Source organism: Hevea brasiliensis, unplaced genomic scaffold (assembly GCF_030052815.1).
Source record: "Hevea brasiliensis isolate MT/VB/25A 57/8 unplaced genomic scaffold, ASM3005281v1 Scaf381, whole genome shotgun sequence".
Lineage (NCBI taxonomy): Eukaryota > Viridiplantae > Streptophyta > Magnoliopsida > Malpighiales > Euphorbiaceae > Hevea > Hevea brasiliensis.
In genome coordinates, this window is record NW_026614897.1 from 2362 (window position 1) to 74450 (window position 72089).

The 72089-nt window shown below is 36.0% G+C and overlaps 2 protein-coding genes and 2 pseudogenes across 3 annotated transcripts; 1 reads left to right on the forward strand and 3 right to left on the reverse strand.

Moving 5' to 3' along the window:
• Window positions 1–2656: 2656 nt before the first annotated feature.
• Window positions 2657–34575, reverse strand: LOC131169046 (zinc finger CCCH domain-containing protein 48-like; annotated as a pseudogene).
• A 1340-nt stretch (window positions 34576–35915) lies between these two features.
• LOC110669890 (uncharacterized) lies at window positions 35916–40017 on the forward strand. Its single transcript, XM_021831745.2, has 5 exons — window positions 35916–36143; window positions 36265–36783; window positions 36893–37010; window positions 37116–37268; window positions 39386–40017. Exons 2-5 carry the CDS (start codon window positions 36776–36778, stop codon window positions 39587–39589), a joined length of 483 nt encoding a protein of 160 aa, XP_021687437.2. The 5' UTR covers window positions 35916–36143; window positions 36265–36775; the 3' UTR covers window positions 39590–40017.
• Window positions 40018–50840: 10823 nt separating this feature from the next.
• Window positions 50841–57294, reverse strand: LOC131169082 (uncharacterized; annotated as a pseudogene). The gene is made up of 7 exons (XR_009146844.1): window positions 56206–57294; window positions 55594–55881; window positions 55039–55231; window positions 54790–54891; window positions 54620–54691; window positions 54377–54493; window positions 50841–52316 (listed from the first exon to the last, which is right to left on the reverse strand). The product of XR_009146844.1 is annotated as an uncharacterized LOC131169082 (transcript).
• A 12-nt stretch (window positions 57295–57306) lies between these two features.
• Window positions 57307–63910, reverse strand: LOC131177255 (zinc finger CCCH domain-containing protein 48-like). The gene is made up of 7 exons (XM_058142224.1): window positions 63565–63910; window positions 59611–60229; window positions 59262–59447; window positions 59063–59170; window positions 58550–58699; window positions 57875–58054; window positions 57307–57393 (listed from the first exon to the last, which is right to left on the reverse strand). The coding sequence occupies exons 2-7, from the start codon at window positions 60226–60228 to the stop codon at window positions 57307–57309; spliced, it is 1329 nt and encodes a 442-aa protein (XP_057998207.1). The 5' UTR covers window position 60229; window positions 63565–63910.
• Window positions 63911–72089: the final 8179 nt, after the last annotated feature.

Sequence of the window (72089 nt, forward strand, 5' to 3'; positions counted from 1 at the left end):
GTTTGATCAGTCTGGTTCTGATTCTAGTTCGGTTCTAGTTTTGAACTGAGCCACTCTTACAGAGGAGTTTATGCATTAGACGTCAAGCTATTGCGGTCAAAAACAACATGGTTGTTGTTGATGTCTTTGAACTCAAATCTTGAATAATGTCGAATTCAACAAATAAAAAGTGATTTTGACCGCCATCGGTTTGACCAATCTAATTTCAGTTCGATTCTAGTTTCGAACCAAACCAAGTCACTCTTACATCGGAGCATGCGCATTAGACTTCAAGCTATTGCGGTCAATTCCAACATGGTTGTTATTGATGTCTTTGAACTCGAAATATTGAACAATGTCAAGTTCAATAACTAAAAGGTGATTTTCGAGGTTAACTAATTAATCACTTGCATTGAGAGCCTTTGGATCCTTTCCTAAACCCAAATTGCAAAGAACACTTAGGTAAATGAAGGCCAAGATACTAAATATGGAGAGCCTTCAAATCCTTTGAAATTGAGATTGTGAAAGCAAGATCATAACTACCAAATTACTACTATGTACTAAAAGATGACAACTTTTTACTCTTTTTAAGAATAATGAAAGGTCCCTTTTACTCTTTCTGCTTATTTACTTCAGAGTTCATTGGCTATTTGGGCTTAGTATTTGGTTTCTGTTTTTGCCCTTTTCCTTCCTTGCTTTTTTTATTTTTTTATTTCTTTACTGCTTTCTTTTATTATTATTTTTTCTCTACAAACATACTTAGGCTTATTTTTTCAATAATAGATACCTTGACTTCTTATTTTTTTCTTGCAAGTTTTTCTTTAGTTTTTTATAATTTTAAAAAAAAAAATCATTTATTCTTTTATTTTAAAAATATTAGTCGCTTTTTAATTTTTAAAATATTTTTAATTTTCATTTATTTTAAATCTTCAATTTATATAACCATTTAAATTATTTTTATCTTATTTTTTATGTTCATTTAATTTTTTGTTTAGCTTATTTAAATATTTAATTATTATATTTATGCTAATTGTTATTATTATTAAATAGTAAGCCTAGCTTTTTTGTTTTTTTCTTAATTTTTTTCTTTCTTTTAATTTTCATTTTTAAATTTTTTTATTAAACTTACGCTAATTGTTATTTTTTTATTAAAATAATTTTAAATATTTTTTTTTAAATTTATACTATAACATTAAAACCAAAAGAGCCATTGTTCCTATAGCAGTACCACACTATTTTTCTGTCTCAAAGCCCAATACTATTATTGACTTTTTACAATAGTAATTTTTATTAGTATTATTTTGTTTCTATTATATGTTTGTTTTAATTTTATTTTTTTATTTTAATTTTTTAATTCATTTGACAATAATTATTATTGAAATTTGAAATCTCACAGTTTTGAATATTTTTAACCTTTATTTCAATTTTTTATTAGGTGTTAGAAATCTCCTAATCACCTGTTGCCATCTTTTGTTAACAAATTTTCTTCTTTGTGCCGAACCTCTTTCTCTCGATTCTTAAGGTACAAACAGAGCATAGAGGCAAGGCAGCGGTTATAGATTTTCGCCCAACTCTGTTGAGATGACGGAGATATTATATAGTACAATTGAAATTCTATGGCAGCATTTGACATTGAATAGCAAACCAATCATATAAGGATGACGCATGATGATTAGAACTATGCTAAAGTGCACTGTTAAGTGTTTTAAATTATTGTGATTTTTTCGATGTAATTTTTTTCTAAACTTTTTTTCACAAACCAAATCATTCCTAATGAATAAATAATACAAATTTATTAGAAAAAATAATGTAACAAATTTAATATTAGTGAAAATAAAACTTACGACCTCAAAAATCTTATGGTCATAATTTGGCCATAAATTTTAATTAATAACTATTATCGGATATCTTTAAAGATTAGATCAATCAAGTTAATTCAAAAAAAAATTAATGCTATTAACCAAAAATAAATATATCAAATTCGACTTTTTGAGATCAATTTCTCTCACTATGTTGATATTTTAAGTGTCGCTTTCCGACTAAATTGAGAAGAGTAAAATGATATTTCGTATAAGAAAAGAGCAATAATAAAAAGGAGTATCTGATAATATTTTGATGGAATAGAATCAATCTAATTACCAAACAATAAAAACCATACATCCAATGTAACTAAGGATATATTACACAATTTAACATACAAAATAATCCTGTATTGAAAATGTAAGATCCTTTTCAATCATAATGAAAAAAAGATATTGAGAATATACAACAAGAAAAAAATGAAAAAAAAATCGGCTTCATTAAAAATGAGAGGATAAATAATAGAACTAAGAATATGAGGTTCTGAAATGAATTCTTCCTTATGATAACAATTAAGAATATGGGATCTTAAGATAATTTCTTACATATGATAAAATCAATTCATTAGTACACAACATCACTCAAAAGACAAAAATCCAAAAGCCAAATGAAATGCAAATGTGAATGGAAAGAGAAACCAAAAACATTTAAGACAAATAAAATAGATTTATTTATAATTTGGACTGCACTCGAAAGTTGTCTATATATCTTCATTATAAAATAGAGAATCAGGTTCACATAGTTCTACAATTTCTAAAAAAAAAAAATCAACAGAACTATAATAGGATAACGAAATTTTGCAAGATATACAGGCATATTATGCTACTTCCATAAGTCTTCCGCATGATTCTGCCAACTTCCAAACAGCTAGCATTCCTCTTGCATCACCTGTGAGAAAAAGACCTCCAAGACCCATTTGAATTGTTCTCACTTTGCTTTTTGAAAAAATCCTGCCCCTCTCTTTGAATCTAAACAATGAAAAATGATTATTTTTGTAAGGCAGTGCCAAAATTGAAAAGATAAGTTCATCGCAAGTTGATTGCTGTAAGTCATTTAGTATGCACTTACGATGATAGGTTGTACATGTAAATAGTATTGTCATTGCAAGAGCAAAATAAAATTGGATTTGTTTTTGCATTATGCATCCCACAAAGAGCAATAACACCCTATTACAAAGAAATATTAATTTTATAATGAAAATTATTTCATTCCACCCTTATTTTGACAATTTTAATTAAGTAATAAATAAAATAACAATGAAATGGGGTGTGAGAAATCAAAAAACAAAGATCCATAAACAAATGACAACTACATTTTAACAAATGCTTTCACTTCATATATTAGAGCCAAACCAATTAACAAACAAAATCTTTTTAGCTTAGAGACGAAGATTGATTTAACTCAAATATTTAAAACTGGTACAATTTTTTTAAAAAATAAAGAATAGAACACAAAAATTACGTCCATCAAGAGAGCAGAAATAAAAATTTAGGACTACATTCCATAGGACCATCCATAAGGTATCAAATAAACTTGATCAATCATGCCACAACAACTAATGTTCAAAAAAATCCAATCCCGAGATCTAAGGGAAAAAGAAAAAAGTCTACTTAAAAATGCTCAAGAATGTACACTTAGAGGTTGGAGATAAATAACTTGTATGTTCCTCATTATGTGTATAGATCACCTCCAAGTTGCCCACTTCAAAGAAATGCCACGCTTTTATTGTCTTGTAATGAACAAGTTAGTAGAGGTTGATCCCAGCAAATAAGAGATGTCACAGCATCGTTATGACCACTTAGTGTATGAATACACTGTAAAGTGTTTAAGTCCCACACCTGAAAGAGAAAAAACAAAATCAAAATTTGAACAGTGAGACTGGAATCAAATAAACAAATATATCCTTCTCATGCACACACAGCGATGCAAGGAAAAATATGAAAAAAAGAAAAAAGAAAAATTCAACTCGGATGCACTATTGATATAAAAATAAAATTTAGAAGTCAAATATAGAAGAAAACATGAAGAATTAATCTTACAAGAAATAAAATTTCTTCCACATATAACTCAGATGCACTATTGATATAAAAATATACTCTTCAGATATAATACAAATGATATGCATGTGGGCTTCAAAAGTATTACAATGTATTGCACTAATCCGATTGATTGAGAGTGTTGAGTCACATGTTTAGCAAAGTGTATGACAATATCAAAGCTATATTTTATACAAAATTACAACACAAAGGATAAAATAGTAAGGTTACAAGCATTACCCTCATAGTATTGTCCATAGAACTAGAGTATATCCTATTTTTTCCAACAGTTAAGCATATAATAGCAATGGTGCGACCTTTCAAAGACGAGGCTAGTTCAAAAGGCTATGGGTTCTTGGTACTTCCTTTCCAAGCCAAAATGGCACCATCCTACAAACAAAAAAAAAAGAAAAGGACTTGAATTCTTTTTTTTTTTTTCTTCAGATCATATTTATGGTGATGATAAAGAAAATCATGCAGAAGAAAGATTCACCATGTAACAATTGAATACATCGCCATCAATGGGAGACTCGCTTCCAAAAACCATAGGTATGGGCACACTTAAAACTTGTGCTACATTAGTGCCTCACCCTTAAATCTAAGAACAATAAATAATAATAATGTGGCAAAAACCTAATGCATCAGCTCTAAAATTTACACAAAATCACGCATCAATAATTAGAATTTTATTGTATCTACTGGCAAACAGGTCATCTATCGTCACTATCTTTTGGCCAATCACCGAAGTCACTGAACTTTGAAAATCGACCCACTACTGCCATTCTTCAGTTATAAGTAACTTGATTAGGAAATAATCCTATCCCGCATCTAGTCAAATGCTTTCCGATCTCTCAACAAAGGAGATCACACCAATATCAGGTCCCCATGCCATCCAATCTCATTTCTGATCTCTCGTCAAAGGAAACCAAACTAAATATCAGGTCTCCGTACATCCAAAGATTATTTCCGATCTCTCCTTTATAAATATTGTGGAAAATCGCTTAATAAAGTTAAGGTTTCAAATTCGACTTAATGGTGTTTCCGATCTTAAATGTTCAAATCAAGTTTCCAATCTTAATGATCTAAAGTTCTATCCAGTGTTTGGTCTCAGCTTAGGCCGATCTCATGGTTACAATGTTCTTCCCACCTCTTATACTTAGATTAATAATCGCTTTTAAGTTTGATGTCCTAATACGTTCAAACAATCAAGCACTCATACAATTTGGATACTTTTCGATCTCATCAAGAAATTGAACAGAAGGGATTTTATTTCATCTCAAAATAAAGGTTACAAGTCATTCTACCGATGGTCACCCCACTGCTCTCCGTACATTGACATTTCGCCGCTTCTCTCTCTCGCTTCTCCTCGCCTCTCCTCTTCGCCTTGAGGAGCTAGATCCACCATCCACGAGAAGTCTTCCCCGTAACGCTTTAAGCTCAAATCAAGATCGCTGTGGCATTCACATAGGCACCGCCTTCCTCGTCACACCTCTTCTTCTTTCGCCTGATCTCTTCTGAAGGCGAGCAACGCTGAGCCCCGAGCACCCGAGCTTCCTAAGTTCACAAGCCCGATCGCCAACTTATCCTCATAGGATTTCATCCGACCTTCGATTTCAAAGAATGTAGTCATGGGCGTATGAAAGTTAGGCTTGGGCGTAAGCCGCCCCCGACCGCTTTAGAATTTCTTACCTCAGAAGACGAGCCTTTTCCCTGATTATATGCTAGTTCGCCAGGCTCTCTACACTTAAACTCATCATCCGCCAAGAGATCGCCAATGCTACTCGGGACCACTGCTCCGATCCTCCCGGAGGTAGATGGAAGCTCCTAACCTTGGCCAAGCCTAGATTCTCCCAAACCGACGGTTCTTCTCTAAGGAATGAATAAGGACTCGCACCTCGAGACAGGTCCTCACAAGAGGTTGGGAAGGCCCACCTTCCGCACTAGAAGGAACCGTGGAGGTGGTGGCTCTTTTGTCGAGGGGAAAAGGAGCTACTTCTACTTACTCGAGATCGGTTGCCTCGAAGGTCGGACGAGTCTCCCAAGACTTCTCCCGAATCCCGCCCTAGCGCCCGTGATGCCGCGCAATCTTCATTTCTCATACCTTCCGAGACTTCTCTTTCGCTTGCGCTCTCCTTTGCGCTTCACCTCCACCATTTTTGCACGTAAAAATAGTTAGTGAGATTACCTAAACCGAGACTAAAGATTTAGGTTATACCGGCCCTGGTCCGAGGTCGAGAGTCGCATTTCATAATTTTCATTCGCGATCATCCGCATCACCACCATCTCGCTGGCCATAACAACAGATAGGCACGAATACTTTGAGTGGCCACATGAACCTTTAATTCCATTACCATGGCACCTCGCCCGCTCGTATGATCTTCTTTGAAATTGATGGGCCTAGATGTCACACCACGTGGGAAACCTCAAAACCATTCAAATCTTGCTCTCAACATAAAGAAGCGATTCTTTCGATTTTTCAGTGAAGAGGGGAGATTGGTAAAAAGCCCACAGTGCGGTTTGGCATGGAAGAACCAATACTCGTCGTCTTTTCGACGAGTAAGTCTATGCAGCTAGGCAAAAACCTTTGTCAGAGGCTCGAGCTTCTTGGCTCGCATAAGCCTCCAAAGCCACCGCACCGCCATGAGTTCGGATGTACTTGGACTATACATACGTGGTGGAACTTCGTAACGCCATTGAAGAAGTTGTCAAGAGGAAATCGAGCCCGCTTTTAATTGCTCTTCATATATCATGATCGCGCCATTTTCTTCAAAGAAGTGATCGCTCGAGATCGCCATGACATCTGATAAGCTCGTATGAGTTGGTCCGAAGGTTGTACTCTTGACTGATCGACTGCAGATCGGTTTCTTAGAGGATCAACGGTAACTCATTCACGGGAAGACTTTCTCTTCTAGAGGAATGTGTTCGTCTTGATTATGCCGCTGACCACGGGTCAAACAGAGGTCGAGGAGGCCTGTGGCGCCCACTCGACCTAATCTCTCGACTTCATCCGATGACCATGAGACATGGATGGAAGGAGGGCTCGCCGCTCTCGACTTCTACACGCTGCCATTTTCAAAGAAATGAAAGAAGTTTAACTAAGAGAAAGATTAAAACCCTTACCTAATGTGATCGGCATCGGAAAAACTTGAAGAAATGAGAGAATTTTGGAATCGCCACAAAGTGTCAAAATGACATAAGGGAGCAACGATCGACCCTTCCCTATTTATACCAAACCGAGCATTCAATGCTCACAAAGGTCCCAAGCGACGATCGCTTAGTGGAATCGCCCGCTTCCTCGACACGCATGAAGATTCCAAACACCATAAATAAAATAAAAGGAGATCTACCGCTAAGATCGCTTGACAAGGCGGATGTTCAGAGTTACAGATCGGCTAAGGGTGATTTAGTTAGGAACCAGATCGGATATGCACATCAGAGATCGGAAAATAACCAATGCAATAATTAAATGACAACTGTCAAATAAAATTTCATTTCATTTCCAAAAGGTCAGATTACATCATTTGGGCGATCTCTAAAGATCGGCATTACATCCTACCTAGTAGGGACCTATGTCAAAGCCTAGTCTTGTGGCTGAATCAAAAGATGTGTTTGATCAGAAAGCCAGCCATAGGCATCGGATAGATGTGCAGCTCAGATGGAGTGACTATGACTCTCATGATGATGAGAGGAGTCATCGTCGATGTCATCGACCAGAACCGAGCCGCAGTCGGGACGCCCGATGTGGTGAGGAGCCAAATGAACTTCAAAAGGCGGTCACCGATATTTAGAGGGAAATTAGCAGTCCTCTCGCCCGAAATCAGTTCACCGATTATATCGGTAGACCGATTCGAGATCGGCACGATCGACATTTTCGATCTTGATCGGTAAATTAGTCCGGTTCTCTCACTGTCATCAGATGTGGTTCTCATGATTCTCCGATCACCGGGATCATAAATTTTCAGTTGAGGAACAAAGAGAACAATAGGAAAAAGATCAAAAGCGGTCACCATGGCCGGAATTGTTACCAGAGAAACTTGGACAGGAGAAGTGAAAAATGGGAAGAGGAGAAATGGAATGTGGGAGAAATTCCCCGCTGAGGCATATATATAGGGGGTCTGAGCATTTATTACTTGCGAAATCGGTTGATGCATCGAGAATCAAGAATTAAATGCTTTGACTGAGGCAGCTTGGATAGAGGGGAAGGTTCTAGAATGGGAAAGATCGGGAGAAGGGCCCGATATGAGAGATCAGAAAAGGGTCATAATAGATCGGAAGAAATAAGAGATCGAAATGCACGAAGAGGATAAGATAATTTCCAATAAGTCTCCACACAATCAGAGCCGAGGTAGTTAAAGCGTTGCAGGCGTAATCAAATCTTCACCGCACGCCTCATTTGCAGAATCGCCCACATTGCTGACAGATGCCAAAAACAGTTATGACAGTCCTGTACATCACAATCCCCAACGTTGATTATACTTGCAAGGACTAACTCGGAGCCCTTGGATCAAAAACATGATGATGTTCGACGATTTTATTCCCAATTTCGATCCATCTTGTAAGGTAGGATCTCGAGCCGTTGGATTGGGAAGAGAAAGGACGGATATTCGGATAGGATCCCACCATCCGCTTTGATTCCCTTTAATTTTCGACGCCGATTATGTCCTTTAAATCCAAACCTTTCGTCTCCCCAAGGGGAGATCCTGACCCTTCATTAGTAACACCCGTTCCCTATAAATACCTGCATGTAATACTGTAGAGGGGACGAAAAAAGGTCGTGGTGATTATAGTGGAAAGGCTCTAAAATTTAATTTAGTCTTGCTGCTTTGCCATTCTAAGCTTACATGAAAATTGAGAAACTTCGTAAACTAGTTTTGTCGAGTGTCTCCATTGATAGAGTTTTCAACCCCAAATCCTTCATTTTCGCTTGTTCATCACTCGCCATACCATTTCTGTTCAGCCTTGTCTTCATCGCCCCATCATCTACTCATTCTTCTCTCAGCTTAACTTCATTCTGACCAGGTAGCCGTAGCTTCGACTTAACTGCATTTCAATCTGGTTCTCGCAATCTCAAAGTAAACATTGGTCCCAAAACCATCAGCCTTCAACGTAACAACATTTGTGATCTCCAAAGCCAGTTTGATAACCTCGACCTCACACGTAAGTATCTAGATCACACCTTCCGAATGCTCGCTTTACATTCTCTCGCTTATTCTCAAAATTCTCATTAAGTTTAGTTATACTAAAAATTTCCATGCGGATCCTTCAGGCCGATAATTACTCTCTTGAGTTTACTTTTTCTATTCTCCAGTTCACGTTATTTATTTGTTCTTAGTTTTTATTTCCTTCGAATATGGGTGTTTCGGTTACAAGTAACTTCTAGGTAATTTAGCAAAGTGTTGGTAGCAATATCCTAACATGATAGTGTCTCTTAAAATAAGAGAATGAATAGGGAATCAGGAGAAAAGTCATGAGATCGAGCTACTAAGCGAGTCTAGGAAATAGCATAATAAAGCGAGATCGAGATAGAACCCCAGACTAGAAACCATAAAAGATTGGATGTAGCCAGCCAAAGAGTTCGGACAAGAGGCTCATATACGAGATCGGTGAAAGGCTTGGTCTTAAACCGAATACTTTAAGAGGTCGGGGGAGAGTTCTTACCTGATCCTCATTCAAATAAAAAACACGGAGATCGGAGGAGAGTTCTTATCCGAGATCCTTCATTAAAACCTTAAACCAAATACTTTAAGAGGTCGGGGGAGAGTTCTTACCCGATCCTCATTCAAATAAAAAACACGGAGATCGGAGGAGAGTTCTTATCCGAGATCCTTCATTAAAACCTTAAACCAAATACTTTAAGAGGTCGGGGGAGAGTTCTTACCCGATCCTCATTCAAACAAAAACGCGGAGATTAGAAGAGAGTTCTTATCCGAGATCCTTCATTTAAACCTTAAACCAAATACTTTAAGAGGTCGGGGGAGAGTTCTTACCCGATCCTCATTCAAACAAAAACGCGGAGCTCGGAGGAGAGTTTTTATCCGAGATCCTTCATTAAAACCTTAAGCCAAATACTCTAAGAGGTCGGGGGAGAGTTCTTATCCGATTCTCATTCAAATAAAAAATGCGGAGATTGGAGGAGAGTTCTCATCCGAGATCCTTCATTAAAACTTCAAGCCGAATACTTCAAGAGGTTGGGGGAGAGCTCTTACCTGATTCTCGCTTAAATTAAAACAGGGAGATCAGAGGAAAGTTCTTATCCGAAATCTCCCACTCAAAACTCTTAATAAAATATATCTAGAGATCGGGAGAAGTTCCCTGTCCGAGCTCTTTTAACAGAATTCAAACTAAATGATAAGACACAAGACCAATTCACTCAAACACTTATTCATTAAAGGGCCATCTCACGAACTTGTGTTCCTGGGCAACCCAAGATAAGTGAAATATCAAATATTCCTTTATTTTGCACAAAGGATTAACATTATCACTATCCCAACCCCCTAATTACCCCTTTTAATTTATAAAAGAGCATAACATTAAATCTGTTTACCTTCATTGAGAGACGAGGCAGGGTGCCTAACACCTTCCCCGCCCGTATATGGACCCCGAACCTAGAATCTCTGCTTTCGAAGTGGTTTCTTTTAATTTATTTTCACATATGGTTTTCTTTAATTTCCCTCAAAATTAAAGTGGCGACTCCTCACTTTTCCCACTTCAGTGAAGAGCTTTTGTCCAGGCCACCGCAAAACCCCTTGCAACAGCTTGGCGACTCCACTAGGGACTTGTTTTTTTTTACCCTGGTTAGAGTTCCAAGAATAGATTTAGTTATACGCTCATATAAATTGAATTCGTAATTAAGGGGGAGGTTTAATTTGCAAAATTTGAAATCTCGATATGTTGATTTGTTATTGTTCTAACCATTTTTTCTTGTCTTATTTCCCACAGCAACTTTCATTAAAAAAAATCCCCCACAAAGGGAAGAGGTAAATATGTCGCTTCACACACTGAGTGTTGACACAATGTCCTTACACACACTTCAGCCCTATACCCGGGCTTTCTCACCCTTTAGGAAAGTAGGAGGGAGTCATGTAGCGTTACCCGTGGGTTTTATCCCGTTAGTATCCGTGAAGGCTTCTGCTCAGATTGAAACTCATTCTATTTACTGTGATACCCGTGGAACTCTCCTGTTAGTATCATGGTGATGGAATGGGGCTCTACTGTTTACAGTAGGGGCAATTTGGGAACCTGTGGCTTTTAGAAAATTAGACCTTGAGCTAAACTATCACAATAGCAGGAAGTCGTAGCAAGCTACCTTATAAGATAGAAATATTCGATTAGATAGCACTTATCCGGTACTAGGATTTTCCCTATTTTAGGACAAAAGGGACATACTTGCTCTCACCCTACTCTGTTTGTGTTTTCTCATGTTCTATTTTTTAAGGGCAATTTTGAGTCATACCGTTAGGAGGATCTGCACATTTTCCTACTTTGATAAATGTGTAGGTATCACCCCGTCAACAGTATAATTCAAAATTGCCTGAATTTATCCTGCTAACAAGTTTTCTCCACAGCATCACGTAATCAAGGTCCAGAAAAGAATAATCATCAATTTTAACGTGGCATCCTCGAGTCGGTGGAAGAAGTTCCTAGACTGCAATGTAATGCTAAACCATGGTCCGACCGCCATAGTTCAAAGGCCCCCTCAAAGTGATGTCTCCAGGGCAGATACTAGCCCGTTACCTCCATTAGACCTAAACAAAGTCGAGGTCAGAATGACCGGTCTCGAGGGTCTATCTAGTAGTTGGAGGTCGCTTCTCGATCACGTCAAGGCAAAGTTCGAGGAAAAATACGGAAGGATTGCAACCTTGATACGGGTCAAAATCCAAGTTTCGGCACTAAAGGCCATGTCACAATTCGAATCCTGTGCATGGGGTGTTCTCCTTCAACGACATCGATACGACCCCCACTATGGAAGAATATCAGGCGCTGCTAGAAATTCCTTATGTGGCACAGAATCGGATCTACTTACACCTCGAGCATAGGCAGACCTGGAAACGGTTCGCACATATGTTGGGGATTCCCCCGGAAGAAGCAAAGGCAAGAGAAACTATCAAAGGGAACACACACGGATGGTATTAGACCTACCTCAAGAAGCAGTTGGACCTCAGACGTCCGGATAAAAATGGGAGCAAGCTTCATTAGCATTAGCTTTGGGGATCTATGGCCCGATCTTATTCCCTGCCTTTGGGAATTATAACCCGCAGTGTCACGAGATATTCCGGGCAGAGAAAAGGTAAGGTCAACCTAATACTGCAATCCTCATGAGACTCATGACTCTTACTTCATCAGAAACAATAAGGCAGGGGATCCATTAAGTGTTGTTCTCAATTGTTGCACCTTTGGATCATCAGTCACATATGCCCTATAGAGACAAAGGGGTTGACTTAGCACCCAGACTAGCCTCTTATTGAGAAAATGACCAAATTAGTAATCAGCCCAAAGGACGAGCTGCAGTGGCAAGAGCGGATTCTAAGCTTCAAGAATACACCATCACTGGAGGAAATTATGGGCGCCAGTCTACCTATTTTGTTCAAAGACGGGAGTAATTGTTCAAGATCTTTAATCTGAGTAACCTGATATACGAGTTACGCCCCAAAGATTGGTAATGAGGCGCTCGGCTCAACTCACCGCATTCAAAGATTGAAGAATACCATCAAGGTCACTTCTACCATGAGCTCTGTGAGTGAGGAGGAATTGAAAGCACCAGAATCCTAGGAGAGCATCACTATGATGGAGAGATTGCCTAAAGGTCCGGGTGCCACTAAGATTATCTTAAATGGAGGGCCACAGGAATCAAGGACACCCACCGCCGAGCCAACTAACTCAAGGTAACATCCCCATCTAACTTCCTTTCGTAAGAAGTTAACGCCGCTTGGTCGACTCTCTACAAAAAGCGTATACCGAGAACCAGAATTACAAGAATAGGTATGCGCTTGGAGGACCAACAGCAGTCCTCAAGAGAGAGGTAAAAGGCTCAGGATCAAAAAGTAGGGTTTGAGGAGCAGAAATGCAATGGGAAAGAGAAAAGATCTTTCTCCAAGACGCAATAAAGGAAGCAGGAGTTTGGAGTAACGAATTGCAAGAGAAAATGAAGTATCAAGAGATACTCATGGAAGATTATAAACAAGAGGGTAAAAAGAAGAAGCTCTAACTGAAGGAGCAAGCACAGCTTATCAATGATATTCTGAAAGAGTGTGTGAAAGAAAGAAAGGAAAAAGAAAGACAAGCTACTCTCCATCAACAGCTAAGAGAAAATGTAGACCAGCTAGAGAGAATGATAGCACAAGGGAAACAAGAGCTCTTGCCAGAATCGGAATATGCCTTGAAAACCTTCAACCCCGCCAGACAAGAAGAAAGACCTTATGAATATCTCAAAAAATGTCATTACATTATAAAGAATCTCCCTGAGCCTAGGCCAATGTAAAAGAATATTATGTATGAACTATTTGATCAATAAAATAGCTTTGGGCTATTGTTTAGCAAAATTGTGAATGAATAGTATGACTCCCGTAGGAGCTATCCTCGCTAGGGTTATGCGAAAAGTTGAATGCGCCATATGGACAAGTATCGTTGACACGCATTCAATCTAGTCATTCACCATAGGACTATCGAGCGATGCCATGATAAAATTAATGCAATTATTCTTCTGTAGATCCCATTCTTGGCTTTCAGATGCCACTATATCCTTTGTTCAAATTAGGACCTTTAATTTTTAATGAAATTTGAAATTCATTTAATGATTTTTCACACAGGAAATCAACATTGCTTCAAGCAAGCAAGCCTGACCAAACAAGCAATTCGACCAAGACGAGTATACTTAACAAGATCATGAATGAAGAAGCTAATGGAAGACCAGGAACAAGTCCAGAACCTACAGGGACAAGTTTTTGAATTAAGAGACCAAGTCTCAGAACTCATGAAACTGATGAGGGAGATGTCCCAAAATAAGCCTGCATTAGAGCCAAACTTGCCACTACCTCACCCACCTCTTATGACGGTTGATTCTCACCAAGCTTCAACCTCTTTTACTTTTCAACCACCTATTCCAGATCCGACAATCACTGTCAATCCGACCCCCTTAAATAATGACCTACCCTTCCCCTACTACCCGACTGTCCCAAATGCCGAGCCACACCCTTCAATCCCGATCCCTCCGGTTCATTCTGCCCCTCATTTCCCAACTGGGGGAATATCTCATGCAGTAGGAGGAGAAAGCAAAATAAGAGAGAATGAGAAGTTATCTGCTTTAGAAGAGAGATTAAGGGCAATAGAGGGACTGAATATGTACGGTTCAGTAGATGTATCGACGCTGAGACTGGTACCAGATGTGGTAGTACCACCCAAATTCAAGGTCTCAAATTTTGACAAATACATCGGGAACTCAGACCCCCACATTCATCTGGCTACTTACATTGCCAAGATGTCCGCCCTGACAGAAGATGATAGACTCCTGGTCCACTTCTTCCATAAGAGTTTCTCAGAAGCAACCCTGAGATGGTGTATTCAGTTAGATAGGAGCAAATCAAGGCCTCGAAAGATTTGGCCGACGCTTTCAAATAAAGACAAATTTAATCGTGACGGCGCCCACGAGGAGAGACCTCCAAAATCTGATGCAGAGAAAGGGAAGGCTTATAGGAGGAGGCCCAGAGGTGGAGAGAGAAAGCAGCGGAGGTCTATCCTCCGGTTACTGATAATGAACTCTGCTCTTTGTTCATTGAGACATTGAAGGCTCCGTATTTCAATCTGATGATTGGAAACACCTCCAACAGCTTCTCAGACATCATTCAAGCTGGCAAGAGGATTGAAACTAACCTCAGGTTAGGACGATTGTAGGAGTTAATTGAGAATCCTGCAAAGAAAACTGCCAGTTTTGGCAAAAAGAAAGAAGGTGATGTGCACTCCATCACCTGACAAACCCAACCTTCATTCCCTCAGAATAATTTTCGGCCATATTCTCCTTCTCATGGCCCGACAATTACAAACATTCCACCTCCTTTTCCAAGTTATCCTCATCAACGTCCACAGTATCCACCACAAACAGCTTACCAACCCCGACCACCTCCTCAACCTATTCAATCAAGACCACCCCAAAATAATCCTAGACCACAGAGAAACCCTGATCCACCTCTTCCCCTCCCACTCAGCGAAATATACTGATACCTCATCTGTATAAATCAAATAGTGCCAATTCCCCTTGATCCAATTCAGCTACCATACCCCAGGTGGTATAATGCCAGTGCCCGATGTGAGTATCATGGAGGGGCACTCGGATACTCAACTGACAATCATGGGCCCTTAGGGGAAGGGTACAGGCCCTGATTAGAAATGGGTGGTTGAAGATTGAAGGGGATGGCTCCCTCCCCAACGTCACTTCAAACCCTCTGCCCAATCATGGTACAAGCAGTGGTGTGAACATGATAAAGTCCAGGGATGAAAAGTCAACCGTGGAGATGGATCGACTGATTCCTCACTTTGAGGAAATTTTTGTTATGGCAGTGAGGGAAGGCTACCTTTTCCCTCAAGCATCAGGATCAGAAAGGAGTACGGGATGTCCTTACCATGGAGGAGCAACATCATGAGTCAGAATCGTGAGGGATTCCGGCAAGAGGTCCAGAACTTACTGTCCCTTAAAATTTTGAGATGCCAAACGACGTCGAAAGTGAAAGGCGAAATAAATGTAGCCAGATTCAGCCAGAATGCCTCCACCTCCAATCCTAGATTAACCTTCTCTGCCACCAATCCACCAACACCACCACCACCAGTAACAGTCATTCGAACCCCGCCTCAGCTCCCTGTCACAAACACTCATGCTGTGCCTTGGAACTACAATTTCCAAGTCTTTACTCAAGAAGCATCTAACAGTACATCAGCTCCTAACCTTACCTATACTCCACCCTTGACAACTCCTAAACCGTGCTTTGCCCCCCACGAGCACTTCAGAATGACTTACACCGGACCCTTCGGCAATGTTACCCCCCAACCAAACCCCAAACCTGTCACAACCAGTAACTCCTCCCCACCTGAGCAAGAGATAGAATTTATAACTCGAAGTGGGAGATGTTACGGGAATGACGAGAAGGAAAAGAAAAGAGGGAAAGTAAAAATGGGAGAGCCACAAGAGAGCACGGAAGAGGAGGTTGAGAAAGTTGAGAGAGGAGAACCTGCTGGATCAAGTGGAGAAGAGGAATTGTTGCTTCAAATAATGAAGCAAAGTGAATATGATGTTGTTGAGCAACTGAGGAAGACGCCTGCTCGGATTTCATTATTGTCATTGATCTTGAGCTCTGAAGTCCATCGCCAAGCCCTACGTAAGATTCTCGATCGTGCATTTGTAAACCCCGATATCACACTAAGGCAATTCGAGAAGATAGTGGGACAAATTCAGGCATCCAGTTTTGTCACTTTCTCGGAAGAGGAGATAGACCCGGCTGGCTTAAAGCACACCAAGGCTTTACATGTGACAGTAAAATGCAAAGGTTGCATAGTTGCTAAGGTCCTAATTGACAATGGATATGCGCTTAACGTCTTGCCCAATGCCACCTTGGCAAGGCTACCTGTCGACTGATCAAACATATGCCAAAGTTCCATGGTGGTAAGAGCCTTTGACAGCACAAGGAGAGAGGTACTGGGAGACATTGACTTGCCGCTTCAAATCGGGGCATGCACTTTCAACGTCACATTCCAAGTAATGGACATTGAACCTGCATACACCATGCTGCTAGGGAGGCCTTGGATCCATTCAGCAAATGTCATACCTTCGACCTTGCATCAAAAAATTAAATACATCATGGACGGCAGAATCATCACTGTGAAGGGGGAGGAAGCCATGCTGGTCACCAAGCCGCAATTACTTCCTTATGTGGAAGCAGCCGAAAAGTCCTTGAAAAGTTCTTTCCAGGCTCTAGAGTTGCAAGAAACTATCCTGAGGGATGAAGGGGCTACAGCTATGGTTGCAAAGGTGATGCTTAAGAGCAGATATGAGATAGGCAAGGGGCTAGGCGCCACATTACAGGGATTGTTAAACCCATACCGGCTATCTAGAAGATTGGCCGCTTTACCGGGATTTGAGGAAGATGCTCTTATGGATGGGCGATTTTGGAGGAAAAACATGCTTCGGGATTAGAGATTTGACCAGAGAGTCGGGAAAATGAAGGTTGTCCCGAAAATCACAGATGTATTCACCAAACCAATCCTTGAGAATCCCGAGAAGGGTGAAGAATCACCCGAAGAACCATTTGTTGATGTCATACAACTGGACTCCCTATATGAAGCCCTAATCTCGCCAATTGATGAGGGGCAAGAACTGGATAATTAGGAAGTAGAGGACCTTCCTGTGCTTAATCTTGAGTAAAGTACATTTTGTTATCTTCACTTGATCATTTTGTCCATAGTGATAAGTGCAATATTGTAAATGGACCCTTTTCTTATGATTCAAATATTAATGAATTAATAGCGCATTTTGCATCCAATTCTCTTTTCCTTTTTCTCTTGAAATCCATTCTTATAATATATTCCACTTTCATTTCTTCAGGACCATTCATCAATTAACGCCTAATAATTTAATAGACTCAGAAATTCCTCTTGTTAATTTTGAAACTCCCATAACTGCCATTACTTCAAGTGATTCTGAAGAAGAACTTGCAGAAGAAAGGGGTGAAAGAGATGAACCTTCCCTAGTGCCTTGTGGGGACAAAACGCACACCATAAATCTAGGCACAGAAGAAATGAGAAGGGAACTTAAGGTTGTGGGGAGTGGAGAATTAGAAGATATGGTCAGTTTGCTCAAAGAATTCCTGGACATATTTTCATGGAGCTATGACGATATGACCGGCTTAGACCCTCACATAGTGACGCACAAAATTTCCCTAATCCCTGGGACAATTCCGGTAAAACAAAAGTTAAGAAGAATGAATCCCGACACCCTGCTCAAGGTTAGGGATGAAGTCAAAAAGTAGTATGATGCCGGATTTTTGGAAGTGGTCAAGTACCCTCAGTGGATAGCTAATGTGGTCCCGGTAATGAAGAAGGACAGGAGAGTCAAGGTGTGTGTTGATTACAGGGATCTCAATAAAGCAAGCTTGAAGGATGATTTCTCTTTCCCACACATAGACGTGCTAGTAGACAATGCTACAGGATTGGGTAGATGTTCGTGTATTGATGGGGCATCTGGATACAATCAAATCCCCATGGATGAAGGAGACAAAGAGAAAACTACTTTCATCACTCAGTGGGGGGTATTCTGTTATCAGGTCATGCCATTTGGGTTAAAGAATGCTGGGGCTACCTACCAACGCGCTATGGTCACGTTATTCCACGATATGATGCACAAAGAAGTGGAGGTGTATGTGGACGATATGATCATTAAATCCAGGGAGGAGGAAAGTCATGTACAAGTGCTGAGAAAAGTATTCGAGAGACTCAGAAAATATCAGCTGAAGTTGAACCCAGCCAAATGTGTGTTTGGAGCTAGATCTGGAAAGCTGTTGGGATTCATAGTGAGTGAGAAGGGAATAGAAGTAGATCCAGACAAAGTTCGAGCCATTCAAGAAATGCCATCCCCAAAAACAGAAAGGGATGTGCGCAGTTTCTTGGGGAAGCTAAACTACATTTCAAGATTTATTTCCAACCTCACTGCTAAGGATGAACCCATCTTTAAAATACTCAGAAAGAGCAATACCTCTCAATGGGATTCAGTTTGTCAAGAGGCTTTCGAGAAAATTAAGCAGTACCTGTCAAACCCGCCGATATTGGTTCCTCCGGTTGTGGGAAGGGCGTTGATTCTATACATGCCAGTCCAACAGAATTCAATGGGATGTGTTTTGGGGCAGCATGATGATACGGAACGAAAGGAGAGGGCCATTTATTACCTGAGAAAGAAATTCAATGATTGCGAGTCAAGGTACTCTTTCCTAGAGAAAATGTAACACCCTACCCCTCTGTAAGGCATAACATGATCCCGTAATATACCTAAAGAATTACCAACTTCGTCTATTGATAATCCATTAAATACACTACAAGGGATTTTAAAAACTTTTCTTACTTCTTTTACAGTGGTGAGCACTGTTTATAGGTGTTAAAAACTTTTTTGAACTGAAGTGAAATAGCTAACACATTTTAAGAATCAACAATTTCAGAAAATTTTGGCGGAGTACCATCTGTATTTTGAACAAAATAGTTCTTCAAAAACATGTAAAAAGCACTTCAATATATTTCTAAATCTCAACTCCAACAGTTAAACAACACAATATATTTCTCAAGTCAATTCCACAATAATTTTTCAGTATTTTCAAAGGATGAGATAAAAGAAATATAATACAAATTCTACAAGTCAAAATAACTCATACTTTACTTTACAACTTCAATGTACAATTTCAATTTACAATCGCCAAAATCAAGAACAATATATACATACAAAGGAACATACATTACAAGATAAAATGCAAAATCTGGTATACTCAATATACCCGATGATCTCTCGATGAATGTACTAGCAGCCTAGTCTGCTACCCTGTCCGTCTGTCTACCTGCGATAGCAATGAAAAGCTATCGCTGAGACAATGTCTCAGTGGTGCACAACATTAACCAAATAAAATTTTAAATCACAAATGATAAGTCATATAAAGAGTGGATACTTAAAACCATAGTTAAACTCAAGACAATGAATGTCATAAGGAATTTAAACTCCATTTCACAATATCACAATAAATCTCAATAATCAAAACATAGTTAAATTCAAAAGACAGTGAATGTCAATAAGAATTTAAACTCCATTTCACAATCTCACAATACATATCAATAAATCACACACAGCTTAATCATGTTCCAAAGTTCAATTCATCCCAAAAGCCGATGGCTAATGAGGTATTCAATTCATCCCAAAAGCCGATGGCTAATGAGGAATAACATAGCTAGCTAGCAAAAATATGAGTACTCATTCTATTCGTCCTCAACAGGCACACACCTCAACACTTCAGCCAGAGAGGGAATTCAATTCATCCCACTAGACAAGCTAGCGAGGAATACAATCAATATATATGATAGCTGTGGTTTCAAACCATTTACAATGCTTTTCAATCAACAAGTATCCATCAAATATCATTCAAACAATTTTTCACAGTTTCAAACCATTTACAATGCTTTTCAATCAATAAGTATCCATTCAAACACATTTCCACAATTTAAAACAATAATGTACAAATAGTCATAATTCATTTCAATTGAAAAAAATTCAAAATAAATAGCCATTGTGCACAAACCTCGATAATCGTCTCGGCCTTGACTCAGTGTTTCCTTCCCTTTCCCTGAGTCTTTGCTAATTGAGAAACACAATTTGAAGTGTTTCAGTACTCATTTAAACTGTCTCTAACGATAATGCTTGATAATTAATTCACTGAATTCTATTATTTGCTTAGTCAACCTAATATGTCGACCCTCGGTGCATTCTAGGTAATTTAGGTTTTAATATTACTAATATGTCACATTCGATAGTCTTTTAGGGTTGGTACATGTTACCAAATTCATTTCCATGTATATTGCGTTTTCTTGCAATTTGCTGGATTCCGGGATACTAGTTTGACCTAGCCGGACGACCTAGTTCCCTCGATTTTCGGGTTTCGATCAAAACTACAAACTTGTAGGTCTATGTCTTATTGCACGTGGAGCAAAATTTCAGGCCATTCTGAGTTTACTAGACCAAGTTATGGTCATTTTACTATTGCTGGTCAAATTGCATCAAAATTGGTCACTTTAGGTCATTTTAGGTTCGGTCAATTTTTGGACCCGAACTTATGCAAGCTTTTTTACTTGCTTATGGTCATTTCTGGGCTTTGGTGTCTTCATAAGACTTGTAGATATGGGTCTTAACTATTCATGGTCAAAATTTCAAGTCAATTGGACCTGTTTTGAGTGAGTTATGTCTAAAATACTAACTGCTGCCCAAATGGTCAATTTTCAGGCCTTAATTGCACTAATCCGGATTTGGTCACTTTTCAAGTTACCTTCCAAGCAGAATTTTGGCAAGCTTCCTTCATGAAAGTTGGCACATTTTGTGCCTAGTTTCACCTCCAATTGGTCTCATACCAATTGGAGCCACACTCTTAAGGTTCTAGGCCTAAAACACAAACTGCCCTATTGCATTTTGTTCATACTCATCAAAGATCACCTTTAACATTTACCAAACTTCACCTTCATGCCAATTCTGGTTTGTACCCTAACCTAAACATATTTCACAACATATTATTGATCATTTTGGCAGCTTACAATCACATTCAACATACACCATAAAGTGCAAAATTTGTCAAACTCAATTACAACAATTTAATCACCTAATCATGCTCATTTACATGTCCACTATCATAACATATATCTTCACCACTAACTTACATACATATTTGGTAAACTTTAAGACCACAATTCATTAAACAACTTCATGAATTCCAGCATCCTTCAAAGAGTTAACAAGCTACCACATTTGTCAAGCCTCCATAATTACCTTCAAACTCAAATTTCCACTTGGTCCACCATTACGTATGCATGAAGTTAACTTACCAACACTTTAAATCACATTAGTCAACATTAATTCTTCACAATACATGTAATAATATTTCATTTAGTGTACAATTTCATGGCTATCCATTTAGGCATTCACGCATAGAATTTTAAATTCAATAAAATTTCCAACTCAAGTGCTCAACTTTAACATACACCAAGAATTAACCTACTAAAACTTTTATTCACTTTAATCAACATCAATACCCATCAATTGCATGTGAAAATAATTCAAACTCTTTAATTACCATGGCTGCCTAAACTAGTGCATGATAACAACTCACCAAAACCTCAAAATTTCTTCATCAATTTGTTCATCTCAAGCTTCCCATAAACTTTACTTAAGAAATAAATCAATTTAAACACTTACCTATTGTTGGGGCTTGTTAAATCTTCACTAAACTCCCTTGATTTTAGTATCTACTTCTTCCTTGTGAGGTGGGGATCAAAATTAGTGAAGTAACTTTGGTGTTTGGAGGTGAAAATGGAGGAGATTAGGAAGCTTCAAGCAAATCGGCCATGGAGGATTTTCAAGCTCTTCATTTCGGCATGGAAGGAGGAATGAAGATGATGAAGTGTTTAGTGGGTTTACACCTGCCCACTTAATGTTTAATTTAATCCATAGTGCTTCACTCACCCTAAGATAATGATTTAATATGTTTTAAGTGTTAATTACCCAATTTGAACCCCATTTTTGGCTATTTACATTAAGTACCACTAATTCAACTTTTCATTATATTTTCCAAGTGTAATATCATGTGTTTTTAATGGACATTTAGGTCAAAAGACAATTCGGGGTGTCAAATGATCACAATGCCCCTGTTCGGGTTGCATTCCCGATTTTTCGGTAACACCGGGTTTTATCCGTTTTTCGATTTCTCACTTTTCTTTGTACTAATTAATTAATTTTTATTTAATCTTTCTTATAGTATTTATACTTCAATAGGGGTCTATTTAAGTCCTAAAAATATTTTCCAGTGTTTCCCGCAGTCCAGGGCTAGTCAACGGTCCACGCCGTGACTTCCCAGTGCGGTCACCCATTGCTAGGGTTCTCGGCTCGCTTAACTTGGTTACATTTCTTTGCTATTATTTTTCCTTTGTTTTTCTTGTATTTTCTTTTCTTGTATTTCATTATTTCATATCTCCTCACTCATATCGAAGTGTAGTTCTAGGAATCCTAGCTGTCCGAACAACACTGGTCACTGGAACAGTAGAACGCACTACCGAACATAGGGGTATTACAGAAAACTTATTGCGCGTTGGCCTGGATGGTGAATCGGCTTAAACACTACATGTTGAATCATAAGACATGGCTCATCTCCAGGATGGATCCTATCAAGTATGTATTCGAAAGCCCATTTGTGTCAGGGATGATAGCCAAATTGTAAGTCATACTCTCTCAATATGACATTGTCTATATGACCCGGAAAGCAGTAAAAGGTAGTGTAATAACTGATCTCCTAGCAGAAAACCCTATCTAAGATTATGAAGCCTTGGATTTTGAATTCCCTGATGAGCATGTCAATGAGGTCGACAGCGAGGAAAAAGAACCAGCTGATGTATGGGAAATGTATTTTGACGGAGCTGTCAATTTGTCTGGTAATGGGATTGGAGCGGTGCTGGTATCCCCTGACGAAAAACACTTCTCGATAGCTATCAAGTTAAGGTTTGACTGTACCAACAATATCACGGAATACGAAGCCTGCGTGATGGGTTTGCAGGCTGCCATCGAAATGAAAGTCAAGAAGTTAGAGGTATATGGAGATTCGGCCTTGATCATTTATCAAGTCAAGGGAGAATGGCAAACCAAGGATCCGAAGTTAATCCCATATCAGAAGTACCTATTGGAATTGATCAAGAAATTTGAAGAAATTTCTTTCACTCACCTCAGTCGGGACAATAATCAATTCGTGGATGCCTTAGCCACCCTGGCTATCATGGCTCAAATAGAGGAGGGGCAGACGACTCAGGTATTGCAGATCAAAGCAAGGGGTGAGCCAGCTTATTGTTTCATGGCTGAGGAAGAAATTGATAGCAAACCCTGGTACCATGATATCCAGGTCTACGTCAAAACCAGGGAATACCCTCCAGGGGCAAGCAGAAACGAAAGGAAAATGATTATGAGATTAGCTTTGGGGTACTTCCCCAGTGGTGAAATTCTGTACAAAAGGAGCTCTAATGGCGAACTGTTGAGATGCGTGGATGCAAAAGAAGCAAAGAGGATCCTTTTTGAGACTCATGAGGGGAATTGTGCAACCCATGCTAATGGACATATGATGGCCAAGCAAATCATGAGACAAGGATACTTCTGGACTACTATGGAGAAAGATTATATCGAGTATGTTCGGAAATGTCATAAATGTCAAATCTATGCGGATCCGATAAATGTTCCGCCTCACCAATTGTTCAACCTCGTCTCACCTTGGCCTTTCGCAATGTGGGGTATCGACGTAATTGGTCCTATTAACCCCAAGGCATCTAATGGACATAGGTTTATCCTGGTAGCTATTAACTATTTTTCAAAATGGGTCGAAGCGACGTCATATGCCCACATCACGCAGAACACATTTCTCAAATTTCTCCGAAATAATATCATCTGCCGACATGGCCTCCCCAGCGAAATCATCACTGACAACGCCAAGAATTTGAACGGTCCGAAGGTCCAAAGTTTATGTGACCAATACAAGATCCGACATCTCAATTCTTCACCATACCGTCCCCAGATGAATGGAGCGGTGGAAGCCGGTAACAAAAATCTCAAGAGGATCATTTGGAAAATGACCATTACCTATAGAGATTGCCATAATATGCTTCCCTACGCTCTTCATGCATACCGGACCTCAGTAAGAACATCAACTGGGGCAACTCCATACTCACTGGTTTACGGGATGGAAGCTGTTTTTCCTATTGAATTAGAAATTCCTTCCCTAACGAGTCAGAATGGATCCAATCAAGGTTGGACCAATTGAATTTGCTGGACGAGAAAAGACTAGCAGCAGCGTGTCATGGGCAACTATACCAGAGAAGAATGGCTAGGGCATTCAACAAAGGCGTTCGCAAGTGTGAATTTCAACTAGGAGATCTGGTCCTGAAAAAGGTGCTCCCGAATCAAAACGATGCCCGGGGTAAATGGTCACCAACTTATGAAGGACCTTACGTGGTTAAAAAGGCGTTTTCTGGTGGTGCCCTGATCTTGACCCATATAAACGGAGAAGAATTTCTAAGACCCATGAATGCCGACACTGTCAAAAGGTTTTATGCCTAAAAAAAAAAAAAAAAAGGGGTAGGGGTAAAAACCCGAAAGGGTGCTCCTAGCAAAATGTGCGAAAGAAGGCGAAAACCCGAAAGGGCGCTTTTTGTAAAATGAGTGAAGGGTGAAAACCCGAAAAGGCACCCTGAAAAAGCAATAAAAAACTAGGGGTGAAAACCCAAAAGGGCGCCCTTAGAACCAGAAAATGGAGAAATAAGGAGGGATACTGGACCAGGGAAGGAAATAAACCGCCACAGTATGAATGTTCGTCAATAGAGTACTTAAAATAATGGCAATTAAGGGACTTCGAAGTCAACTACAAGGAATCTGTGAGATCCATTCTTGTACCCTTTTTCTTTGAAACTGTACCTTTTTCTCTCGAGCTATAATAAAGTCATCCTTTCACTTCAATCTATCTTCTTCACACATTTGCATTTTAATTTATTGTTTTGCTTACACTCAGATTTTTTTTTCTCGTATACTCACACTCTAATGCTGTCTTTTGCGCGCTATTAATCTGTTAAAATTTTGTCATAAGATTATGATTTGGATATTAATAACCTCATGTACTTGGTAAGAGATTTGCAGGGACTGATCGATAGCAAAAAAAAAAAAAAACTAGGGGTGAAAACCCGAAAGGGCGCCTCTAGTCAGATGGGCAGAGGGGAAAGTGAAAACCCACAAGGGCGCTTTTCACAAAATAAGAAGAAAGTCAAGGACCGAAAGGGCATCCTGGGAAGTGAGTAAGAAATGGAAAGTGATAGGTTAAGTCTTGCAACTCGTCCTCCATTAATCGTTTATCTTTGGGATCCTGTTAAGTACACTTCGTCGCGTAAGAGCTTCTTGTGTCAGGTTAGGCTTGCTTTGTAAGCATTTTGATTTTCAACATTTAAATTCCTGTCATCAACCTCTGGTTTCTTGATCCAAGTTGATTTTAATTTTCGTGCATTTCCAAGTTGATTTTTAGCATTTTAATTTCCTGTCATCAACCTCTGGTTCCTTGATCCAAGTTGATTTTGATTTTCAGCATTTTAATTTCCTGTCATTAACCTCTGGTTCCTTGATCCAAGTTGATTTTAATTTTGGCATTTTAAATTCCTGTCATCAACCTCTGGTTCCTTGATCTAAGTTGATTTTAATTTTCAGCATTTTAAATTTTTTGTCATCAACCTCTGGTTCCTTGATCTAAGTTGATTTTAATTTTCGCATTTAATTTCCTGTCATCAACCTCTGGTTCCTTGATCCAAGTTGATTTTAATTTTCAGCATTTTAATTTTCTGTTATCAACCTCTGGTTCCTTGATCCAAGTTGATTTTAATTTTAGCATTTTAAATTCCCATCATCAACCTCTGGTTCCTTGATCCAAGTTGATTTTAATTTTAGCATTTTAAATTTCTGTCATCAACCTCTGGTTCCTTGATCCAAGTTGATTTTAATTTTCGTGCATTTAAATTTCGGAGTTGATTTTAATTTTAGCATTTTAAATTCCTGTCATCAACCTCTGGTTCCTTGATCCAAATTGATTTTAATTTTCGTGCATTCAAATTTCCGAGTTGATTTTAATTTTCGCATTTAAATTCCTGTCATCAACCTCTGGTTCCTTGATCCAAGTTGATTTTAATTTTAGCATTTTAAATTCCTGTCATCAACCTCTGGTTCCTTGATCCAAGTTGATTTTAACTTTAGCATTTTGAATTCCTGTCATCAACCTCTGGTTCCTTGATCCAAGTTAATTTTAATTTTTGTGTATTTAAATTTCCGAGTTGATTTTAATTTTAGCATTTTAAATTCCTGTCATTAACCTCTGGTTCCTTGATCCAAGTTGATTTTAATTTTAGCATTTTAAATTCCTGTCATCAACCTCTGGTTCCTTGATCCAAATTGATTTTAATTTTCGTGCATTCAAATTTCCAAGTTGATTTTAATTTTAGCATTTTAAATTCCCGTCATCAACCTCTGGTTCCTTGATCCAAGTTGATTTTAATTTTAGCATTTTAAATTCCCGTCATCAACCTCTGGTGCCTTGATTCAAGTTGATTTTAATTTTAGCATTTTAAATTCCTGTCATCAACCTCTGGTTCCTTGATCCAAGTTGATTTTAATTTTCGTGCATTTAAATTTCCAAGTTGATTTTAATTCTCACATTTAAATTCCTTTCATCAACCCCTGATTCCTTGATCTAAGTTGATTTTAGCTCCTAACTTTAACTTCCAAGTCAAATTTTGAGTCTCAACATTTTAATTTTTGATACCCAATCGCCCAAAATATGGGTCTGAATCTTTACATAATTCCTATACGGAAAAATTTTATTCCCTTCAATAGAAATTATGTAAAGAGGTATAGCTGTCGACACCATATTTTGGCTGATCACCGAAGTCAATGAACTTTGAAAATCGACCCCCAACTGACATTCTTCGGTTACAAGTAACTTGATTAGGAAATAAACCGATCCCGCATCTAGTCAAATGCTTTTCGATCTCTCAACAAAGGAGATCACACCAATATCAGGTCCCCATGCCATCCAATCTCATTTCTGATCTCTTGTCAAAGGAAACCAAACTAAATATCAGGTCTCCGTGCTATCCAGTCTTATTTCTGATCTCTCCTTTATAAATATTGTGGAAAATCCTTTAATAAAGTTAAGGTTTCAGTCCGATTTAATGGTGTTTCCGATCTTAAGTGTTCAAATCAAGTTTCCAATTTTAATGATCTAAAGTTCTATCCGGTGTTTAGTCTCGGCTTAGTCCGATCTCATGGTTACAATGTTCTTCGACTTCTTACACTTAGATTAATAATCGCTGTTAAGTTTGATGTCCTAATACGTTCAAACAATCAAGCACTCATACAATTTGGATACTTTCCGATCTCATCAAGAAATTGAACAAAAGGGATTTCATTTCATATCAAAATAAAGGTTACAAGTCATTCGGCTGGAGGGTCACCCCCAGCTTGTTCTCCAGGTACATTGACATTTTGCTCAGTCTCTCTCTCTCTCTCTCGGTTTCCTCCTCACTCTCCTCTTCGTCTTGAGGAGCCAGATCCACCATCCATGAGAAGTCTTCTCTGGGGTAACGCCTCTTAAGCTCAGCCAGAAGATCGCTGTGGGCATTCACATAGGCACCAGCTTCCCTCGTCACAGCCTCTTCTTCTTTCGCTCTGATCTCTTCAGTAAGGTGAGCAATGTCAGCAGTTCGAAGTGCCCGAGCTTCCCCAAGTTCACGAGCTTGATCGGCCAACTTATCCTCATAGGATTTCATCCGACCTTCGATTTCAGCAATGTAGTCATGGGCGGATGAAAGTTGGGCTTGGGCAGAAGCTGCGTCCTGAACCGCTTTTAGAATTTCTTGCCTCAGAAGACAAGCCTTTTCCCTGATTATATGCTGGTTCACCAGGCTCTCTACACTTAAACTCATCGTCTGGGCCAAGAGATCGTCAATGCTACTCGGGACCAGCTTGTTCCGATCCTCCTGGAGGTAGATGGAAGCTCCCAAAACCTTGGCCAAGCCTAGATTCTCCCAAACTGATCGGTTCTTCTCTAAGGAATGAATAAGGACCTGGGCACCTCAAGACAGGGTCCTCACAGTAGGTTGGGAAGGCCTACCTTCCGCACTAGAAGGAACTGGTGGAGGTGGTGGCTCTTCTTGTCGAGGGGGAGAAGGAGCTACTTCTACTTCTGAGACCGGTTGCCTTGAAGGTCGGGACGAGTCTCCCGGCACTTCTCATGAATCCCACCCTGGCGTCTGTGATGCCGCGGCGATTTTCATTTCTCGTACCTTCCGAGAGACTTCTCTTTTCTGCTTGCGGCTCTCCTTTGCGCCTTCGCCTCCAGCCATTTCTGCACAGAAAAATAGTTACTGAGATTACCTAAACCGGGAGACTAAAGATTTAGGTTATACCAGTCCCGGGTCCGAGGTCAGAGAGCTGCATTTCATAATTTTTATTCGCGATCATCCGCATCAGCCACCATCTCAGTTCAGCCATAACAGCATATAGGCATGAATACTTTAGAGTGGCCACCTGAACTTTTAATTCCATTACCATGGCACCCTCGTCCCTGCTCAGGGCGATCTTCTTTGGAATTGATGGGCCTAGATGCTGCCAGCTACATGGGAAACCCTCAAAACCGTTCGAAATCTTGCTCCTCAACATAAAGAAGTGATTCTTCAAAATTTTCAGTGAAGAGGTGAGATCGATAAAAAGCCCACAGTGTGGTTTGGCTTGGAAGAATCAATACTCGTCGTCCTTTCGACGAGTAAGTCTATGCAGCTCGGCAAAAACCTTTACTGTAGGCTCGAGCTTCTTAGCTCAGCATAAGCCTCTGAAAGCCACCAGAATTCGCCATGAGTACGGATGTACTTGGGCTATACATACGTGGTGGAACTTCAGAACGTCATTGAAGAAGTTGTCAAGAGGAAACCGGAGCTCAGCTTTTAATTGCTCTTCATATATTATGATCGCGTCATTTTCTTCAAAGAAGTGAACGGCTCGGAGATCGCCATGGCATCTGATAAGCTCGTATGAGTCAGTCCGAAGGTGTACTCTTGACTTATCGACTGCAGATCGGTTTCTTGGAGGATCGACGGCAACTCATCCACGGGAAGACTTTCTCTCCTAGAGGAATGTGTTCATCTTGATTGTACCGCTTGACCACGGGCTGAAACAGAGTTCGTAGGAGGCTCAGGGCACCCACTCGACCTAATCACCTCGACTTCATCCAATGACCACGAGACATGGACGGAAGGACGGCTCACTGCTCTCTGACCCTCAGCACCGCTCATTTTCAAAGAAATGAAAGAAGTTTAACTAAGAGAAAGATCAAAACCCTTACCGAAATGTGATCGACGTCGGAAAAACATGAAGAAATGAGAGAATTTTGGAATCACTCGCAAAGTGCTGAAAATGACATAAGGGAGCAACTGATTAACCCTTCCCCTATTTATACTCGTCTGAGCATTCAATGCTCACAGTGTCCCAAGCGACGCATCGGTTAGCGGAATCCACCCGCTTCCCTGACACGTCGCAGGAAGATTCAAGAAACACCATAAATAAAATACAAGGAGATCAGCTGGCTAAGATCGTCGGATTACGACGGATGTTCAGAGTTACAGATTTGCTAAGGGTGATTTAGTTAGGAACCAGATCGGATATGCACAGCAGAGATCGAAAAATAACCAATACAATAATTAAATGACAACTGTCAAATAAAATTTTATTTCATTTCCAAAAGGTCAGATTACATCATTTGGGCAATCTCAAGAGATCGGATTACATCATTAAGAACCTTTAAAGAATAGATTATATCATTTGGGCAATCTCTAAAGATCGGCATTACATCCTACCTAGCAGGGACCTATGTCAAAGCCTAGTCTTGTGGCTGAATCAAAAGATGTGTTTGATCAGAAAGCCAACCATAGGCATTGGATAGATGTGCAACTCAGATGGAGCGACTATGACTCTCATGATGATGAGAGGAGTCATCGTCGATGTCATCGATCAGAACCGAGCCGCAGTCAGGACGCCCGATGTGATGAGGAGCCAAATGAACTTCAAAAGGCGGTCACCGATATTTAGAGGGAAATTAGCAGTCCCCTCGCCCGAAATCAGTTCACCGATTATATCGATAGACCGATTCGAGATCGGCACGATCAACATTTTTTATCTTGATCGGTAAATTAGTCCGATTCTTTCACTGTCATCAGATGTGGTTCTCATGATTCTCCGATCACCGGAATCATAAACTTTCAGTCGAGGAACAAAGAGAACAATTGGAAAAAGATCAAAAGCGGTCACCATGGCCGGAATTGTTACCGGAGAAACTTGGACAGGAGAAGTGAAAAATGGAAAGAGGAGAAATGGAATGTGGGAGAAATTCCCCGCTGAGGCATATATATAGGGGGTCTGAGCATTTATTACTTGCGAAAACCGAAGCGGATGCATCGGTAATCGAAGAATTAAATGCTTTGACTGAGGCAGCTCGGATAGAGGGGAAGATTCTAGAATGGGAAAGATCGGGAGAAGGACCCGATATGAGAGATCAGAAAAGGGTCATAATAGATTGGAAGAAATAAGAGATCGGAATGCATGAAGAGGATAAGATAACTTCCAATAACTCTCCACACAATCAGAGCCGAGGTAGTTAAAACGTTGCAGGCGTGATCAAATCTTTACAGCACGCCTCATTTGCAGAATCGCCCACATTGCTGACAGACGCCAAAAACAGTTATGACAGTCCTGTACATCACAATCCCCACCGTTGATTATACTTGCAAGGATGAACTCGGAGCCCTTGGATAAAAAACAAACGACAGGTCCGGCGCCTTTTATTCTCAGCCCTCAGATCCATCTTGTAAGGCAGGATCCTGAGCCGTTGGCTTGGGAAGAGAAAGGATGGATATTCTGGATAGGATCCCAACTGTCTGTTTTGATTCCCTTTAATTTTCAGACGTCGGATTATGTCCTTTTAAATCCAAACCTTCTGTCTCCCCAAAGGGAGATCTTGACCCTTCATTAGCAGCACCTGTTCCCTATAAATACCTGCATGCAATACTGTAGAGGGGACGGACAAAAAAAGGTAGTGATTATAGTGGAAAGGTTCTGAAATTTAATTCAGTCTTGCTGCTTTGCCATTCTAAACTTGCATAAAAATTGAGAAATTTCAGAAACTAGTTTTCTCGAGTGTCTCCATTGATATAGTTTTTGAACCCTGAAATCCTTCATTTTCAGTTTGTTCATCACTCTGTCATACCATTTCCGTTCAGCCTTGTCTTCATTGCCCCATCATCTACTCATTCTTCTCTCAGCTTGACTTCATTTTGACCAGGTAGCGGTAGCTTCGACTTAACTGCATTTCAATCTGGTTCTCGCAATCTCAAAGTAAACATTGGTCCCGAAACCATCAGCCTTCAACGTAACAACATTTGTGATCTCCAAAGCCAGTTTGATAACCTTGACCTCACACAGGTAAGTATCTAGACTGTCACCTTTTCAAATGCTCTCGTTTTACGTTCTCTGCTTTTATTCTAAAAATTCTCATTAAGTTCAGTTATACTAAAAATTTCCATGCAGATCCTTCAGGCTGATAATTACTCTCTTGAGTTTACTTTTTCTATTCTCCAGTTCACGTTATTTATTTGTTCTTAGTTTTTATTTCCTTCGAATATGGGTGTTTCGGTTACAAGTAACTTCTAGGTAATTTAGCAAAGTATTGGTAGCAATATCATAACGTGATAGTGTCTCTTGAAATAAGAGAATGAATAGGGAATCAGGAGAAAAGTCATGAGATCGAGCTACTAAGCGAGTCTAGGAAATAGCATAATAAAACGGGGATCGAGATAGAACCCCAGACTAGTAACCGTAAAAGATCAGATGTAGCCAGCCAAAGAGTTCGGACAAGTGAGTCATATACGAGATCGGTGAAAGGCTCTGTCTTAAATCGAATACTTTAAGAGGTCGAGGGAGAGTTCTTACCTGATCCCCATTCAAATAAAAAACACGGAGATCGGAGGAGAGTTCTTATCCGAGATCCTTCATTAAAACCTTAAACCAAATACTTTAAGAGGTCGGGGGAGAGTTCTTACCCGATCCTCATTCAAACAAAAACGCGGAGATCGGAGGAGACTTCTTATCCGAGATCCTTCATTTAAAACTTAAACCAAATACTTTAAGAGGTCAGGGGAGAGTTCTTACCTGATCCTCATTCAAACAAAAACGGGGAGCTCGGAGGAGAGTTCTTATCCGAGATCCTTCATCAAAACCTTAAAACAAATACTCTAAGAGGTCGGGGGAGAGTTCTTATCCGATCCTCATTCAAATAAAAATCGCGGAGATCGGAGGAGAGTTCTCATATGAGATCCTTCATTAAAACTTCAAGCCGAATACTTCAAGAGGTTGGGGGAGAGCTCTTACCTGATTCTCACTTAAATTAAAACAGGGAGATCGGAGGAGAGTTCTTATCCGAAATCTTCCACTCAAAACTCTTAATAAAATATATCTAGAGATCAGGAGAAGTTCCCTGTTCGAGCTCTCTTAACAGAATTCAAACTAAATGACAAGACACAAGACCAATTCACTCAAACACTTATTCATTAAAGGGCCATCTCACGAACTTGTGTTCCTGGGCAACCCAAGATAAGTGAAATATCAAATATTCCTTTATTTTGCACAAAGGATTAACATTATCACTATCCCAACCCCCTAATTACCCCTTTTAATTTATAAAAGAGCATAACATTAAATCTGTTTACGTTCATTGAGGGATGAGGCGGGGTGCCTAACACCTTCCCCACCCGTATATGGACCCCGAACCTAGAATCTCTGCTTTCGAAGTGGTTTCTTTTAATTTATTTTCACAAATGATTTTCTTTAATTTCCCTCAAAATTAAAGTGGCAGCTCCTCACTCTTTCCCACTTCAGTGAATAGCTTTTGTCCGGGCAACCGTAAAATACCTTGCGAAATCAACAACTTAAAAAAAATTATAAAAGCAATTGCCTGTGCCCCTGCAAAAAGCATATCAACAACATAAGCTATAGCCATAGCATAAACTTGCCCAACTGGCCCATCAAGATTAACTTCAGCAGCTGTCTCAATGTTCCATGCTTACAAAATCACGTACAAAATGGCCTTAAGCTCATAAGCAGAAACTAACTAAGCCAGATGAAGCACTGCAAGTCAGATGAAAGCTAACCTTAACGCTATTTGGCAAACTTACAAATATCCAGGGGCCTTTACTGATTAAAGCCCAAATTTTGTCACCAAGATTTATCACTATTATTGATTGACCAGTATCGCAATCCCAAACATGCACTGTTCGATCACTGCTACCCGAGAAAAGCTTGTCCCATCTTGAAGGAAGTGCAATCCCAGAGACAGCCTAGCATACAAAAAATAAACAATGAAATTCAAAAAATTATTCATAAGTTCACACATTAACTTACAAAACATGATAAGAATTATATTAAAGAAAACACAGATTGTATAAAACATGAATGAATTACTGGAAAGTCAAAGAAAAATTCAACAAAATGATCACCTATCTGTGTCCCTCCAGCTTTGTCAATGTCGAAAACCAATCCCCATAAAACCGTGAATGCAAGAATTGGCACCCATCTCCTTTAACACATTTGCTGACATCCAGTTCTCGCATGCCTTTTTCGAGCTCTCAACAATTTTATCTTCAGAAGCATTGCCTTCAAGAACAATAACTGATGAATTAGAGGATGGTTTTATCTACTTTATATTCATTACCTCATTGCTAGAACTGGAGCTCTCACGAGTGCATTTATATTCAGAACCACCACCTCCACTATTTGAAGCCAAAGAATTCCTAGGATTGGGGCATTTCCTAGGTGTATCCTTAATAACATGATTGGCGCTATTCTGAACAGTTTTAACTTCAGATCCATCACTCAATGCCAATGAATTTTTGAGGCCGTGGCTAGAGCAGTTTTGCGTTGCTCAGATGTTCTTCGGTAAACATTAGGAGGTGGCGATTCTCTGTGCATGAACCTACAGGGTTTCTATTACACTTTCCCATCATCCAGTAACGACAAATAACACTGTTGCGCGCAGGTTCTCCTCCAAGTCGTGAATGAATGGTCGCAATCATTGCATTCATGCTAGAAAGACAAAACACAATAGTAGGATGAGCAGACGATACCATACAACTGATATATCAATCAATATCCAAATTCTCTGCCCAATCTGTTTCCTCTGACACCACGTAAATGATGAATACTTAAACCCTAACGGGAGCCAGAGAAAGCATATAGTTTTTTTATTTGATTCCATTATATGAAAAACCATCAGTTGCCGCTTCAAAGAACAAAACCATAACTAGATATAAGCGAGAATCTGGATTTCCAGTAGTCCGTCCTCCAATAAAGGCAATTGGAAATAAAAAGAAATCTAAAAAGAAAACCCTAAAAATCCACCAAGGACAAAAAAATAAAATGGATTTGAGCATCATCGCGGCTGATTCCTTGGAGATCGTAGCTTGTGTGCAGTTACGAATCAAACCTGTATGCAAAGAAAGAAGGAAGATGAAGTTTTTGAAGTCTCCTGTTGAGGTATTGGCGATCATGATGGGTGAAAGTAACGCTTTGTTTGGATGGGGTGAGGGAAGGGTAATTAATGGGAAGGCAAAGAGAGAGAAGGGTAAGAATGGTTACAATAAAAAAAATCTCATGTTTAAAAAGAGGTGAATTAATGGAAAGGTAAGGAGAGCTAATGTATATTCTTTATGTTTGGAAAGAAGTAAAATAAGGGTAAATAATTATTAAAATTATAAAAATATCTTTTTCTATTAGATAAAATTTATTCTTTATTTTTTTTAATATGTAAATTAAGGTCTTTTATTTTTAGTTTAGTGATCTATAATTTATATTTTTTATTGTCTTTTTATGTCATACCATGATATGTACTATTTCAACATTCAACTTAGATATCTATAAAATAATACAAATAATGGTTGAATAAAGAATGAATTATTTTGAAAATTAAGGCATTTTATTTTTAGTTAGTGACCTATAATTTATATTTTCGATTGCCTTTTTATGTCAGACCATGACATGTACTATTTCAACATTCAACTTATATATCTATAAAGTAATACAAAAAATGATTGAATAAAGAATGAATTATTTAGCAAAAAAAAATTTAACAATTGGAGCATAATAATTGCAGCAAACTATTGAAAGAACGAATGATTTAATAACTGAAATTAAATAGAAAGATAAAACTAATATTTTTTCTGTAAGAATTCAAAATCTACAAGAGCAAAGAGATTAGATACGGCCACTTGAGAGAGAAAATATTTGTTTTTATTGGTATATTATATTTATTTTTAATGGATATAATTAGATTTTTAATAAAAAATTAAAGACACAATAGAAATATAAAAATTAAAATAATTTTCATCTTTCACTTCCCCTGCTTACACCCCAATTTAGATTGTGAGAAAAATTGAGATTTGAGGGGCAAGGGAGGGTAAGTCTTACCCTTACTCTTCATTAGCTCACCCTCACCCTCACCCTCACCCTCACCCTCACCCCATCCAAACAGAGCCTAAGAATTGGGAAACAGTGAATTGATATGCTTTCCGGATAATATAGGTATCTTTAAATTAATTAATCTATTTATGTAATTACTTATATATCCTTGTCTTCATTCCTCCACAAAGCCCAGTCTGCCTGCCCAAGCCCAGCTCACATTTGAAGAAAGGTTCTGCATCTGCTCTATGTTTTCTTCTCATCTTTCTCATCCGTCCAGCGCCTCATGCCCGATCCCGAATCTCACTCTCACCCATCCGACCATCTAGCTCGTACTCTAGACGCCGACGCCGACTGGTCTTGCCTGCGCCTCCTTTATTGTGTCCGACAGACGTTGTTTCCTGCTCTCCTCTTCTTCTTGTCGATTCAAGGTGAGGCTATGGCTTTTTTACCCCTCATTGTAGATTTTTAAATCTTGCCTCTTCATTCTCGTCTGAATCGTCTTCTCCAGCTCTCCTACCTGAGCGTGTTAAATTTCTTTTTATTTTTCAGCTTTTATAGCTTCCAAAACTGCTGCTTGTGTTGGTGTGCTTCGCCGCCATTGCCTGTTATGTTAAGCTGATAGAATTTTTGGAGCTAGAAATATCGTGAAGTTCCTACAGTTTTATGTGACTAATTCGAGAAGCAACTTCAGTTTTATTACAGTGGGGTTTTTAGCTTCTTATTCTGAAGCAGGAATTTCTCAATTTTCTTTTTAATTTAAGCACTTGATTTGTTCAAATTAATTCGCTTACTCAAATGAATACTTTGTGGGTTAATGGAATTAGTGATAAAATTCACTTAAGATTGGTTTCTTGTCAATTTTTATACTGAGAACTACCCCGATTGCACAGCTAGTGCACTACTTCTCCTCTCTTTCTCGTTCTGTTGCTCTGATCTCAAATCCAAATACAAATTCAAATCCAAGTGTACTTGGGTGTATCTAACCCTAAGTTTCGGCTACAATATCTGCTGGTTTTTCTTGTTGGTCTCATTTTGAAGGAAATTGAAGAATCATAGTCCAATGAAGATGTAAGTGCTTTCCTTACTACATTATTGGCTTTTTTTTATTATTCATTTTCTTTTTTTCTCTCCATTCTTTCTTGGATGAGTGAATTACAATTTTCAGGTAATAATGCAGAAAAACACCCAATGCTGGTGCACTTACCAATTTTGAAGTTCTCGACTTCCTGAAGGCAAGAGGTGCTTCAAAGGATTCCTCAAGGGTTATTGCTCCCGTAGCATCATCAGAATATAAGGTGTTTACATTTTTTAGTGAAAAAATTGAGTATATAAGATTTGAATGGATAAAAGAAGTCTAAAACTCTAATGGGTGTTAATTGCATTTGTTGTTTTTGTTGTAGGTTTATGATTATTTGGTGGAGACTCCTGCTTCCAGGCAAACGAGAGAGCAAATCTATGAATTTATGAAGAAGTGTAAGACATACAAACTTGCAAAAGCTGAGATCCTCAATATCATCAACATTGCACCTCGTGAATTAGTTGAAATTGACCCGGTAATTGCATTATTAATTCATCTTTCTCTTTCATTAATTCATTCATTCTATCTTTCTTTCTTTCTTTCCTTTGATTGTGTCCTTGTAGAAATCTTGGCTTAGGAGTGACAAATTTTATGCTATTTTTCTCAATTTGTGAATGTTCTTTTACTTCTCAATTATCAGGATAGCTTTAATTTTGGTATTTGCTTTATGTAAGTTGTGAAGGGATGCGTTGAAATAAATTTGTTTCTTAATCATTTGGACAGAAAAGGAATAGAAATCTGCTGTTAAATTTGGCTGAGAAATTTTTAAATGGTAAAATCAATATAATAAGAATTAGTAAATGGTAGAGTGTTGTGTCATGCATCTTGCATTAATTGCTTTTTCCATTTAAAAATAGAAAAATTGTTTAATTTGGGAATCGGTTGTTATGTGATTCATCTTCCATTGTTCTTGGGTTAGCCCTTTGAAAATAATTTATTGACATGGTCTGGTATTATCTTAGTGCCAAATTGTCTTGTTCTGGAGACATGATAGGTCTGCCCTCAGTTCTATTGAATCTGAATAGAATGCACGCCACAAAAGGATTGATGCTTCGGCTGTCCATTTTTTCATCAAAATGACGTGCTTTGGTTTAAGGTTGGAGCTAGAAATAACTAAGGCTTTAAGCTGAAAATGGTGGCAAACATTTTGTAAGTAGGGATATCAGTTCCCTTGTCTCTGTGTGTGTGTGTGTGTGTGTGTTATTAATTATTTTAATTACGTTTTATGGTAAAAGTACTGGTATAAACCACAAGTGGTCTCTTAACACCATCAAATTATGGAAATCGGAAAGGTAGAAATTTAATTTTTGGCTCATGAATGTGGGCAGTGATAACTAATCCTAGCCCTTATAAAATTGTTTTGCAATCAGTTTCGCATTTTACTGAAAAGAAGTACTATGTTGTAATGCTTTTAATTAAATTTATTAAAAAGCTGAAAAGTAGTTTAGACGAGTCATATGGCAAGGGCATGGAATAAATTAAGAACACTTCAGTTTGAAAATTGTTAGTGCAGGACTCCTAATGAAATGTTTCAGCAATCTAGAATAAAAAAATGAACTTGATGTTTATCTTGGGAGTATGAACGTATTTTTATTGTCACCACAACATACTGTAATCCAATGATTTGACACTTTTGCTAATTTATAGCCAATGTCAATCTGAACCTAATCTAGCTATGAGGTCTGGATCCACACTAGGCTCAGATATAGTTGAAAATGGAGGTTGGTGAGGGGAAATGCCAATGTGGATATTTTAGAATATTGAGGAATTTAAGAATGGTGATGGAATAAACTTTCAAAATTAAGGTGTTCTTGTAATCTTTTCCACAAGTCCGTGCCATTGTTGAATTCCTAGGATAAGGTGACAGTGTAGTTACTATCTAAGCGGTGCTAATTAATGTTATAGAATGTTTCTTCTGCTTAGTTACGTGTTTTATGTAATATGCAGAGGATTAAACTGGATCTTTTAAGAATTAGGAGTCCAGAAATGACAACCCTATTGCACATCAAAATTAAAGAAATAGTGTATTCCCAATACGCTTTGCAGGAGAGCAAGTAAATAGGATTTTTGGCTGTTGAATTTGTTAAACCTTCAGTTATAAAACTGTACTAGCTCTCATGATTTCATTAAAACAGCTTCTTTGCATATGTGAATAATATTTGATACTTCTTTTGGTATTGCACTCTACTTCCTACTTCATTAGACCGCATTATATGCTAGCATGTCACAGCTATATTTTCCAATATCAACTACTAGGGCCTTTCTTCCAAGATATGTGTGTTCAATTTGATTTCCTTTGGCTTCTAGTTGGCGGAAATCCTAATTATATTGATATGAGATAATCCTTGTGGTGGTTGTGGCAAAAATAAGAATGTTGTTCCCAGAAGTAATTTATCCTTGTTATCACTTTAGTTTCTTTAATTTTTAATGACCTAGGTTAACAAATAACAAGCAGGAACACTTTGTCGTTGCTTTCCGTTCGATAGCTAATATTCCTTACGCCCTCCTCTCTCGCCTCATCCACTTTTCTGATTCAAGGAAATGTGTACTTCCAAAGATGCATTGGTGATTTTAGCTTCTTATTTTTGACAGATAATAGAGCACTCTGAAATGCGTTTGGGAGACCAGGTAGAAGAACTACTGGACTTGGTTAGAAATGTATTTCCGCTGCCTCCAGCTGATCTGACGTCTGAAGCAGGGATGGATAAGGATGGAGAAGAAACTGGGAATGAGGAGCAAAATGAGGATATGAATGAAACTTTAGACGGAGATCAAATTGATGGGGATGGAAAATAAAGTGTTGACGGGGAACAAATGGAGACAAATTGCGACCAAATGTTGGATTTTCCTAGTAGAAACCAATGAAATTCTAAACCATAATATATATATATATATATATATATATATATATATATATATATATATATATATATATATATATATATATGTAATTTATTGACATGGTCTGGTATTATCTTAGTGCCAAATTGTCTTGTTCTGGATATATGATAACTAAGGCTTTATGCTGTAAATGGTCGAAAATGTCCCTTGTGTGGGTGTGTGTTTTTCATTATTTTAATTAAGTTTTATGGTAAAAGTGCTGGTATAAACCACAAGTGGTGGCGAGGTAGAAAGTTAATTTTAGGCCCATGAATATGGACAGTGATAATTTACTTTTCTTGTACAGATTTTCAATTTCAAGCAATCAGCTCCTTTTCAGTTAAGTGATTAGTTTACAGTTTCTTTCACAACTTGCATTTCAATGCAATCTTTACATTTTTTGCAATAAGCAACATTTATTTTTCAAGTAAAAATTTGCATTTTAATGCACAAGCAATCCTTCAATTTTCCTGCAATCAATTCCATTTTTCTCAAATTTCACAATTTGATTGATGAATTTATAGCAACCATCTTACATTAAAGTGCCACTCATGTAATTAACCTGTGAATTATGGAGGCTACTGAAAGCAAGTATTTTAATATGTGAATTGAATTTGAGTTATAATAAGATTGTACTTGTGAATATTGAGATGTTGATAATCTGATGAGATTTCTGAGAAATCTGGATACTATATTGAGATGCGTTATGTTTGAAAATTTTTGAGACTATTGAGTTTGAGTTGTTGAGTATATTGAGAATTATTTTTGGCAGATTCAAAAGAACTGTTGGTCTAAATTATAGTCGGCACTCTGTCGGATTTTTGTTAAAATTTTCGGACTTTTTAAATTGATTAGTTTTTGAATAGAAAACAAAAATAGCCTAAACCTGAGATAAAGTTTTTGAACAAATATATTAAGAACTGTAATGAAATAGATAACAAGTTACCTAAAATTTATTAAATACTCTTTCAAGTTACCTAAAATTGTCTAACCTGTGATAATAGTTAACAAGTTACCTAAAATTTATTAAATACTCTTTCAACTAATAAGAAAGAAGTTGTTGGACAGTCACTTTTACAAGTAACTGTAGCTAGCATTCCTCAATTTGATAACGTAGGATTTAGTAGCTACTGCCAACTCAGGGTGGTGGCGAATCTTCTAATGATAGGCATTAGGGCTGGAAAAGGTTGTTCATTCGTAAGACCCGATGGCTAACTCTTTACCCAACCACCCACTGCTGCAAGAAACAAAAATAAAGGCTAATTTTCTTTGTCTTCAGCTGCAAATGTCTCCAATTTTCATTATTTTTTACAGGTCTAAAGTCCTATTCAGCTACTTTTCTAGTTAATTTCTCATGGGATTTACCATTACTAAACAAATAAAATATGAAGTTCGAAGCCTATAAATAGAAACCCAGAAATATACACTAGAAAGAAGCACCCTTTCAAAGAGTTTTCCTTCGTCGGCTCATGATTCGCTTAAATAAAAACCCCAGATCCAAATAAAAACTGAAAAATAGTTTAGACGAATCATATGGCAAGGGCATGGAATAAATTGAGAACACTTCAATTTGAAAATTGTTAGTGCAGGACTCCTAATGAAATGTATCAGCAATCTAGAACAAAAAAAATGAAGTTGACATTTATCTTAGGAGTATGAATGTATTTTTATTGTCACCACAACATATTGTAATCCAATGATTTGACACTGTTTCTAATTAATATAGCCAATATCAATTGAACCAATTCTAGTTAGGGCTGAGCATTCTGTTTAAACCGAATCAAATTAAATCATGAAAATTGAATTACAAATTTTAAAAATTGAACCAAACTGAAATGGATAAAAAACCGAATCGAACCGAATCACTCTATTTCGGTTTGGTTTGATTCAAATCGATTGGTTTTGAATTTTAATTATTTTTTAATTTAGACTTAATTTTTATGTTATTTGATCTGTTTTTGATCTTGATTTAAACCTAATAATTATTAATCAATGAAATTAAATAATTTATATATATATATAATTACATATAATTCATAAATTTCCCATAAAAATAAATCAAATAAAAAATCAATAAAAGTATTCGGTTCGGTTTAACCGATTTTTTTCTCTTCAAAACTGAAACGAACTTAAATAATTGAAATTTTTATAATACAAAACCGAGCCGAATTACCGAATTAAAGCAGTTCGGTTCGGTTTTGTGCCAAGCCTGTCAATATTATTGGGAAAACTCTGCACAAGTGATAATCATTGACGTTTTGAAGCATCATGGTCGTTCGAAAGTTTGCTATGTGGCTCCTTGGATATGTTGTCCCATCATATTTATCAAGGGGGGGCAACTTAAATTTGGTTGGAATTGTTTGGCCAGGATTGGTTCGGACAGCGAAGATTCATCTCCCATGCCAATTTCTTCTTCCTCGGCTTGTTTTTGGTATTTCTGTACTGCCCTTACCAATCCCTAGTTTATTGGTGGGCATTGTGATTTATCTGACTGCTCCTCTAGTTCGCTCGCTAAGTCTCGACCGTTCTTTTTTCCTGATTTGTTGTTTGTTGACCCGACGGCTTCCTATGTTTTTTTCCTTCTCTCATGGGTCTACTACATTTGATTCTTCTTCCTTAGGTGTTCCTTGTGGGGCACTAGTCCCTAGGATCATACCTTTGAGGAATGAAATTTGGGCCTCCATCTCCCAGATGCGTTGAAAAGTATGATATGGTGTCATTCCCTGGAAGGGGTTTCTTTGTCTGTTGCCATGTTGTGCGGTGGATTCTCATCGGATAGGATGCCAGGTGTGGCTATATTTTGGACCAAGGATGATGCTAGAAGATCTCCTCCCAATGCGGGGGTGACATAAATGATGCCTTTGTTTGGAATCCTTGAATCTATAGCCATCAAAGAGAAAAAAACAAAAAATTGCAGGAATGATTAGGTCTAAGAACTTTAAAGACTATTGGAAGCAAAAAGAGAGGATGTCATAAAAAGGAGGTATTCTCGGATGTAGATGTTTTAGCTGGTGATTTGGGCTTCCCACAAACGGCACCATTAATGCTACCGGTAATCTTTTTGATCTTGACCCAGACGACAACGTGGACTTACGATGGGAAAAAGTGATGAGGTGGATGGCCTTCTGGTGGGCCACTCCGATACTCAAGTCAGTGATCTAAATCTTTTCAGAGAAATATTAAAGAATTCTTTTATAACAGAGAGTAATGAGGACAGTAAGCATACTTGGGTCTCCCTTTTAACTGGCATTTATAGGCTTTTAAAGGAAATAGTCGTTGCTCTGTTTAAGGAGGTGATCTTGGTTACATATTCATGGATCTTTGTGATATATACTTTTACTGGATTACATGCGAGATTATCGCTTGGTTTGTGAAATCCGGGTTGCATCCGTTACTAGGTGTTTGCTCGGCAAGGGTTTTGATCACCCAAAATAGTGAACAAAACTATTATTCGGTCATTTCTTGTTCGGCTCGTTGAGTCTCTGTTTAGGTTTGCCACATTGGAAATATTTCTTGCTTTGACTATCCACGCTGGAAATATCTTTGACTTTTTGACTTTATTCTAGGAGGGTAGTATCGGATATATAAAAATTTATGATATACATGAAAATATTTTATCTTTAAACTCTATTAGATAGCAAAAAAAAAACTCTTAATGTGTAATCATCATTTTAATATTTTAAAATAATCGTAAAATGTCTTGATTATTAAAATTTATTTTTTAAAATTATTTTTTTATTTACAATTCTTTAAAATTTTAAATATTAAAAATTTTATAGGGAGAGAGAGGATGAAATATATGACTCCATTAAATAAAAATTTTAAAAACTAATTGTACTTATTATTTATATATTTTGAAGGAATCAATGTTATTTAATAAAAAAATAATTATTTAATAAAAAAATAATATAATGGAGTATAAATAAATTAAAAAAAATTGTAGATGTCAATTTTATAAAAATTTATTAAACATATGATGAAAAATTAAAAATAATCATATAATTCACATTGGCTATATTATAATTAAGCAAAAAAAAATCCTTCCATCTTCTCTGTAAATATAATTTAAGGACGACAATGGATAAGGTATTTACATGTGAATATTCATTAAATCCTAACAAGATGAGTTTTGGTAGTATATAATCGAGTTTAAAATTTGTGTCAGTTGGAGTTTTTTGTTAGTTGAATCTAAAAAATTAATTAAATATAAAAAATATATTTTTATATATCATATTTTAAATAAATAGAATTTAAATATTTTATAAAAATATTAAATTAATGTAAATTATTAATTAAAATATATAAAATTAAATAGATTTAAAAGCAATAATAATTGAATTTGGGTCAAATTGAGGTATTTGAAAATAAATTTTAATCGAATTTTTGGGACATGTTCATAATATATTAATCAGGTTCAGATTTAAATAGGGTAATTTTCGCGGATAGCTACCCGTTGCCTTCCCCAAGTATAATCATTCATCTTCATAATTTATTTTTTTGAAACATCCATTGATGTGTTGGATTTCATTTTTTAGTTGCCTAAAACTGGACGGGAAATGCATAAGAATTTTTCAGATGGTAAGATATTGGCCAGAATTACTAAAATGTCCATTGTTAGAAGCCCGATATTTATATGAGAATAATTTGTACAATACAACTAAGCAGATGCTAATTATAATATATATATATATATATTTATAGTAAATAAAAATATCATAAAAAATTAAACTATAAAAATTTTTTATCAATTAAAAAATTATAATAAAAATTTCTATAATTAATATGAATATTACAATATTATAGTTTTAATTATTATATAAATTTATTATATAAATTATATAATTCAAAAAATAAAAAACAATTGATATTAAAATATTATACAAATTCTTACATAAAATTCATAAATTCAAAAGTAAAAAAAAATAAATATAAACACCAAATAGATAGATTATATGTTATAATTGCATAAGATTTAAAAAAAAATAATCATTAAAATTAAAGAGACAAAAAATTAGAGATTTGTAAAACAATTAAGTAAATATATTAATTGTTAAGACCACTAATTTTATCTACTTTTATATATGTAAGTAGAATAAATTTTTAATTTAAATAAAATAAAAGGAAAAAAAGCTAAATGAGTAGGAAGATAAAAAATATATATATATATATATATATTTTAAAAAAAAATCTCATCTAATCCTAGGTTATGTAATAGGAAATTATTAGGCTAGCCTAAATTTAATTTTCAAATAATAATTGCCAATCAAATTTTAATTTGTAGATTTAAAAGTTTGAGTAATTAATTTTTTATTGAATTTTTGTATTTATTTAATGAAAACCAAATAATTTTAATATTTTAATTTAAATCATAATATATAAATTATAAATTATTTGGGTCAATAAAAGATTTGAAAGGTCAATTAACAAAAAATAAAACTTTACTGCACTTATTTATTTTTTTATAAATATTTTTGAAAGACTATTAAAAAATTTTAGAGAACAATTAATAAAAAATTAAAATTAATATACCTATTAAAAAATTTTAAAAAATATTTGAAGGGACCAATAATTAAATTAAACTAAATAAATTATTTTTTTTAAATGCACATATAATATAAAAGAACAAGAGGACCAAATGAAAATTGTTATTAGTTAATGCAGCATAACCATTCATAAGAACCTTCTAGAGAACCATCCCACAGTTACTCCATCTGCCTCGAATTTCAAGGCAATCCTATCTTCGATAAAATTATATGCATAAATGTTGGAATATGAGGTTACGAAAATTGCCTTATTACAACTTGCACCTTGTGTTTCTTTATAACACCCCAAATTTTTAAATTTATTATTTTGTGAGTAAATATTAATATTTCATTTTATTTAAATTTTAGGAAATTATTTGAAATTTTTCGGATTTTAGAAATCGGGTTCGATTTTTCGAAAATATAAAACTTTAATGATTTTTAAAAATTAATTTAAAGACCACGTGGTAAAACTAAAAATATATTTGGACTCTACGAATTTTTATGAGTTTTTTAGAATTTTTTTCTAAAATTTTGAGCCTCGTTTTCGGGCCCAAGGCAGAGTAAAAATATAAAAAAATTTTATCCTGAATCGGACTGGCCGAATCAAACCGGACCGGATCGGATCGATCGAATCGGACTGGCCTTTTCTTTTCTTCTTCCTTCCTTCTCGGCGCGTTCCCGTCTCTCTCCCTCTCTCTCTCATTTTCTCTCTCCTCCCTCGTCCCCACGCCACGCAGCTGCCACCCAGCCCTACCCACCTCGCCGGCACGCCACCCCAGTGCCTCCCCATGGCCGACCGACGATCCAAAAGGCCCAAAAATGCGCGCGAACTCCTCACCTGTGCGTGCGCGATGCCTCACTTTTCCGGCCAAAATTCTGCCGATCCGGCTACCAATTGGACCGGGTCTTGTGTCAAACTTCATCTACACCTCGAAAACTTTCCATAGACACCAAGAACACCAAAATCCATCGAGCGATTTTTTCAATTTTTGTGCGGGAAGTTTTAGCCCATTTCGACTTTTGGGCTAGATTTCTCGCAAACTGCGAACCCCACGAGAAAATCGAGAGTACCAGAGCGCTCCACTCGTCGAGAGCTTTGTGGCAATATAAATTTCAAAATTTTCTGACACCGTTTTTTAGTGGTCCCACGAAACTTCGTAGTATTTTTCCGAGCACTAAATGAGCTTAGAAAATTCCGTAAAAATTTTGTACTAACCCCCGTGTTATGGGCTTCGTGTAGGTACCTTCAATTCGCGAAAATTCAACGGTCGCTCGGGTCTGTAAATATTCAACGGACAGACAGACAGGCTACCAAAAAAGTCTTGGAATTGGATCGAGATTTTAGCTACCCCACCATTGTTAGACGTCCCGAGCGCGTCCCCGAAGTCAGAATCGGCATAGGTAAACCCGAACCTTACTTTTTCGTAATTTTCTAGTGCTTGAATTGGATAAAAAATTCATAAAATATTCATGGTAGCTCAGAAAATTATAATTCCTTTTGCATTAGCTTAGTAATGATGCTAAGGACCGCGGGGCAAAGTTTTAGAATTTTTAGAACTCATTTGGGTAGTTTTTTGCAAAATGGTTAAATTATGAGGACTAAACTGTAATTTTACATATTGTGATTGATGACTATTTGGATGGGCCCAGGAGGGGCTGTGTGATGTGATTGAGTTATGGGTGTATGGTTTGTGGATATAGAAGTGCGTTTTAAGCCCTTTTGCAGGTTGGGTAGGTCCTAGGTATAGGGGAGACTACTGCGATTTTTACCACGACTTAGGACATCTTTGATATTTGTCTTAGCTTGTATTGAGTCAAATGTACTAAATAATTGCAATAAAAATTGTCAGGTGAGCCAGGACAGCCTTCCTCCTCCGCCTAGCCGCCACAGTGACTGCGGTTAAGTTTGTGAGTAAAATATTAATTTTAATTGTAATTTCAATATTATTATATGTTCAAGCATGCCCATGCATCACTTATATGTATGTATCTATGTAGTTAAACAATAGGCACGTTTTACATTGCATTCATAAATGTTGAAGTGCCATAGATATTGTTGTGATAATTTGGAGCAGTGTGCGTGCGTTGGCGTGCGTGTGGTATAGTGTTGGATATGGACAGGACGGGTAGACATGGCTTGAGATCTTCGCTGGGACCCGGTCCTTCGGGGTAGACACGGGTTGAGTTCTTCGCTGGGACCCGTATTTGGTTTATTAAGCGAAAGTCCGGCTTGAGATCTTCGCTGGCAGAGGTTGGATTTAGAGGGCTGTTTAGGGGATCAGCTCCCATATATGTATTGTTTGACAATGTTGGGTGTGCGAGTGCTCCAAATTGCCTTTTTGATGTGATTTGTATGAAATTTATGACGATGTTGCATTTCACTCTACAGGGTGCATTAGCTTTAGATAGCTATAGAGATTATGGTTAAAATTGATATTTTACTCTCTGAGTCGAACGCTCACTCCTGTTCATTATTTTTCCAGGCTACAGGAGGATTATTATTGTGGTTAACCTGCTTTTCTTCTTCGCAGGTCGTCTATTAATGTCTGTAATATTTGTATAATTCTGTTAACTCCTAGAATTTCTGCATGTGTTAGAAATATTTATTTGATTTGAGTCTGTAATATAATTTGCCATGTTGGACCTGTAAACTTATTATATGCATGTATGTTGGACTGGATGAGGGAGCTGAGCTCCCATTTGACTTTATGTTATTATGAGTATGTGGAGGGTGAGCTGAGCTCCCCAATTGATTATATATTGTGTTTACAGGTCGGGTGAGTCAAAAACTCCCCGTTAAAAGGTCCATTTTATGGCCGGACTCTGTCCGGTTGAATTCTTGAAATTGGGCCCAAATGGGCCTTAGAGTTGGGTTGAACAATAGTTAGGCTTACTACGGGCCTCGGGGGCTTTAGGCTGGCCCAGGTCCTAGTGCCGGTCCGGCCCATAGGTTGGGTCATGACATGCTTGCTAGAGTAAAATTTGATGAGAGAAATGCTAGCCACGGTCACTTGAAAATGTGATTGTCTAACAATTTTTTCCTTATTGATGAAAGAGCATTTATTAGATTTTTAGGTAACCTGTTACCTATTATCAAGATAACAAAAAAATTATTAATTTTTTTTCTTTCTTCTAATTAATTATTCTTTTTTCTCTTTAATTAATTACTTTTTTTGACCTCTAATTTATTCATTCTTTTTTTTCTTTAATTGGACCTTTCAAATCTTAATTTAAATTAAATTAATTCTAAAAAATATTATTTGATAGCAAATTAATTCAAAATAATGAAATTCAAAATGAAAAAATGTAGTTAGAAGGAAAGAAGTGTTGCTACTAATAAAGCTCATTTTTATTTTCTACTTTTCCTGTAAATAAAATAATTAAAATATTATTTTTTTTCTTTCTAGTAAATAAAAAAGTTATTCAAGCAATCATATATTGACATGATTTAAATAAAAATTTTTGAAATTGGAGACAAAAAACACTGAAAATAAAATCATTTCTTAAAGCAGAACAAAGCAATCTAATTACATACTCATTCTATATTAACTAAATACATGACTTATGCTCTTAAACAAACTCCACATTAATTTTCAAACCAAACCCAACAAGCTGTTCAAGTAATCTATGTCAACATGATTCCAAAAAAGAAAAAAAAAACATAGATCAACATCTCAATGTTGGTAAGAAAGATGGTAGTAAAAAAATTCAAAAGGGTAACTATCAGGCCCAAAAAAAAAAAAACTAATAGATGAAAGACTAGATATCACCATTAGATTTATTAAAAAAAAATGATTGGGAGTATGAAAAGTAACGTTTTGATATCTAAAAAAAAAAATTTATTTATCTATTTCATTATTCAACTTTCAATTTACCTACAATGAATTATAGAAAATTCAAACAGATCACAAATTTTTTGCTCTAATTTTTTTCGATGAGTTTCAGTTTTTATAGAAATTAAGTGGATTAAATATATTTATTAGTAAAAAAAAATTAGAGTGCCTAACAAATTTTTGCCTAAATCTACCATCTACAAAAGATTTAAGATTCGATAGGAGTTCTTTCAAATTACCAACATATATAAATTGTATACAAGTAACTGTTGTTCAACTTTCAATTTACCTACAATGAATTATAGAAAATTCAAACAGATAACAAATTATTGCACTCTATTTAGGATTTTTTTTTCGATGAGTTTCAGTTTTTATAGAAATTAAGTGGATTAAATATATTTATTAGTAAACAAAAATTAGAGTGCCTAACAAATTTTTGCCTAAATCTACCATCTACAAAAGATTTAAGATTCGATAGGAGTTCTTTCAAATTACCAACATATATAAATTGTATACAAATAACTGTTGTTCAACTTTCAATTTACCTACAATGAATTATAGAAAATTCAAAGAGATCACAAATTATTGCACTCCATTTAGGATTTTTTTTTAATGAGTTTCAGTTTTTATAGAAATTAAGTGGATTAAATATATTTATTAGTAAAAAAAAATTAGAGTGCCTAACAAATTTTTGCCTAAATCTACCATCTGCAAAAGATTAAAGATTCGATAGGAGTTCTTTTAAATTACCAACATATATAAATTGTATACAAGTAACTGTAAATATACAATAGAGTGCCTAGAATAATGAATTTTAAAAAAAAAAAGAGTGCCCACCAGAATTCATTGAGAGTTCTTTAAAAAAAATTAATTTGTGCCCATAATAATCAATTACAAAAAAGAGAGTATAAATTATATGTATATCTATTGAAAAGTTCTTTTTCTTGAAGTTCTTATCATTTAGCATTCTTATTATTTAGCAAAAAATTGACCTCCAAAATAAAAAGTTTTACGGTAAAAGACTGACACAACAGAGGAAAAGTATAAAATATTTTAGGAAAAAAGAAGATGAAACAAAAGAAATGAGAACGACAAAAGGAAAAAAAAAGTGGAATGACGAGAGGGGGATTTTGTTTTGTCTAAGGCAGGAGGAGAGTGAATAAATTAGAGATTAGGAGAGAGAAAATGATAATTAATTATGGAAAAGATGAAAAAAAAAACTTGTGATAATAGATAACAAGTTACCTAAAATTTATTAAATACTCTTTCAACTAATAAGAAAAAAATTGTTGGACAGTCACTTTTACAAGTAACTGTAGCTAGCATTCCCCAATTTTATAACGTAGGATTTAATAGCTACTGGCAACTCGGGGTAGTGGCGAATCTTCTAATGATAGGCATTAGGGCCTGGAAAAGGCTGTTCATTCGTAAGACCTGATGGCTAACTCTTCACCCAACCACCCACTGCTGTAAGAAACAGAAATAAAGGCTAATTTTCTTCGTCTTCAGCTACAAATGCCTCCAATTTTCATTGTTTTTTACGGGTCTAAAGTCCTATTCAACTACTTTTCTAGTTAATTTCTCATGGGATTTACTACTACTAAACAAATGAAATGTGAAGTTCGAAGCCTGTAAATAGAAACCCAGAAATATACACTAGAAAGAAGCACCATTTCAAAGAGTTTTCCTTCGGCTGCTCATGATTCGCTTAAATAAAAACCCCAGATCCAAATCATACAATCCATCCACACAAAAAGCCCACTTCAAAGAAAAAGAAAACAACGACCATAGCAAATAAGAAAACGACAATGATAAGAAACTTAGATGCATTCTCAGTCAGCATCATGCAGATACATAATCTTGGTGTTCGATTGGCAGTCAGAAAAAGACCTAACAGTCAAATATCTAAAGCTAATACTACCCGGATAATAACATATTTGTAATACTTAACTGCAAAAGCTCAATATGCATCAGCAGTACAAACTCGCCATCAAGCTATAACTAAATTCTCAGAGCGGTGCAACATATATCAGAGTTGAGTCATATTGAGGGTAAGTGCGCTAGGGAGACAAGGTTTTTCCCATACCCAACTGGTGCACTTCCTGGAGCAGCTCCATATGCACCTGACTGAGGAACCGACTGATCATAACTTGGTTGAGTTGCTGTTGGCTGAGCATAAGCCTGCTGGCCACTTGGTGGTGCACTATAGGTTGCCCCAGGGCCACTGCCATAAGCAGGATCTTGAGACCCTTGATACCCATAACCTGCATTGTTTGAAGCTGGCTGTTCTGGATAACATTGTTGCGAAGATGGGTATAATCCATAACCACTGGTTGGACCTTGCACATAGCCAGTTGACTGTTGTCCACCAGGCTGAGATAACATGGAACTGGCTGGCTACCTTGCTGTGGATAGCCGGGGCCAGAAGTAGGCATTGCCTGATTGTTCCCCTCAGCACCTGATGCAGATCCATTTGAAGGATACGATTGCCCACTTGATGCATAAGGATACTGCTGTTGAGGTGGCACATTTGGACCATATGATTGACTGGATTGAATGGGACCTTGATATGGCATATCACCAGGTTGACTAGGCCTAGGAGGGCCATATGATTGGGGAGGTGGTCCCTGCAATGGCATGCCACATGATGGTTGCTTTCCATACTGCTGCTGCGCCTATAGCCTGGTTGATTGCTGGCTTGTGGATATACTGGTTGGGAACTTCCATGTCCATAAGGATGCTGCATTGGAGCATGATTGTCATACTTTGGTTCGTCATATCCATGCCCATAGCCCTGCTGAGAAGGTACTGCCTGGGAATAAGGAGCTTGATGCCCATAATCTGGACCATGTGGCTGCCCATAATTATAATTTGCCTGTGATGGGGAATGGGACATGGCAGGGGTAGGGGACGGGCTAGGAGCATGCCCAGAAACAGGAGTAGAAATTGGGCCAGACGCTGGGTGATCAGATACATGGCCTCCCTGGACACCGTAGTCATAAACTCCACCATGCGGAACTGGCCCCTGCATGGTGGGAGGTCTTTGCTCCCAACCAGAACCAAAGTTACCTCGGGGCCCATTTGTTGGGGAGGATAACCACCATAACTTGGAGGTGGATACTGTGAACTTTGAGAAGGATAAGGTCCTCGGAGATGATAATCGTAAGGATTTGGCTGTGATGAATGAGGGCCTCGTGGACCCCAATTTGATGGACCAGTAGGTCCACGGGGTCGATAGGAATGCTGTTGGTTGAAACTGCCAGAGTAAGGTGATGACCTCACAGTCTACACAAGGCATATTACAAAAATAAAGTTAGTAAGAAGCAATTATCCAATAAAAAGGAATTATTAAAAAAATTAAAATAAACAGTACGAGTAAGGCACAGTAGCTGCTTAAATTCACAAAACATGTCTCCTTTTCCAAAGCAAACACCTGGGTAAAACCCTGACAATAATAACACGCAAGGCATGCATGCAACGCATACAAAAGGAACCATAAGAATTGAAAACAGAAAACATAAATTAAAATAAAAAAAAAGGATAAACATTGCTTCAATTATAATATTAACCATCAATATCCTAACAGTTAGCAACTAAACAATGGAAAACAATCTTATAAAATTAAAACTCATGCTAATAACTAACAAAATGAACTGCAGAAACAATCATGTTGAACTGCAAAACTGTTGCAAACATTATAATCTCAAGTTCAATTCTGCACTGCCACAATGACCAACACATAATTGCATAAAAGGTAAACTCAAAACTGAAAATCCATAAAAGAGAAACATTTAGAATTTCAGGAGGAGCCTTTGAAGTTGAAAATTTATCAGAGTTAATAGGACACCAATGCTTCAAGAGTCAAGATCTTCATAATAACCAAATGACCGTCCTAAATCATTCGTTCATGCTAACTCATCAACACATCACGTTACTCTATTTAGGAAAACTAGCACGTTACAAGGGCAACAAAACATATTCTTGTACTGATCTTAACTTGGTAATTGAGCCTTTATTGCAACTTTGCAGCAGCCCAATACATGTCATAGAACATGTACCACATTCTTCATATGTTCAGCACAGCAATAGATATGAATTAATATATGTATCAATCTGAAAATGACTTCATACACTATGACTACACGCGAATTATACTTCTTCCAACAAATGTCTCATTCATAGAAGGGGCACTAAAGAGCACTAAGGTTAATACAATACAGTCTCACTGAATGATTTTTAACTTTCAAGTCTCAAAGCAATCTTACCAACTATTAACATCCAGCAATTGTGAGATTTAATGCCTGATATCTCTCTTCAGTGGATGAAAGTGAATGGTGGTTGTCTATTCCTACACCGAGAAAGCAATGCTGGCCCCATGGGAAAGGCAAAAGCCAAATCTGCATTTTTAAGGTCAACCAATTCGAAATCGGCATTTTCATCATAAATAAATCGTGGCAACCGACATCTTGGATTGCATATATGATCTTCCTAAGAGCATTCAAGTGACCTTGGAATGAATCATTCATCAATACCACAACTTCCCACGTATCAACTAATTAGCTCTCATTCCCACAGAAAACTATGACACAACCTTCCTTCAAATAAACAAAAAGGTGCTACACATGCAAACAAAACAAATCATGATCTACAACTGCATGTAGCTTGGCAAAGCCAGAGATATAGACCATCATCTCATTGATCCAGTCAAACAAGATTTGATCTACAACTACATATTTGCATTTCCCCTTCAATTTGCTCTTAAAGATGATGCCAATCATATTAAATATTTAAAAAAAGAGTTGCTTTCTGCATTCACCGCATAAATTATATACCTAACATCATTGTTAAGCAAGCACCACTAAGCTGATCACTTTTATGCCAAATCAACCCTTTTTAACAAAAGTATATTCAATGAGATGCCACTAATCAAAGTAAAACCATGAATAACAAGGTGCTGAAAGCAAAGCACACATTCATAACATGTTGCCAACTTGAAACACTAATGGCGCATGAGTACAGCTCATGAGATCCTACACATGCATTGACCAAGGAATTAAAGAAAATCATATATGGAACATCAAAATTCACCACTCAATCACTAGCAAATATCCAATATCGCATTTTGGATTCTTCAATTCTTAATTTCACATGACTAGAGTGTCTCACAATGGATTAAAACTGATAGCGATAACCATTCAACAAAATTTATCAACATAAAAATTAATTGAAGAATACAATTAGAAACTACTCAAATATTAACCAATATAGCTATCAAATAGATGCAATTACAACTGAAAGGAACTAGGCCTGAATTGTGCGGAAACTAAGAAACGTAAATAACAAACCTGATTCATAACATCCTTTATCATTTCTCTAGCCATCTCAATTTGCTTTCTATCACCAGTCACTCTCACTGTCCTTTCTTTGGAACCATCCCCTTCTGGAAGATGTTGAGGTATCAACTAAATGAAAATAGGCTTGTTAGTTATTTCCTAAGATGAACACTTTCTAAACAATGTTAACGACTACAATCAAGGCCTAGTCTATACAAAAACAAATTTCAATGCAAGGCCAACGACATCAACTACCTGAATGCGCGCTCCCGATTTGGCTTGGAGAGCTTTAATGGCGTCCCCACCTCTGCCTATGATCAGACCAACCTGGTACAAGGACTGATTACGTAAGTATGTTTAAAAAATATCAAATAAGTATTTACTGTAATAACCATGCATCGTCAGCTATAAATGTAACCAACAACCTTCTCATTTGGAACTTGCATCTCAAGTTGTTCTCACACTACACCGGTCTGTGCACTAGGTAGGCCCCTAGCTACAAGGGAGGTGGAACCACAAGCATCAGCCTGCAATAATCATGCTTATGTTAGGGAATGATAGAAAATCAGTATCATAATCTCCAAATCAACTCATAGCATGTTAAAGAAAAGAAAAAGAAAACTGGGAAAAAACACAAGGAAGTTGTACTTAGGAAATAAAATTAATTCAGCTACCTCTGCTATGACAGCATTAATGAGCTTCTCAGCCTTCTTTATATTACTTAAAGTCCCTATTATTTCTACTGGCCTTGTTGTGGATTGAGGATTAGCATCAGCATCCCTTGTGATTTGAATTTTTGCCCCAGAATTATACTGCAGTCTGCAGGTAACGAATAGTATCTCCACCCTTTCCAATAAGAACCCCAACCTGCAAAACAGTATTTACGCAACATATTTGTCAAAGGCTTTCTTGAAAAACAAGTTCCGTAAAGAATCCAATCATCAAAATAGCAAATAGAAACAGCAAAATGGCTGCACTGGGATCACAATAATGTGATTGCCACAATATATTCTGTATACGTTATACAATTGGTTATATATTTTGTTAGCGGCAATATCAATCATTTCTGTTATGCATTGTGGTACAATTACGGCTACCATTTCCTACTCTAAAAATAGTTCAAAGTCAATTGATCCCAGTAAGACTTTACAGCATCACCTTCAAAATCCCTTCTAATAATTCATTTTCCTGAAGACTTTAGTTACCATTTTGGGGCTATTTTAGCGCACCTTATCATTGGGAACCTCCATTTTGCGTGAGGCAGTTTGAGTGTCAGTTACGGGATCCTCGTCCTCCTCAGAATGTTTCTCCGATTCCTCTTTCTTCTCAGCATCATCTGTATTCAAATCCTCAACAGAAGCCTGTTGGGTATTAACAGCGTCATGACCATCTGCAGCGGGTTCTTCTTTACCTGTTGTTTCAGGAACCCCCTCAGATGGAGGAAGAGCAGCGGACTCTGCTTTCTCATTCTCAACCCCTGGCTCTTCATCGCTCTCCTTCAAAACCGTTTTCGCTAGCTAATTACCAACAAAAACTTATTATTAGACCAATTTTCAAGCACTAAAATACAAACCCTTAATTTTCTCTTTGGTGTCTGCTTGTATATTCAGACATCAAATATTCCTTCTTGGATTAGTTCAGATGATATTGTACTTCATCTACAAGAACAAAAAAAAGAACATCGTGCCTGAAACCAACTCAAAAGAACCAGCAAGAAGTGAGCCTCAAATGAAAAAAAATGGGAATTCTAATAATGCCATTTTGAAGCAACCAATGGATGGTGAAAGAAAAACCAATAATACAGTAGAATCAAGTGAACTAAATGTGTGACAGCTTGTTACCTGAGGATGACTTTCTATACATACACTCATTCCAAGCTAATTTATTTTTCTGAGTTAGCGTCATAAAACGCTGCCATTTTCTTATTTTTTATTCTTCTTGGTCACAATTTATTCATGATGCCCAACAATGCTCCCTTGCTGAAAAATTCCAGTTGACCAACGCTGCCACATTTGAATTTGGGATTTCCTCAATTTCAATTTTCTTTTTTTTTTAAGTGTCGTTTTCCCAACTAAATTGAGAAGGGCAAAATGATATTTATGTATAAGAAAAGAGCAATAACAAAGATAAGAGTAATGTGATAACATTTTGATGGAATGGAATCAATCAAATTACCAAAATATCTTAATGCAGCAAAGGATATACTGCACAATTTAACATACGATCCTTTTGAATCATAATGAAGAGTAGGTATTGGGAGTATTCAACAAAGGAAAAAATGAAAACAATATTGACTTCATTGAAAATGAGAGGATGAATAATAGAATTAAGAATATGGGGCCTTAAGATGAATTCTTACATTTGATAACAATAAAGAATATGGGTCATAGGATGACTTCTTAAGGACAATAACATCAATTCCTTATTACACAATATTGCTCAAATGACAAAAATCCAAAAGCCAAGTGAAATGCAAATGTGAATTGAAAAACAAACAAAAAGAATTTAAAACAAACAAAAAATAGTTATTACATAATTTGGACCGCACCCGAAGGCTGCCTACGTACCTCCATCACAAAATGAAGGATCAGGTCCACGTAGTTCTACAATTTCTACAAAAAAAAAATCAACAGAACTCAAACAGGATGACCAAATTTTGCAAGACAGGTAGTTACAAAGATATCATGCTATTTCCATAGCTCTTCCATGTGATTCTGTCAACTTCCAAACGTCCAGCGTTCCAATTCCATCACCAGTGAAAAAGAGACCTCCAGGACCCGTCTGAATTGTTCTCACTTCGCTTTTCGAAAAAATCCTGCCCCTCTCAATGAATCTAAACAATGAAATAGGATTATATTTTTAGGGCAGTGCCAAAAAAAAAAAAAATCAATTCACCGCACGCTGATTGCTATAGGTCTTTTAGTGTGCACTTACGTTGGCGATTAAATGCAAATGATATTGTCACTGCAAGAGCAAAGCAAAATTGGTTTTGCTTCTGCATCAGGCATCCCACAAAGAGCAATAGCGCCCTGTTACAAAGAAACATTAATTTTACAATGGAAATTATTTCATTCCACCATTACTTTGACAATTTCAATCAAATAATAAAATAAAATAACTGTGAAATAGAGTATAAGAAATCAAATAACAAAGATCGATAAACAAATAACAATTGCATTTTTAATAGACGCTTCCACTTCATATATTAAAGCCCAAGACAATTAACAAACAAAATCTTCGTAGCTCAAAGAGAATAGGATTGATTTTACTCAAATTTTTAAAACTGAGTACAATTTTTTAAAAAATAAAAGATAGCATACGGAAATTACATCCACCAAGAGAGCTTAAATAAAAATTAGGAACTACATTCCATAGGACCAAATAAACTTGGTCAATCATACCACAATAACTAATGTTCAAACAAATCTAACCCTAAGATCTAAGAAAAAATAAAAGTCTACTTAAAATGCACAAGAATATAAACTTGGAAGTTGGAGATAAATAACTTACATGTTCCTCATTATGTGTGTAAATCACGTCCAAGTTACCCTCTTCAGTAAAAGCCCATGCTTTTATTGTCTTGTCTAATGAACAAGACAGTAGATATTGATCCCAACAAATAAGAGACGTTACAGCATCATTATGACCACTCAATGTATGAACACACTGTAAAGTGTCGAGGTCCCACGCCTAAAAGAAAAATGACAAAAACAAAATTTGGAGGGTGAGAGTAGAATCAAACAACCAAATATATCCTTCCCATGCACATGAAGGAACAAAAGGAAAGCTGATAAAAAAAAAAATTGAACTCTTATGTATTTAGAAATCGGATATGGAAGAAAACATGAAGAATTAATCCAAAAAGAAATAAAATTTCTTCCAAATATCACTCAGATGCACTATTGATACAAAAATTTAATTTAAAATAAGCCAAATATATAAGGGTGTAGTGCCTCAAAATAACTTCAGTGAATTAATAGGGTGAAAACAATATACCCTTATCGGATACGTTACAAATGATATGCATGTTGGCTTCAAAAATTCACATAATTACAATGTATTGCCTTAATCCAATTGACTGAGAGTATTGAGTCTCATGTTTTACAAAGTGTAGGGCTATATCAGAGCTATCTTCTACACAAAATCACACACAAAGGAAAAAAATAGTAAGGTTACAAGCATTACCCTTATAGTATTGTCCACAGAACCAGAGTATAGCCTATTTCTTCCAATGGTCAAGCATATAACAGCACTGGTGTGACCTTTCATAGATGAGGCCAGTTCAAAAGGATTTGGGTTCTTAGCACTCCCTTTCCAAGCCAAAATGGCACCATCCTGTAAACACAAAAAAGAAAACAATTTGAATTCTTCTTTATTTTTTCTCCATATCATATTCATGGTGATGATAAAAAAAAAAAAAAAAAAGAAATCATGCAGAAGAAAGATTCACAGCATAACAATTGAACATGATGCCATCAATGGGAGAGCAGCTTCCAAAAATCATAGGAATGGGCACACAAAAAGCTTGTGCTACATCAGTACCTCACCCTTACATTTAAGAACAATAAACAGTAATAATGTGGCAAAAACCTAATGCATCATCTCAAAATTTCCACAAAATCGGGCATCAATAATTAGAAGCTTATTGTATCCACCGGTAAACATGTCAACAACTTAAAAAATTATAGATGCAATTACCTGTGCCCCCGCAAAAAGCATATCAACAACATCAGCTACAGCTATAGCATTAACTTGCCCAACTGGCCCATCGAGATTAAATTCAGCAGCTGTCTCAATGTTCCATGCCTAAAAGATCACACACAAAATGGCCATAAGCTTATAATAAGCAGAAACTAACCAAGCTAGATGAAGCACTACAAGTCAGATGTAAGCTAACCTTAACAATATTTGGCAAGCCTACAAATATCCAGGGGCCTTCACTGATTAAAGCCCCAATTTTGACACCAACATTTATCACTCTTGTTGATTGACCAGTATTGCAATCCCAAACATGTACTGTTCCATCACTACTACTCGAGAAAAGCTTGTCAGATCTTGATGGAAGAGCAATCCCAGAGACAGCCTATCATACAAAAAGTCACCAATGAAAATCAAACATTTATCCATAAGTTTACACAATAACTCCTCCTGCGCATAAAATTGTTTGCATGCAAAAGAAAACACAGATTATATAAAACATGAACGGATTACTAGAAAGTCAAAGAAAAATTCAACAAGATGATCACCTGTATGTGCCCCTTGAGCTTTGCCAATGTCGAAAACCAATCCCCATAAAACCATGAATGCAAGAACTGGCACCCATCTTCTTTATCACATTTGTCTGACATCCAGTTCTCACATGCCTTTTTTGAGCACTCAACAGTAGTTGCTTCAGAAGCATTGCCTTCAACAACCAGAACTGATGAATTAGAGGATGGTTTTATCTTCTCCAAATTCATTGCCTTAGTGCCAGAACTGGAGCTCTCACGAGTGCATTTATATTCAGACCCACCACCTCCACCTCCACTATTTGAAGCCAAAGAATTCCCAGGATTGGGGCGTTTCCTAGGTGGATCCTTAATAACATGATTGGTGCTATTCTGAGCAGTTTTAACTTCAGATCCATCACTCAATGCCAATGAATTTTTGAGGCCATGGCTAGGGCTCCTAATCGATTGTTCCTTCCGTAAAAGATTGGGTTGCTCAGATGTTCTTCGATAAACATTAGGAGGTGGCAATTCTCTGTGCATGAACCTACAGGATTTACTATTACACTTTCCCATCATCCAGTAACGACAAACAACATTGTTGCGCGCAGGTCCTCCTCCAAGTCGTGAATGAATGGTCGCAATCTTCGCATCCATGCTAGAAAGACAAAACACAATAGTAGGATGAACAGACGATACCATATAACTGATATATCAAACGATATCCACATTCTCTGCCCAATCTGTTTTCTTTAACACCACGGAAACGATGAATACAAAAACCTTAACCGGAGCCAGATAAAGCATATCAAGACAACATATCAGTCGAATCCATTATATGAAAATCCATCAGTTGCCGCAATCAAAGAACAAAACCATAACTAGATAAAAGCAAGAATCTTGATTTCCATTAGCCTATCCTCCAGCAAAGGCAACCGAAAATAAAAGGAAATCTAAAAAGAAAACCCTAAAAATCCACCAAGGACAAACAAATAAAATGGATTTGTGCATCATCGCGACTGATTTCTTGGAGATCATATCTTGCGTGCAGTTAAGAATCAAACCTGTATGCAAAGAAAGAAGGGAGATGAAGTTTTCGAAGTCTTGTGTTGATGTATTGGCGATCACGACAGGGTAGAAAGCAAGAATTGAAAAACAGAGGATCTTGAGCTTGGAGCAATCAGACTGATAATAAAAGACTCTGCGTTGGTAAGTATTTAAAATTAATTAACCTATTTATGTAATTACTTATATGCCCTTGTCTTCATTCGTCCAGCTAGCCCATATTAAACCAGTCTGCCTGCCTAAGCCCAGCCCACCATCTGCATCTGCTATATGTTTTTTTCTTATCTTTCTCCTGCATCCAGCGCCTCATGCCCTATTCCATCTAGCTCCTAGTCTCGAAGTCGACTGGTCTTGCCTGCTCCTCCTCTGTTGTGTCTGACCGACGTTGTTTCCTGCTTTCCTCTTCTTCCCATCGATTCAAGGTGAGGCTAAGGCTTTTTTCCCCTCATTGTAGATTTTTAGATCTTGCCTCTTCATTCTCGTCTGAATCGTCTTCTCCAGCTCTCCTGCCTGAGGAGATTAAATTTCTTTGTTTTTTTTTCAGCTTTTATAGCTCCCAAAACTGCTGCTTGTGCTAGTGTGCTTCGCCGCCATTGCCTCTTGTGTTAAGCTGAGTTTTTGGAGCTACCAATATGTGACTTAAGCTGATCGCAAATTCGATAAGCAACTTTAGTTTTATTACAGCTTAGCTTCTAATTCTGAAGCAGGATTTTCTTAATTTTCTGCTGGTTTTTCTTGTTGGTCTCATTTTCAGGGGAATTGAAGAATCATATTCCAATGAAGATGTAAGTGCTTGCCTTACTACATTAATGGCTTTTTTTTATTCATTTTCTTTTTCCTCTCCATTCTTTCTTGGATGAGTGTATTACAATTTCCTCTCAAGGGTTATTGCTCCTGTAGCATCATCAGAATATAAGGTGTCTACATTTTTTAGTGAAAAAATTGAGTATATAGGATTTGAATGGGTAAAAGAAATCTAAACTCTTATGGGTGTTAATTGCATTTGTTGTTTTTTGTTGTAGGTTTCTGTTTATTTGGTGGAGACTCCTGCTTGCAGGCAAACGAGAGAGCAAATCCATGAATTTATGGAGAAGTATAAGACATACAAACTTGCAAAAGCTGAGATCCTCAATGTCATCAACGTTGCACCTCGTGAATTAGTTGAAATTGACCCGGTAGTTTTATTATTAATTCATCTTTCTCTTTCATTAATTAATTCATTCATTCCTTCTTTCTTTCTTTGAATTGTCCTTACAGAAATCTTGGCTTAGGAGTGACACTTTCTATGCTATTTTTCTCAATTTGTGAATGTTCTTTTACTTCTCATTTATCAGGATAGCTTTAATTTAGGTATTTGCTTTATGTAAGGTGTGAAGGGACGCATTGAAATAAATTTGTATCTTAATCATTTGGACAGAAAAAGAATAGAAATCTGCTGTTAAATTTGGCTGAGAAATTTTTAAATGGTAAAATCAATATGATAAGAATTAGTAAACGGTACAGTGTTGTGTCATGCATCTTACATTAATTGCTTTTTCCATTTAAAAATAGAAAAATTGTTTATTTTGGGAATCAGTTGTTATGTGATTCATCTTCCATTGTTCTTGGGTTAGCCCTTTGAAAATAATTTATTGACATAGTCTGGTATTATCTTAGTGCCAAATTGACTTGTTCTGGAGATATGATAGGTCTGCATTCTGTTCTTTTGAATCTGAATAGGATGCACTCCACAAATAGACTGATGCTTTGGCTGTCCATTTTTTCATCAAAATGGCGTGCTTTGTTTTAAGGCTGGAGCTAGAAATAACTAAGGCTTTAAGCTAAAAATGGTGGCAAACATATTGTAAGTAGGGATATCAGTTCCCTTGTGCGTGTGTGTTTGTGTTTGTGTCTGTGTGTGTGTTTTTTCTATTCATTATTTTAATTAAGTTTTATGGTAAAAGTACTGGTATAAACCACAAGTGGTCTCTTAACACCATCAAATTATGGAAATTGGCAAGGTAGAAAGTTAAGAACACTTAAGTTTGAAAATTAAGAAACTATGTTGTAATGCTTTTAATTAAATTTATTAAAAAACTGAAAAATAGTTTAGACGAGTCATATGGCAAGGGCATGGAATAAGTTAAGAACACTTAAGTTTGAAAATTTTTAGTGCAGGACTCCTAATGAAATGTATCAGCAATCTAGAATAAAAAAAATGAACTTGATATTTATCTTGGGAGTATGAACATATTTTTATTGTCACCACAGAATACTGTAATCCAATGATTTGACACTTTTGCTAATTAATAGCCAATATCAATCTGAACCTATCCTAGCTATGAGGTCTGGGTCCACGCTAGGCTCAGATAGAGTTGAAAAACGAGGTTGTGAGGAGAAATGCCAATGCGGATTTTTAGAATATTGAGAAATTTAAGAATGGCTATGGAATAAACTTTCAAAATTAAGGTGTTCTTGTAATCTTTTCAAAATTAAGGTTATATACTATATAGAGCACAATAACGTTGTGGATGATGGAAACTAAAGCTATATCTGATGGGTGAAATTATCAAAGTCCAAAAGCCATAATTGAAAAATAAATGTTGTGTGTCTATTTGCATGTCCAAATGATGTGTAATATAGATTGCAATACTCTTGCTATCAAATTTGTATGAGAATCACCTTTTCTGATTCGCTATGTAATCATTAATTATTAGATAATATATTTCATTCTCCAATGTATATATTTGCTAGTTTTATATGTATGTAAGGTCACAATAATTTGTATAAAATCTACAAATTCGATTTTCTTCTCAATTCTTGATTAATAAAATTATGATTTTGATTCTAAATTTGACAACTTAGGAATTAAACAGATTCAAACAAATCATGATGTAAAAATAACTATTAGACAGGAAAGATTGGGATCCAAAAAAAAATCATAGATACCGCTTTTTCTATGCTTGAGAAATGCTGCATCCTGTTTGATAAGATTTTCTGCATGTGTACCAGAGAAGCCATAGCTGTTCCCTGAAATTCTATCATATTATCCAATAAAAAGGAAAGGAAAGCATGTAGATGCAAAATTGAATATCACTACTGTCAAATTCTTAAGCACTATATCATAACGACATTAGCTGTGCAAGAAGGGGTTGGGGGAATGAATAAAAAGAAGGTTGATGGTAGGAGAGGTCGGAGCTTTTCCTTTCCCTTCTGAATATCTATTACCTTAAAAATAGGAAATCATCAATATGCCATACAAATTAACTTACACAACCTGTGACCAACAAGCACAATAGCAGGAGGAGAATCTCAATACATTAAAAATAGCCTCTTTAAATCGAATCTGTTACACCATTATATGCATAAGTGACATTGTTGAGAAAGAACAAAATGAGGCAGGCTGGTAAAGACGTTGCTAGCATTAAAGATGAAGATAAAGATAACGATAGGATCGGCGGAAATGGCAACAGCAATGTGATGAAGAGATCGCTTTGCTTCGACATGGGTTATAGTAGCAGCAGTAATTGCAAAAGGATTAATTAAAACACTAGGAAATATAGGTAGTTTGAATAAGCAGCGGAGAAACTACTAGAAAAGGATATATAGATAGAGAGGGTTTTTTTTTTTTTTTTAAAGGATATATAGATAGAAAAGGACATGGGTTTTACTGTTTTTTTTTTCTTTTTTTTGTGTAATTAAGCTTATTCAATATTTACATAAAAATGTGATATTATTTAAATTTTTTTATGTAATTCAAATAAAATCTACGTAAATTATAAACTAAATTTAAAATACATTTTTATCTTTTTTATAGATAAACACTTTAATAATGTGATTTTATAAAATACAATTTCTTAATTGATGATAAATTGGAAATAGTCTATGCTATTATAATTAAAAAATAATGCTAATTATAGTATTACATAACTAATTTTACATGTAAGAAAAAATATATAGAGTATTACACAATCAATCTCACTTATATATATCAAAACTTTTGAGTTTTTTTATTGCAATATTTAATTTAAAATTTATCTCATTTTAATTATTTTTAACTGTTAAATGATTACATTCATATCATTCACTATCGATTATCTCTAAAGGAAAAAATAAACAAAAAGTAACACTATACTTATAATAAAAATTGGGAGGGTTCTTTTTTTTTTTATAGCAACTTCATCCTTGATATTTAGAGGAAACATCTCAGAAATTATGACAAGATTTTCTATATACTGAGGGAGAGAGAGAGGAAGAGAGATTTTTTTTCATTAGGATAAATTTTTTTCAATATTTGAAGGTTTGTATTTTTGTGCCAAAATTGAAACGATATGAATAAATCGCAAAAGAGTGAAAAAATTTGGCTGTTTATTATGATTAGAAATTTAATTCAAATATAGGATGAATTACAATTAAGTCCATAAGATATAGAAAAATCCACATATCAATCCTTAATTTGTTTTTGGCAATAATTTAGTCCTTAAATTTAAACTCTGTTAACAAATTGGTGTTTCAATTGAAATCAGACTCAATTTTCTGTCAATCAACCTTAGACTCTACAAGCCAACTCACATAATTTCTAAATTATCTCTCTCTTTCTCTCTAATGTTGCATTTTTTAAAACAGAATTTGCACTATCTTGGGCCATTAATCATTATAATCATTACAACACAATGTTTGGAAATACTTCTTTTGCAATACTTCTTTTGTGGCAATACTTCTTTTGCAACATATGGCACCAAGCTATTGGGATTGTTTCGGCTAGTAATAGTGACACTTTGTTACAATTATTTGGGTTCTTGGTTTGTGTTGGTTCTACTGCTGGGCTCCGTGATTCAAGGCATTTTATTAACCTCAGAAGCTGAGAAGCTGCAGTCTATGAATTTGTTGCTCTATATGGCCTTATAACCACATAACTTTAAGAAATGAAGGGATTTCTTGAAAGTTGAATCTTGTTATATTGAAATGGGTTTGAACAGACCTCAAAAACTCGGCAATGCTATCTCGACCAGATGGATTTCTATCTTCTCCAAAAAAATGAAAAGAAAAACAAATTAATGTGTATATTATCAGAGGAGACATTATTATTATTTTACATCAATTAATAAATCTTGAGTCTAATTTTAATAAAAAAGAAAGATCAATTTATTAAATAAAATTTAAATTTATGAACCAAAATTTTGTTAAAAACAAATTAGAAATTAACATGTACATTTTTCTATATTTTAAAAACTTAATTGTAATTTCCTTTTTCTTTATGAAATTATTATTTAGTTACTGTATTTTAATAAAACTAATTATTTAGTCTTTTTATTTTAAAATATACACCATTTAGTTTTTATATTTTTCTTTCCTTAAACTCTTTCATATCTCCATCAAATTTTTTTGTTGGTCAACTAATTTTAATGCTAGTCAAATAATTATTTAGTTCTTCTATTTTAGTCAAACTAATTAATTGGCCTACCTATTTTGAAAAATATTACTATTTAGTCTTTATTGTTTAGCAAAACTAATTAGTTAGTCCCCATACTTTAAAAAACCCAATATTTTAAAAACATATTCCTATATAAAAATGAAAATTTTGTTATGTGGAAACTATATTTGAATTTATATTTTTTTAAATTGTTCAAATATTTTTCATTCTATTCCTAGATATGTATCATTATTGTGTTTTCTCTATTGGAAAAATTTTCTTCGATTATCGCCTGGATTATATTTACTGAAAGGTTATAAACTAAGCACTTCCAAAGGGGAACAAACTAGTATATAAGATAGTTGATACTAGAAATTCCATACCAAATTAAATTGATTCATGAGTTTCCGAATTATGATTTATTTCTTTCTTTATTTGTATATATTATTTCTTGTTATACTATTGCACCACTAAGCAGAAATGCTTAGCGCGATGGAATTGCTTCCTCGCGCAGGTACTGAAGGTAAAATCAGTAGACTGTCGACTGAGATTTTTGGAGTTCAGATCTGCAGAAGTGTCAAAAGAGTACAAGGTTGTCACCTCCTCAGCAATGCATGTAGATAGGGCTCATTTTATACATGTTATGTATATTGTTCATTCCTAGCACATTGTAAATTATTTGTATATCCTGTACAAAATAAACTCATGTAATTAACCTGTGAATTATGGAAGCTACTGAAAGCAAGTATTTTAATATGTGAATTGAATTTGAGTTATAATGAGATTGTACTTGTCAATATTGAGATGTTGATAATCTGATGAGATTTCTGAGAAATCTGGATACTGTATTGAGATACATTATGCTTGAAAATTTTTGAGACTATTGAGTTTGAGTTGTTGAGTATATTGAGAACTATTTTTGGCAGGTTCAGAAGAACTGTTAGTCCAAATTACAACCGGCACTCTGCTGGATTTTTGTTAAAATTTTTGGACTTTTTAAATTCATTAGTTTTTGAATAGAAAACAAAAATAGCCTAAACCCGAGATAAAGTTTTTGAAAAAGTATATTAAGAACGGTAATGAAATCAGAAAAGATCAGGTGCTCCGGCACTCCGTGTGACGCACCTTGCTCGGCTACATTATAGACGGGTAAGGGGTGTTACAAAATTATTAGGTTTGCCTAAATTTAATTTTCAAATAATAATTGCAAAACAAATTTTAATTTGTAGATTTAAAAGTTTGAGTAATTAATTTTTTATTGAATTTTTGTATTTATTTAATGAAAACCAAATAATTTTAATATTTTAATTTAAATCATAATATATAAATTATAAATTATTTGGGTCAATAAAAGATTTGAAAGGTCAATTAACAAAAAATAAAAATTTACTGCACTTATTTATTTTTTTATAAATATTTTTTAAAGACTATTAAAAATTTTAGAGATCAATTAATAAAAAAAATTAAAATTAATATACCTATTAAAAAATTTTAAAAAATATTTGAAGGGACCAATAATTAAATTAAACTAAATAAATTAATTTTTTTTAAATACACATACAATATAAAAGAACAAGAGGACCAAATGAAAATTGTTATTAGTCAATGCAGCATAACCATTCATAAGAACCTTTTAGAGAACCATCCAACAGTTACTCCATTTGCCTCAAATTTCAAGGCAATCCTATCTTTGATAAAATTACATGTATAAATTACTTTTTAAAAAATACATTAAGCAATTAAAAAAAGTTAAAAATAAATGTTGGAATATGAGGTTACAAAAATTGCTTTATTACAGCTTGCACCTTGTGTTTCTTGCTAGAGTAAAATTTGATAAGAGGAATGCTAGCTATGGTCACTTGAAATTGTGATTTTCTAAACTGTGATAATAGATAACAAGTTACCTAAAATTTATTAAATACTCTTTCAACTAATAAGAAAGAAGTTGTTGGACAGTCACTTTTACAAGTAACTGTAGCTAGCGTTCCTCAATTTGATAACGTAGGATTTAGTAGCTACTGCCAACTCAGGGTGGTGGCGAATCTTCTAATGATAGGCATTAGGGCCTGGAAAAGGCTGTTCATTCATAAGACCTGATGGCTAACTCTTCACCCAACCACCCACTGCTGCAAGAAACAAAAATAAAAGGCTAATTTTCTTCGTCTTCAGCTACAAATGTCTCCAATTTTCATTGTTTTTTACAGGTCTAAAGTCCTATTCAGCTACTTTTCTAGTTAATTTCTCATGGGATTTACTACTACTAAACAAATGAAATGTGAAGTTCGAAGCCTGTAAATAGAAACCCAGAAATATACACTAGAAAAGAAGCACCCTTTTAAAGAGTTTTCCTTCGTCGGCTCATGATTCGCTTAAATAAAAACCCCAGATCCAAATAAAAAGTGAAAAATAGTTTAGACGAGTCATATGGCAAGGGCATGGAATAAATTGAGAACACTTCAAATTGAAAATTGTTAGTGCAGGACTCCTAATGAAATGTATCAGCAATCTAGAACAAAAAAAAATGAAGTTGATATTTATCTTGGGAGTATGAACGTATTTTTATTGTCACCACAACATATTGTAATCCAATGATTTGACACTGTTTCTAATTAATATAGCCAATATCAATTGAACCAATTCTAGTTAGGGCTGAGCATTCTGTTTAAACCAAACCGAATTAAATCATGAAAATTGAATTACAAATTTTAAAAATTGAACCAAACTGAAATGGATGAAAAATCGAATCGAACCGAATCACTCTATTTCGGTTTGGTTTGATTCAAACCGATTAGTTTTGAATTTTAATTATTTTTTAATTTAGACTTGATTTTTATGTTATTTGATCTGATTTTGATCTTGATTTAAACCTAATAATTATTAATCAATGAAATTAAATAATTTATATATATATAATTACATATAATTCATAAATTTCCCATAAAAATAAATCAAATAAAAAATCAATAAAAGTATTCGGTTCGGTTTAACCGATTTTTTTCTCTTCAAAACTGAAACGAACTTAAATAATTGAAATTTTTATAATACAAAACCGAGCAAATTACCGAATTAAAGCAGTTCGGTTCGGTTTTGTGCCAAGCCTGTCAATATTATTGGGAAAACTCTGCACAAGTGATAATCATTGACGTTTTGAAGCATCATGGTCGTTCGAAAGTTTGCTATGTGGCTCCTTGGATATGTTGTCCCATCATATTTATCAAGGGGGGGCAACTTAAATTTGGTTGGAATTGTTTGGCCAGGATTGGTTCGGACAGCGAAGATTCATCTCCCATGCCAATTTCTTCTTCCTCGGCTTGTTTTTGGTATTTCTGTACTGCCCTTACCAATCCCTAGTTTATTGGTGGGCATTGTGATTTATCTGACTGCTCCTCTAGTTCGCTCGCTAAGTCTCGACCGTTCTTTTTTCCTGATTTGTTGTTTGTTGACCGGGCGGCTTCCTATGTTTTTCCTTCTATTCCGGATGGGTCTACATTTATGATTCTTCCTGTTTCTAGGGCAGGTGTTCCTTGTGGGGCACTGGTCCCTAGGATCATACCTTTGAGGAATGAAATTTGGGCCTCCATCTCCCAGATGCGCTGAAAAGTATGATCTGGTGTCATTCCCTGGAAGGGGTTTTGCTGATCTGTGGCCATGTTGTGCGGTGGATTCTCATCGGATAGGATGCCAGGTGTGGCCATATTTTGGACCAAGGATGATGCTAGAAGATCTCCTCCCAATGTGGGGGTGACATACATGATGCCTTTGTTTGGAATCCTTGAATCTATAGCCATCAAAGAGAAAAAAACAAAAAATTGCAGGAATGATTAGGTCTAAGAACTTTAAAGACTATTGGAAGCAAAAAGAGAGGATGTCATAAAAAGGAGGTATTCTCGGATGTAGATGTTTTAGCTGGTGATTTGGGCTTCCCACAAACGGCACCATTAATGCTACCGGTAATCTTTTTGATCTTGACCCAGACGACAACGTGGACTTACGATGGGAAAAAGTGATGAGGTGGATGGCCTTCTGGTGGGCCACTCCGATACTCAAGTCAGTGATCTAAATCTTTTCAGAGAAATATTAAAGAATTCTTTTATAACAGAGAGTAATGAGGACAGTAAGCATACTTGGGTCTCCCTTTTAACTGGCATTTATAGGCTTTTAAAGGAAATAGTCGTTGCTCTGTTTAAGGAGGTGATCTTGGTTACATATTCATGGATCTTTGTGATATATACTTTTACTGGATTACATGCGAGATTATCGCTTGGTTCGTGAAATCCGGGTTGCATCCATTACTAGGTGTTTGCTCGGCAAGGGTTTTGATCACCAAAATAGTGAACAAAACTATTATTCGGTCATTTCTTGTTCGGCTCGTTGAGTCTCTGTTTAGGTTTGCCACATTGGAAATATTTCTTGCTTTGACTATCCACACTGGAAATATCTTTGACTTTTTGACTTTATTCTAGGAGGGTAGTATCGGATATATAAAAATTTATGATATACATGAAAATATTTTATCTTTAAACTCTATTAGATAGCAAAAAAAAAAACTCTTAATGTGTAATCATCATTTTAATATTTTAAAATAATCGTAAAATGTCTTGATTATTAAAATTTATTTTTTAAAATTATTTTTTTATTTACAATTCTTTAAAATTTTAAATATTAAAAATTTTATAGGGAGAGAGAGGATGAAATATATGACTCCATTAAATAAAAATTTTAAAAACTAATTGTACTTATTATTTATATATTTTGAAGGAATCAATGTTATTTAATAAAAAAATAATTATTTAATAAAAAAATAATATAATGGAGTATAAATAAATTAAAAAAAATTGTAGATGTCAATTTTATAAAAATTTATTAAACATATGATGAAAAATTAAAAATAATCATATAATTCACATTGGCTATATTATAATAAAGCAAAAAAAAAATATTTAGGTCAATAACTAAAATTTAAAAGAAAATTAAAATTATCGTAGATATATACATAAGAATTTTTCAAGAGAGTTGGGGCCATGGCCCACTAGCCCCTCCTTCTCTCTGCCCCTATATATGGACGCGCAGTTGCATAGTTAATAATTAAATATTAATAGTTGATAAATAATTATTAAAGCCAATGAAAATTTATTAATTAATAAGACATAATCAATGATCCCATTAAGTTGAAAGTTTAAGCTTTATTAATTATTTTTTTTACTAAGCGATCTATTGATGATATATCTTAACCCTAAAATGAAGAGTCTCTCCTCATCTAAACTTTTTATTATACAAAAAATAAAAATTAAAATATTGAAAATAACATAATTTTTGTTTATTTTTAAAATGTAGAGAATGAATGAATCTTAAATTTTATTCTCTTTATCTATTTATTTTAAGATTAATTAGTTTTACAATTAGTTTTTAAACACAGGAAAAAGAATCATCCAGACTAATGCTAGTGATGACTATTAAGGTGCTAGTTTACTTGAAGAACTCGATGGAAAATTATAAATTTGTGGTCATTCAAGTGGACAATTCAAAGAGTCTGATCAATAATAAGAATTTATTTATATTGATTTTTTTATGGGAATTGATTTTAAACTTAAAACAAATCTAAGTTAAAATTGACCAGATTATACAAGAAATGATTTAATCAAGGCTGTTTATATTAGAATTACTTGATTATCCCTAAAAACTCTTTTTTTTTTTTTTTTAAACTGCATACTAAATACATTTACAATGCTAATTGGGCATCTGAACAGAGAATGAACCCATAACTCCCTCCGGTGAAAGAATCATAATCCCTAATTCCTTCTCTCCTTCTATCTTCTCTGTAAATATAATTTAAGGACGACAATGGATAAGGTATTTACATGTATTCATTCATTAAATCCTAACAAGATGAGTTTTGGTAGTATATGATCGAGTTTAAAATTTGTGTCAGTTGGAGTTTTTTGTTAGTTGAATTTAAAAAATTAATTAAATATAAAAAATATATTTTTATATATCATATTTTAAATAAATAGAATTTAAATATTTTATAAAAATATTAAATTAATGTAAATTATTAATTAAA

Coding starts and splice junctions, on each gene's coding strand:
- LOC110669890 (XM_021831745.2), top strand. Junction 37,011..37,115: donor TAGCATCATCAGAATATAAG/GTGTTTACATTT, acceptor TTTTTGTTGTAG/GTTTATGATTATTTGGTGGA. Junction 37,269..39,385: donor AATTAGTTGAAATTGACCCG/GTAATTGCATTA, acceptor TATTTTTGACAG/ATAATAGAGCACTCTGAAAT.
- LOC131177255 (XM_058142224.1), bottom strand. CDS start 60,228: ATGGATGCGAAGATTGCGACCATTCATTCACGACTTGGAGGAGGACCT. Junction 59,171..59,261: donor GCTTGCCAAATATTGTTAAG/GTTAGCTTACAT, acceptor GTGATCTTTTAG/GCATGGAACATTGAGACAGC. Junction 57,394..57,874: donor ACACACATAATGAGGAACAT/GTAAGTTATTTA, acceptor TCTTTGTAACAG/GGCGCTATTGCTCTTTGTGG.